This window comes from Carassius auratus, chromosome 31, assembly GCF_003368295.1.
Source record: "Carassius auratus strain Wakin chromosome 31, ASM336829v1, whole genome shotgun sequence".
NCBI lineage: Eukaryota > Metazoa > Chordata > Actinopteri > Cypriniformes > Cyprinidae > Carassius > Carassius auratus.
In genome coordinates this window covers 10,560,539-10,613,846 of record NC_039273.1, presented here as the reverse complement: position 1 = coordinate 10,613,846, position 53,308 = coordinate 10,560,539, and the positions used below count along the sequence as shown (strand labels likewise).

Genomic DNA, 53,308 nt, shown 5'->3' with positions numbered 1-53,308 from the left:
TACAGGCATCCAAACACTCACTTACACTGATACGCACTACATTACCCAACAGCCCCGTACCTTGGACTGATCACCGGCCAGGTGTTCCATATCAGAGACTGCCATATAAGCCAGACCTTGGCGTCACCTCATGGCGAAGTCTTGTTTCTGCCACGGCTAACATTTCTGAGCGTTCTACCCTGTCTTGCTATCCTGTTGCCAACCCTTGTTGTTTATCGATCCTAGAACCTTTGCTGCCTGCCTTTGAACCCAGATTGTTATACGGACTGTGATACTTGCTGGTTACCCCGACCCACTGCTTGGTATTGACTACGATTCTGATATCTCTATTATACTGTGTTTGCTGATCCTGACCCTTCGCCTGTACGACTACGAGTGTTCTAATAAAAGCTTGCAAATGGATCCCATGTCGAGTCAGTCATCGTTACAACCTGATAACTGAAAAGAAATATAATTTAGATACAGAGGGAAAATACATTGGTAATCATCATTACAGCTGTGAGAGGCATGCATAATTTATCACAATATGATATTTTATAATTAACTGACCAATTATTGAGATGAGGTGAGGGGCTTATCTCATATCTTTCTTGTTCCTCCTCAAAATACAAAAACATCTCCAACCTGAGGTTTTGTTATGCATTTGTGCTATCACTTGGACACTCTTTATACTGCTCATGAATTTAGATCATTTTAAATAAGTGTTTTAGAAGTTTTAATAGATTCTGGAAGTAAATTTCTGCTGTGCCAAGAAAGAGAGTAAGCAGAACTGTGTGAAGTTTCGAAACAGTTGACTTATTTAGAAATGGGTCCTAAGGATTGTTTAAAAATAAATAAATAAATAAATAAATAAATTATGCACAGGCCTTTCAGTATGCACAGGCTTTTCTCCACCTTTTTTTTATTTTTTATAAAGTCCTCAAAACAAAATGTTAACATTAATGTCTGTACAGTTTAGCAACAATAGCCTATGATAGGTGGGTAAGAGCTGGGAAATCATAAGTATATTGCAAAATTAAATATATTTAATATAAACAATAATATTTTACTATTTCAATAATAGCTGTATTTCAGGAGTTCATGATAACTGTAAGTATCTTCGCTTGGCGTCCCATTCTCTCGCGACCAGTTTGGATATTTGGTTTGATTACTCAAAAAAAAAGTTTTAATAATCACATGAACTGAAATCAGAGTTTATCTAATGAGTGAAGGACAATGGCGTTTTGCGCGTAAAGGGGAGGCGCACCGGCACCGTGCCTTCATTTCTCCGCGCGGCGCGCGCCACTCTCCTGCCCAGACTGTGCTGGGAACCCACAGCGACAGGTTTTTATGAGAAAGAAGATTCAATTACGAATATTACGAGCTTCATACGACATTATGTAGGACATTTGTGCCGCACGGCAGCGAGCAGTATGTTTGGAGACATCGAGACTTCTGGAAAACAGCCAAAGATCTAACAGAGGCTCGAGGGTTATTCGGTTAGACACTAACAAGCCTCATTCTCTCCTATTATACTGGAGTCTTAATTATGTTTCTCTTCAAAACCTGGTCAACTGTAAGACTGGTCGCTGTCTTACTGAGTTTGGGGATTCAGCAGAGCACATGGAGAGCAGTAAGTTATCTACGTGAAATTCTATTATTTAAACATTATTATTTTCATGTTTTTTTCTTCACAAGTGTTATGATTTTCTTAAGAAAAGTATTTGCAGTCTGATCATTTGCAGTGTAGCCAGTGGCCACTGTTGTGGGCAGTAGGATGGGGAAAAAATATATAAATATTTCACATGTAAAGAGTGGAATGATAAAGGTTAACAGTGTTATTATGTCCCTGACATAAAAAAAAAAAAAAAAATGTTAGGCTAGTTGTAAACCATGCCCATGGATTGATTTGTTACACTGCATATATAACTATGAAATAATTACAAATACTGGTTAAAATTGAGTATAGCTTATGAAAGCAAAACAATATGTCGACTTCATGATGCATTTCATGGCAAATAGCATTTGCTTTCAGAATCAGGTGAAATTTCCTTGAGATATATTTGCTGTTTGAATGACACATCTTACAAGTTAAAAGTGTTTTATAATGGCCATGACATCAAAGTGCATTTTGAATACTTTTCCAGATTCAGGTGAGATTTTCTTGAGGGAGATTTACATATTTATTTTAAAAGGCATTGCACTGCACCACTGACTTTGACAAAATATATAGTGTATGCTGTGCCTGTTTGGGTGACAAATCGTAGTTAAAAGTGTTCATAATTGCACTGCCTCCAGGTGAGATGTTTTTAGAGAGAGAATAAATATAAAGATAATATATATATCTTAAAAGGCATCATACTGAGCTAATGATGTACAGGAAGTATAATCAGTGCCGTTTGATTGCCACAGTGTCCTCTAGGGATCGGTCCAGTGCTATATTTAATGTGCTGATGTGTCACAGAAGTTGATTTGATTAGCGGTACTGACCTGAGATCCCGGCCTTCTTTTAATGATGTTTTGATGACCATTTCCAGTACAGCTACACTGTCATGTTATAACCTGAGCGACAAAATTAGGTTCCGGTCATGAAAATAAGCGTGCAATTCATGTAACTAATTAGCCTCCAATGCAAACTCTATCCAGGTTTACCAAGCCTTTGTGTTAAGCAAATGCAAAGGTGGATCATCATTCCAATTTCTGAGGAGCACAGGCTCCACAAAAAGAGCACAAATCAATGTTGTAATTAAATGTAGTTGTTGTTTGGAACTCACTCTAATGATATGGCGTTCCTTTCCTGAATGGAGGTTCATTTCCTATAATAATGAATCCATGTGACATGTGTTTGTGAGCTTCTTCCTAAGGGCCACTGGATGCTATCTGCTATCTGACTAATAACAGGATTCTTATCTTATTTTTCTTCTTTATTTGTCCTAACTTTTCTGAGCAGGTCACTAGAGCATTTCAGGTTAGAGTGATTAAAGACAACAGGTGTCTATTTACTTGTCTGTTTGAGATATTTAGATATGTAGCCAATGGATTATTTAGCACACTGCTGACCCATTCTTGCGCCAATGATACATTTTATAGTACAAATTTGTGTGGAGAGAAATGGAAGTGGCCTTGGACACCCTTTATTAGCAGATGTGCCATAATTGGTTTTGCTGAGATAGGAGACTTGACCTTTTGGGGACCTTTAGTGCCACATGGGAGCATTCAAATCCTGTGGATTGTTTAATTGAATCCAAGTGCTTTATTGCCCAGGTGTGTCACCAGTGCTGGTAGGATACACCTACTTTTGTTTTCTCTCTTTCTGCACTTCTCTTCTCTCTGACCCTTCCTGGGGACTATGAATGTAACTCTAAGGTCTGTCACTCAAATTAAATTTGTTGGAGTGATGCATCGATGTCTTTTCTCATCTCTATTCCGCTCACAGTTTCTATATGTCCAATTTGAGCCTTGGCCTTGGCTTGAGAAAACTCCAGGAAGATTTGTAGTCTCTGGTTGGGTTTAATATGCTGATTGCATGCAATGTAAATATAAGAAAATAGGTTATTAGCATTCAGCGGTGTAACATTTTTAAATAACCGCAGCAGTTTGTCTTTTCAGATTTTTCCACGCGAATCTCCATCAATCTTTTGAATATGCATACTCTTTATAGATACTCACAAATAGAAAAAAAAAAGCAAACTTGGACACAATGTGCATCTGTTTTAAAATAAAATGAGCTCTTAGGAGAGAATTGACTAAACAGTTCAGTTCAAATCAGCATTTTATTCCCTAACTACTAAAAGTCCAGTTTTACCAAGTAAAATTTTTATACAAATCATATTTTGATCGAATGCAAATGGAAAATGTCATTTTAAATTGTATACATTCAAATGATAATTGTCAGGTTGTATCTGAGCAATAGATCTGAACAAATCGAATTCTGTAACCATTTTGTTTCGCCAAAAATTGTGTCATATTCAGTTCATTTCGGAGTAATTGTTTTGTTTACCTCTATCAGCTCTATAAAAATTCCATACTGCATTCCAAAAACTGCATAGCCATATGAAAGGTTCCTTTACGACATAACGGTAAAATCTCAATCACAACACTAAAAACCAGCCACCAGGTTTGATGCTAATAACATCAAACTCCATTGACTCTCATATATCTTGTGACCAATTGGGACACTTTGAATGTACGTTCGCTCTGCCTTCTAATTACTCATATTTAGCAGAAGTCAAATGGATTACTTTAACTTAAATTTTGTAATCATATAAAAAAATGGCTATAATATAATCGGCGGAAATATTACCACAGCAGTGTTTTGGTGGTGCACAGATTCATGCACAGCCATGGATATTTTCCCTGTGAGTCCATTCAAAGTGTCAATCAATAACATTCTTTAAAATATGGCAGGTTAACAGCACCCAGCTATTATTTTTTAAGTTATTAATGTTTTTAAGCTTCATCAGATGGGTGTTTTAGGCTAGGTATTTGAAATCAGTTGTCCACCCTGAAGATTCAGCTTGAGATATTCAAGACATGTTTGTGAGAGAGATATGCAAGACATGTTTGTTCTTTTCTTTTGTTGTACAAATGCACTGCATCTAACCCTGAGAAAACTTCCCTAACTCATCCCCAGTCCCTGCTCTCTTATCTCACCTGCCAGCAGACGACAGAGGTCACCGAAACCAACAGTGCAACCATCTGTTCTGGTTTTGAATTTGGAGAGAACACAAGCACTAACAAGCACTCGTAAGCAAATAGACAAGCAAACACGCAAACACGCAAACTCTTCTAAACACAAACAGCCGTAAACACATTCACATAGGCGTTCTCACTAACTGCATCAGCTTATATAGCAAGAACATTCAATTCTGCCTGTTAGCTCAGTGAAGTGGACATAAACGCGTCCTTCACCACTGGATGAATAATAATCAACATAGCTGGAATGTTTATCCTTGATTTCCATGCTGACGTCATACTATTGATTCGATTTACACGATACGACACACAGTCCCCTGATGCGTTCCTCTACAATAAATACAACAATTCACCTTTTTTTCTGGTATTGTCATGATTCACCATTTTTGTTTTCCTTAGGAAGTACGCAGGTCTGTTTCAGGAAGTTCTGAATCTGTACTCGTTCCACCGTAACCTCAGGCTCAATCGGATCATTAGCAGTCACCCACCTCTGACTCTCTCTCATACCCTCTCAGGAATAAGTGGGCAGCCATTACAGGTCTTTTTATGCAGCAAAGAGGTGAAACAGAAGCAACTTTCCCTTTTTATGTTGTCGATGAGACAGCATCCCACACATTTTATTATATGTTTATTCTCTCTTTACTGCTATTTCTATCTCTAATACATTTAAAGGGACAATAAGTAACTTTTTAGGTATTTTATTATCTAAAATCAATATTTTTATTCATAAATATGCCCTCAATGGTGTACAAATACCTATGCCAATGTTTAAACTAATCCTTGTAAATGAAGAATTTATTATCTTTATATACATGGGATGGGTAGGTCGACGGAGGCTTCTTGCAAAACTATAATAGCAGAGAGGGACAAAAAGTACTAAGCCAACGCGTTTCCACAGCGCGTTTTCGGTCAGAGCCAGAAACGCAGGTGCAGAGCAGTGAGAGGCGCTTGAAACTGCACCGGCAAGTTTAAAAGTCTGGATTGCAGTCTTATTATGGACCATACATATGCCGCGCCACAGGAGAAGAAAACATAGTCGCCAAAACAGTCAAAAATAGAACGTAAAAGGAAAAGTGACCGTAGATTACAGAAAACAAGAGTTAATGTCGGGGAAGCTTTTTCTAGGTGGAAAGAGCTAATGCTTGATAAAGATTTCAAAAGAGACACTGAAGTGGCCAGTTTTCTTCTCGACAGGTAAGTCAGTGTTACAATCTATATTATAATATTTTTTTTTTTATATCTAACAATGCATATAATTCAGAAAATATAACGAATAAAGAAGACATAACTACTAATTACAATATTTCATGTTTTCCACAGTCAGTAATTCATACTGTAACATTCGTTTGTTAGTTGTCATGTTGCAGTTTGTTTGAAATAACACACCTGTTTACCTGAAGGAAAACTCGATGAAGTGCTATTAGAAGACATCCTGTCAAAGCTTTTTGGTACATATCGCCTACCGTAGATGCAACGCGCATTTGAAAAAGCGAGGCGCTGGAGAGCAAAATTAGTTTGAATGCAAAATACAATTTCACCACTAGATGGGAGTAATTCCTACTTACTGTCCCTTTAATTATAGTAAATGATGGCAAGAGAGACTCAAATTGGTTCAGTGGCTGCTTCTATCAGCAATCTTCTCGCTCCCTCAGATCCTCTGAAAAACTCTTCTTGCATATACCTGGGTCTTGCTTTTTCTGTAGCCGGTCCTAGTCTTTGGAAAGGCTTACAGCTTATCTGTGGCTTCCCTTCCTGTTTTTGAATCCCGCCTGAAGACTAATCTGTATTCCTTGGCATTTGGATGAAATGTATGTTTGTGTTTGTTAATGTGTTTTCGTATTGATTGTGTTTTGAGTCATTTCTTTTCATTCTCTTAATCTCTATATTTACTTTAATTTGTATATGTACAGCGCTTTGACATACTCTAGCAGTTTTTAAATGTGCTATATAAATAAACTGACCTTGACCTTCTGAGATTTTACAGACTAATTTTGTGGTGTGGCTGGGATTTCTCGACGAGATGTTTCTAAGTCTCAGTATGATAAATAGATAAACTGTGTATTTTGAATCTGTTAACCCTCAAAACAACTATTCTGCACCCTTTTATCTTTCCAAACCACATGTGATCTTTTTTTCTGTGGAATGCAAATCTAGTTAAATGAATGTTCAAGCTGTTAGCAAATAATATTTGAAATGTCAGAATTTTCCTGATTTTAAATTTGACTTAATGGCAAGTGACTGACATTGTGAAATTGCTCTTTAATCAGCTTTTTCTAATGGGCTCAGCATTTTTATGCAGGTTCATAATATGTGCTGCAGTTTGTACTTTCATTTGCCTCATACATTTTTTTTAAACACCATCAGGTGGAAATGATCCATCCAGAATGTGATGTGGTGGCTGAGCATATGAAGGCTCGAGAGCAATGCATTCACACTCAAAGACAAGAGGCCCGCAACAGCAACAATATCACTGGTGAGCTCTCCCATCTGATCTATTATAATCCTTACTACTTTACATCTCTTTGCGACTTTAATGTCTACCCATTTACTGATTGGCAATAGGCTTTTTTTTTTTTTTTTTTTTTTTTATATAAATGACGCACTGATTAACATGATTTGCATACTGGGAGTATTTCTGATTGACTAGCAGGCTGAAAAACTAGGTTTACAGTTTTATGCGTTATACTTTCCTATATAAGCCAGGTCAGGCAAGGTATTTAAATGATGCAATCATGTGTAGAGGTTTAAGAGATCAAAGGCAGTTATTCCAACATTAGCTGAGGCCTTTTCACTACTTTGTTTACATTTGAGTTGTTCCAAATGGACTTCCTTGAAGACTTCCCCAGAGTATTATATTGTTTTCCATGAATTCAATGTTGACCTCTGCACCACCCTTAGTAAGCTAATGAAATTATTTCTATAGACAGGTTTGGACACCCAAGTGCTCTCAAATCTTAAACACACATCACAGCAGCAGTAAGGCTTAAGCACATGCATATTCATTGCTGTTTAATATTCAGATTGGTTTATTAAACATAAATGACAGTCTTTTCAGCGAAGCTGCCTTCAAACTCTGGAAGGATTTGACAGTAACTTATTGCACTTAAACCCTTATAATTCTGCATATTAGCTGCATGTTGTATTTGTATGTTTTTAGTGATTGTGTAGACTTTGAGCAGAGTTTCATTATCATTAGTCACTGTTGGCATTTAAACTGTATTTAGCAGAGTTTAAACTTATACAATGGGTTATAAATTACACTGAAAATCGATGCTCCTGCATAGGGAAATGTCGTCCCTGTAATTTTTATGACCACAAATTGGCCATAAATTGGATCTGTCTTTGTAATGTAGCAAATTAATAGAAAAATCTATTATAATGAAATTCTGTGCGTATTTGGTCGCTTAAGCTCAACAAACCACGACGAAAAACTCAATATGACACTACTGAGGTGGCTTTGTACATGCACGCTTTGCCTGTGATCGCACAGAAAGCTGCGGTAATAAGGAAAACGATGCGATATACACATAGTCCCCCACCAAAATTCAGGACCTGATTAAATATAAATCTACATAGATTTGTGAAATGAACTATGACTTTTCCAAAAACTTTTCCAGACCTGGAAATTGCGGTTTTAAAATTGCATGGCTTTTCCAGGTTTTTCATAATCGTAGGAACTCTAATAAAAGCAACAGATGTGCGCTCAGTAACTTAAACTAGTCCACCAATGTGATTGCATGAATGCTCAGTTAGCTCTCCCTCTTCTATTCACATGCTGGATCCGTTATCCCGCTTTGTTCCGGGACCTTGCAATTTACAAATGAAGCACTGCTCATACCTGCAAGTAAAAGGGTACAACTGAGAAAGCAGCCTCTGTGGGCATGACAAATGTTGATGAAACAAATATATATTTTAATTCTAGTTAGTTGAGAAAACACCATTCAAAAATTTAGAATACAAAACATAATGAGTGTCCTATAAGCTATTAAGAATGATTGATTATAACTGACAAGAGCTGAGCACCGAATCAGCAAATTGGAATGATTTCTGTAGAATTATGTGATACAGAAGACTATTAATGGCTTTGCCATCACAGGAAAAACATTTTACATTTTAAAATATATTCAAATGGAAAAAAGTAATAATAATTCAGTATGATTATTTTTATTGTATTTCACATAAATGCAGCCTTATACCAAACATTGCTTTTGTCACATCTTAATTTCACTTAAAAGTGTAAAAAAGTATATTTTCCGTTGATGGTCATTCAACATATCGTCTCGGTTACGTACGGTAACCCTCGTTCCCTGAAGGAGGGAACGGAGATGCCACGTCGGTTACCGACGAATATGGGATATCGCTTTGATAAACCAATCTACTTCGAGTGTAAACTAAACGAGCCAATGCACATTGGCATGCAATTATTGCGTCCAGCTGCTGCTGATCACTGCGTGAATATAAGAAGGCAGCAGGTGCAATGCATTCCAGTTTTCCGGGGACCTGGCAGCTCAGCGGCGGTACAGCAACCATGGCGACTGGACGTGGTTACCATACGTAACCGAGACGTTCCCTTTCAGTCGGTCACTTTCAACGCCACATCGGTGACCGACGAATATGGGATCCCTATCAAAGCACCATGGGTGCTGCCCCTTCCAGTGCCTTGTGCAAGGGCTCACCTGCGCCCTATTAGGTGTAGAACAAGTAGCTCCACTCACCGTTGTCAAAGCACTACCTCACTGGGTGAGATTGGATAACACTGGGAGAACGTACCCGGTCTGCTTGGAACCGGGACGCTGCGGAAGCCCCATCCTTCCGGAAGAAGGTCTCGGAGGCAAATACACATATAGCATCCGTTTAGGAGTATACAGAGAAATTTGAGGTGATTAAAAACCCTCTTGGGAAGGCAGAAGTCTGCCGGGAAAACACAGGCTCTAAGGCTATACCGTGGACTATTCACATACGAGTACCGCTCAGGTCTCAATATGGAACCCACCCTTCCATGGTTCTCATGGATACATCATGAAGGCCTGGCGTCGGACGTTCTGCCGCGTCCAGCTGCTTAGGGTGATGGAGGATCTCAACAGGGTCTACAGTACGGACACTCTGGAGCAGTTTAAGCAAGCCGACACTAACCGGGGCTTCTCAGTGCCACTACCCGTTTGATGTGAGAACACAGGAGGATACCGGCTCTACATGAAGGCTATAGAATGTGTTAGGGGTCGCCCAGCCCGCAGCTCTACAAATATCTGTCGGCGAGGCGCCACGAGTCAGCGCCCAAGAGGATGCAACACTTCTAGTTGAGTGAGCTCGCAACCTGAATGGGCAGGGCACATCCTGAGCCTGATAAGCCAGGGTTATGTCATCCACAATCCAGTGGGCCATCCTCTGCTTAGAGACGGCACTCCCCCTCTGCTGGCCTCCGTAACAAACAAAGAGCTGGTTTGAGGTCCTGAAGCTTTGTGTCAGGGCTACGTAGCACCTTAATGCTTGGACGGGACAAAGCAAAGCCAGGGCTGGGTCTGCCTCCTCCAGGGCAGCGCTTGCAGGTTCACCACTTGGTCTTTGAAGGGTGTAGTGGGAACTTTGGGCACGTAGCCAGGCCGTTGGCCTCAGGATTAACTGAGAGTCAGCCAGCCCGAACTCTAGGCACGAATTGTCAATCGAAAAATGCATGCAGGTCCCCTACCCTCTTGATGGAGGCCAGTGCAAGCAGGAGCATAGTTTTCAAAGAAATAAACTTTAGCTCAACTGAATGTAAAGGCTTGAATGGGCCCTGCTGTAGAGATTTAAGCACTAGAGACAGATCCCAAGAGGGTATACAGGGGGCCGGGATGGATTTAACCTCCTGGCCCCTCTAAGGAACCTGATGATGAGGTCATGCTTACCCAAAGACTTCATATTCACGGGGTCATGAAACGCAGCAATAGCAGCAACCTGGACTTTGAGGGTGGAGGGAGACAGCCTTCACTCCAGCCCTTGCTGCAGAAAGGACAGCACGACCGCAATCGGACATCTTCGGGCGTCTTCTTGGCAAGAAGAACACAACTCGACAAACGGGTTCCACTTCAAGGCATAAGCGTGTCTCGTAGACAGTGCTCTTGTGAAAGTGATGGTGTTTGCTACCCCTTGGGGTAGGTCACCTAGAACCTCCGCGTCCCATCCAGGGAGCAGACATGGAGTTTCCAAAAGTCTGTACGTGGGTGCCAAATGGTGCCCCATCTCTGAGTCAATAGATCCTTTATCAGAGGAATTGGCCAAGGAGGGGCTGTCGCAAGGAGCACTAGTTTGGGGAACCAGGTCCTCGTGGGCCAATACGGCGCTACTAGAAAGACTTGCTCCTCATCCTCCCGGACTTTGTACAGTGTCTGTGCGGGAAGGCTCACTGCTAACAACTCTAGGCAATTGATGTGCCACTGCAGCTGTGGGCCCGTCCAAACCCCTGAGACTGCATGCCCGTTGTACGTGGCCCCCCAGCCGGTGGTGGAGGCATCCATGTAAACCACAGCATGCCTGGAGATCTGCTCTAGGGGCACCCCTGCCCAGAGAATTGCAAGATCTGACCACGAAGTGAGGGTTTGGCAACAGGCTGGTGTAACTTGGACCCAGTGAGTGCCATGCTTCCACGGCCACGTCGGGACTCTGCCATAAAGCCAGTGATGGAGTGGTCTCATGTAATAGGCAGAGCGGTGTAAGTGCCGCCACGGCTGCCATATGCCCCATGAGCCTCTGAAAGAGTTTCAGTGGGACCGCTGTCCTGCTCTTGAACGTATTCAAGCAGGCTAGCACCAACCACGCACGTTCCCCTGTGAGGCGTGCTGTCTGTTCGAACAAATCCAACTCCATATCGAGAAAAGAGATCCTCTTCCACAGCGAGAGTTTGCTCTTTTCCCAGCTGACCTGAAGGCCCAACAGGCTAAGGTGCCGGAATCACCACATCCCTTTGCTCACACAACTGATCTCGAGACTGTGCTAGTATCAGCCAATCATCTAAGTAGTTGAGAATGCAAACACCCTGCTCTCTGAGAGGAACGAGAGCTGCCTCTGTGACTTTCGTGAAGACACGGGGAGACCGAGACAGCACACAGGTCCGGACCTTGTACTGATATGCCAGTCCTTCGAACGCAAACCGCAGAAAAGGTCTGTGGCGCAGAAGGATGGACACATGAAAGTACACGTCCTTCAGGTCGATCGCTGCAAACCAATCTTGGGGACGGACGCACCCAAAAATGTGTTTCTGTGTCAACATTCTGAATGGTAGCCGATGGAGGGCCCGATTCAAAACTCGCAGATCCAAGATTGATCATAACCCGCCGCCTTTCTTGGGTACAATGAAGTATGGGCTGTAAAACCCCATCCTCATATCGTCTGGAGGGACCGGCTCTATCGCGTCCTTCACTAGTAAGACTGCGATCTCTTCCCGCAAGACTGGGGTATCGGACGCTTTCACTGTAGTGAAGTGGACACTGCAGAGCTTGGGGGGATGCCGGTCGATCTGAATCGCATAGCCAAGGCTAATGGTTTGCAGAAGCCAGCGAGACGGGCTGAGTAGCGCTGACCAGGTGCTTAAAAACCATACAAGCGGGACCAGCGGAACCACAGCCCAACTTGGGCAGCTTGTGAGCAGGCCGGAGTGTGCAAGTGTGAGTAGGGCCTTTGTTGACGCTCTCGAACCGCCCACTGCTGCCATCTGGCGAAGGAGGAGGATGAGTGAGGTCCGGTGCTTGGCCATCCGCAACTCTCCGTGGCCTCCTGGGACCCAGAGAGGGAGAAAACTGCTCTCCTGTCGAGATTTCCTGATGCTCCGCCTGGCCCTCCTCCAGGGGAGGGAGAGGTGCCTTCACCATCCCCCAGAAAGCAGCAACCTCTCTCTGGGTCACCCGTCCTGGGGCCTCTTGCTCTTCTGCTCACCGCCAAGTTTGACAGGGGCCGGGACGGGTGGGGCAGCCTGCCTGCGCCCAGCTCCACGGCACCACTTGGAGGCTGCTGCAGATCCGGCACGTGAGCGGGCGCGGATGCAGGGGGCTGCCCTCAGTGAAAAGCAGGCTGGGGCACTGCGGCCGGCGGATGGGTGGAGGCAGCAGCTGCCCACCGGGGCAGGATGTGTCGGATCACCTCAGTCTGCTTCTGGGCAGCCGAGACTTTCTGGGCCAAGTTCTTGACTGCGTCGCCGATAATGCCGGTCTGAAGGTAACCAGACACAGTTGAGCAGAGTTATACTAATGCTGGGCTCCGAAGCGAAAAGCTGGAATGCATTGCACCTGCTGCCTTCTTATGCTCTTGCAGTGATCAGCGGCAGCTGGATGCAATAATTGCATGCCAATGTGCATTGGCTCATTTAGTTTACACTCGAAGTAGATTGGTCTATCGAAGCGACATCCCATATTCGTCGGTCACCGACGTGGCGTCGAGAGTGACCGACTGAAAGGGAACTGTGTATTCTGATTAGATAAATTAATTAATTTTCATACAAATATTTAAATAACTTTTTTATTACTATTTCTTTAGTTTCCAACTTGTTTTAGAGGGCTATAAAAAGTGTAGAATGGACATTGTGGATATTTTACCTGTCTCCTGCCAGACTGTGCACTTTCTTGATGTGCCATCAGCCAATTAGCATTGTCGAGACATAATTTCCTTTAACTTTACAGAGCCATTTATCACATTCCTGCCTCAGGTGAGTGCCTTAAAGCAAGCTGGCTGAAAAACTGAGCTGGGATTGAGATAAATGATAATGCTAACGTAGAGCATTCTCCAGGCATTAGTCCTCCTTGGACTAGAATGGCTTTATGGTGTCTCGTTTCCACCTTGACTGACTTTTTAGAGCATTGGCAAATGTGGTTTAGACATACTGAGGTTTTTACAAGTCCGTACCGGGAATCAGTGCAGGTGTAAGTGCTGCCCTTGAGTTCTTAATGGAAACCCACGTTGCTCTGCTTGTTGATCCACATAGACTTTAATTAACACTGATCTTTCGGAGGGGAGGAGGGCAGGCGCCATGCCCCTCTTTTGATGTATTACAGACCAGCATAGGCTTGACACTAAGTTAGAGAGGAAAGAATGATACCAGGACTTATGACCACTTCTTAATGGTCAGCCAATCAGGTGGGTGTTCAGTATAGCATGTTTCCCTGCATGAATTTACTGTCTATGGAGAATAATAGGATATAATAAATATAATGAGAAAATTATACTATGAAAATTGTTTTGAGAAAATCTAAATAGAAAGACCAGCTCAGGTAACTGTAATATCATTGATAATCAGATTTCACATTTATCATCCATTGTGTGGACCTTTCTGCCCCTCAACAGATTAAGCAATAAAAAAAAATTATCAATTACCACAATTCTGTTATTTATAACATATCAAGATCTACTGGAAGTGATAGAGGAGCCCTTAGATTATATTCATCCTGATAGCTTTTACATCTTGCCCTTGTATGCCCCTTTACACAATGCATCTCGCTGGGAGAGGCATCATTGTCTAAGGTGAAAATAAAATGGGTATTTATGTTATCAATATCATATAGAAGGCCATGTTCATGAACATTCTGTCAAGCTGTTGAAAGCAATTGGGAATATGTTTTGATTGTTTGTTTTTTTATATACTAATTTCAGAATGGTCATAACAATAAAACTGTAACTGCAATATCTATCTTCAACTGGCAGTGAACAAGCAGGACTGGAAATGTTGGAATATTTTTAACTGCTTTGTTGTTTTAGGGTATTATCATTAGGGTTTAAGTGGTGAATTAGATGTTTGGGGATAGATCATGGCAAGCTGGTACATATTTGTAGTAACCTAATACATAATTTATAATAAAAACAAAAAAACAAAAACAAAACAAAAACAAATGCAGTTATAAAAGATAATGGAGCAAGAGAATAAAAGACAGAAAAAAACTGAAATATTTCTGATAATTAGTTATGATTATGAGAGTTCAGGGAAAATAACATATTTCATATCAGGATCAATACATAATATCATATTAGTATAATGCATTAAGGTTATGTGATTGAATACACATAAGAGGCACAGCCATTTAGTTGTATTTCAGTGAAATGAACTACTGAGAGCTTCTAGTTCTAAGCCTAAAGCAGTTTGAAAGAATTTGGTTGAATTATGTGTGCGATTAACTTGCAGTTTCTGCCACAGGGTTAAGACTGATTCAGTTACATTGATGGCATTTATGTATCCAATCCATAGCTGTTAGAGCTTCAGATATACAGTATAGGTGCCTAGAACATTCTGCAACATATATATTGAAGATGCGCTTAAAAAAAAAAAAAAAAACAGAATAATTTTACAATTGTACTCAAAAAGTCTAAGTAAAATGTTTATATTTCTTGAATCATATCTGATAAATCTCTGCTTGTCCTGTCAAAGACTACACAGGCAGTCAGATGGCTTGACCATAAAAAACGTATGCATAGCTTTTTTTTTTTTTTTTCTCACTAGTGCTTTGATAATGCTTACATTAATGAGGTAGCATCAGGAATTCAAAGTTTGTCTCGTTCCTGTAGGGACCAGCCCAAGCTTCCATAAATGTCTGTGTGCCGGAGAGTTTCACACTTGTTCTCATATACTTTTCCAGCTCTTTCTATATGACGAGTCTTACTTACTCAACTTTATTGTTGATAAATAATAAAAGAATTTAAGATAGATTCAATCAAAAGCTTAATGTTTAAAAAAAAATGCAGCATCACACCATTGGATAAAATGATCTACCAACGGACCATGACTCCAATCTGACTCAGTGAAGAGAGACACGATCACAGAATCATCTGCAAATGTAATAATGTGTCTCCCCTCAAAAACACTCTGACAATTATCAGTAAATAAAGAAAACAAGAGAGGGGACACAACACAACCCTGTGGGGTTCCAGTCGAAGACAACAATGCATTGGACAACACCCCATTAACACATACTACTCTTATCTCTCTCTCAAATATTTCTCCATTACTGGAAAGGCTGGGGTTAATGTCAAGTGTTGTTGTGGTCTACTTAGATGTGATTAATGAATAAATCATTTTATTAACATTATTATTATTGTTATATGCATAAAGTGAGAATATGGTAACGAGAGAAAAGTAGTTGTAAGAGAGTAAGAGACAGAGTTGGTTTATATCAGAAAATGCTTTGAAAAGCTGAAGCAGGCTTTAGTTCTGTCAAGAATTTTTATTAACATTATTGTGGACCTGCTGGATTTCAGCCACAGTTTTTAGTGAGGATGAATCTGTTCATCAATTAAATACCTATTTAGGTGTCATTGTTAGGGCTATGTCAGTATTATTTATTTAATACATTAGAATTTATTAATATTTAAAATTAGTAGTGTTTTGTTTGTTTTCATAGTTTTGTTTTGTTTCAAACTTTTCATTAAGCAAATAAATTCTGAAAAATGTAAATATTTATATTTAGCTAATTTATTTTTAAGTCAGTTTTTGTTTCATTGATTTAAGTAATTAAATGTATTATATTTCAGTTAGTTGCCAAGGCAACATTTCAAATATAAGTTGCTGTTTTTTTAATCTAATAATTATATTTATATTATTTCTGCTTTGTATGAAATAATGGAAACAATTTTTAATAGGTACAGTTTTAGTTAATAACAACAGTGTGTCCTCATGCGTATAATATACTGAGGATATAGATATGCAAGCAGCAGAAATAATATCTGTTGCTTAGACGTCGCAGTCATATGTAGTCATGACCAGATATGATCCCTGTGGCTCTCATTACGCTCAAAGTCTTCGTTATCCATCCAGCTTCAGTTTCCACAGTTCTCTTATATTCCTCAAACAGATGCTCACCCGTGAAGACTGTAGCTTATCTAAACCTTTTTATCAATTCTGTGCGTGAGTGTCTATGCCCTCCTTCACTCTCTCTTGCCATGTTAATGTCCATCATCTGCTTTTCTGTGCATCTGTTCCTGTCAGTCTGGCAGAAGACCATCTATCTATCCATCCAGCCATCCATTTTCTATCTAGCTATCTAAAGCTACTGTATCTATCTAATTAGATTTCACATAATAACTCAAATATCTTCCAGAACAGTTTTAAGGTAATATTTGATGTGTCTGTTTAATAGTTATTTATTTGTTTTCGTGTATCTCAGGGTGTCGTACCGAGTGGGATGATTTTTTGTGCTGGTACAGGGCAGAGGTCGGACAGGTTATCAACATCTCCTGTCCCGAAGTGTTACAGTTCTTTGTGATTAATCATGGTAAGCTACTGCTATCCTATGCACCTTTTTATCTTTATGTTTATCTTTATTATTATTATATTTTTGTCCCTGTTATCAAATATCAATGAGAAATGTTTTTTTTTTTTTAAATCTCATTTTGAAGACTGAATTTACTGACTGAATAAAATTGTGTTTTGGTGGTTTCTGACCACATAGACAATATTATGAGAACCCTGAGAAGCAGTCAACATAATGTCATTTTAAACCACTGCCAAAAACACACAGTTTCATCTTTTACAGCACGTTCAGTGCCAGATCTCACCCTTTGGCTGGTCTCTTGCGTGCACTCAGGCACAGCGATTGGAAACACAAACTGTTTAACAGTCTTCTCTGACACACCAACCCAGGGCAATAAAAGTGTCAAGACAAACACACACAGAGAAACATCATGAGTGTTCCGTAAATTCATAGCTGGAGCTCTGAATATCTGGATATCATGTTAACTAAATTTAACAGTTGCTAAGGGAAACTGAGTGAATTTGTTTATTTCTCAATGTCTTTCTATCATGAGTGCAAGAAAATTGTACTCATGATTGCTTATAAATGTTGTCTGCGGGAAATTGGTAGCAAATTTAACCTACTGTATATTAAATATCAGAGTTCCTAATCGGTCACAAGATGAGAAATGTCAAGCAATTTTACCATCCTGACCGCAAAGCTGCTGAATGATGTGACAATCACCACTATTCCCAGTATGCTGGATGGGTTATTTTAGTTATGAGGAGCAGGATTTTGGGCCAGTGAGATTTCAGGGTGGGCAGAGCTACCCTGAGGACAATAAAATTATCATTATTAACTTTATTGTGTTTATGAAATGGCTATGACATTTATATAAAGTGCATTTTTATATTAGTCTAATAGGAAATTATAGGTTAAACATTTAGTTTTTCTTAAAGCAAATAACACTCACCATAGAAGAAAATTAATAGAAACATTTAGTTTAAATAGCATTTTGAGAGTGTTGATGTTTGGAGCACAATATGATTCTGGGTTTTATAAATTTTTCTGGTGTTTATTTTATTTTTATTTGTTAGTACATAACAAAATATGATGCCTATTCTGTTGAAGTAGTTATTACTTTTAATAAGCAAACGAATTGAAATTGACTAACAGTAATATATATATATATATATATATATATATATATATATATATATATATATATATATATATACTTATCTAGCTTTAAGTAACATTTTGGCTGGAGAAAATATTATAAGTATGGTAAACTGACAAATGTTTATTTATAAAAATGTATACTTTTATAACATCTTTATTTATTTACTTTCAATTAATGTATTTCTCTATGTGCAATCCAAAATTTGGCTGTAATAAATTTGGGGGTTTATTTTTCAGTCCACCATAGGAAGTAGGAGATAGACATAAGTTACGCACATTGGCATTGAAAAACATTTTAAAATGATGAACCCGGCATATCTGCTCCAGGCCTTTTTAGAAATCAATAGAAAGGTTGTGGAGGCTAAGAAAAATCAACACACTCATGATGACACAACTGCTATCTGCATCATGCTGTTCTTCCATCCCCCACACACCTCTATGAATACGCAAGTACGCAATGGACCTGCAGATATCTACATCGCTCTCTTCCAAATCTTGCTGAAAATGTGCCAAGAAAATAATACAAATATTAAAAATCAAAGCAGGTTAAAGCAGGCATTATAGCAGTGGCTGTTAGCGCTGGTTGCTCCATCTCTTCAATCCCTTTAGACCAATGCCTGACATCTCCAACAAAGAAAGCAGCAGCGGTCAGGTCCTCACTACTCTGTCTTCCCCCACTGTGGCTTCAGGGAAATAGACTTATAGTACATGATGAACTGTGCTTTATGGTAATGCTAGAAACAGCGGGTGGAATGAATTCCTACTGGCAAGCTAGCACTGAACCACCTACTTAGAAGGCTTGCAGAATGGCCAAGATAAGTGTAGGTGAGGAGACAGGAGGTTATAGGTTAGCTGTGATATCAAGCCTTACAGAGTTAACTAAGGAATAGTCCAAATGAAGTATACCACTCAAATGCATTCAGAAGTCTGAGCTTATTTTTAGGCTAGTTTTTCCATCATTCCTCATCATACCTTTTGCTTTTTTTTTGTAAAACATTTTTAAGAGTGACTAGATTTAAAATTTGATGTTAATCATATTAAGATCATATTTTAATTTAGGATTTTTAGAATTGTAGTGTAATGAAGCTGGCGGGAAGCAGATGTTGATGAAGGCATAGAGCACCCAAGTGCAGTTATTTACAATGATACAGATCCAACAAACATGCATATGAGCCAAATTCTAGATAGCAATATTAACATTAACATGGGACAGCTTAACATAGTTCAATATGTGACAAGGAAACACTGTCAAGACTATTAGGTAACCACATGACAAACAAAAATCTCAAAACATGAAACAGGAAACAATACATGACTGAAACCAAAGACATGATTCTCTTCATGAACTGAAATCATGAGACATGAACAAAAATCTAGATAGATGTGACACAAAGTGTACTTCAATCTCTTCCCTTGGAGTCTTCCTCATGTAGTTTCCCAAAAATGTTAATAGAAATAAATGCAAATTATATAAAAAAGTACCACATTGAATTGTACAGTATTTAGAGATTAAATACAACACACTTCATTAAATACCTTGCAGGTTAAACATTTAAAAAGGCAAAAAATAAAATATATATATATATATATATATATATATATATATATATATATATATATATATATATATATATATATATATATATATATATATATAGTGAATGCTCACATACTCTATTAGTAATCAATCACCTCACTGGACTAACCCTTTGGGTTTACATTTTATCTCACTTTATCTCAGTAACTACTTTGTAATTAGACACTCTACTCACAGAACAAACTAATCATGGATGACTGTGCATTTCTACAACCCTCTTCAAGGACTTAGCAGAATCAGATTCATCAGGTTGACCAAGTTAGCTGTGTCCCTTAGTGGCTGGTGGCCTCAATACATCAACTCCTGATTTAATAGAATGTGATGCTGCTTATTTTAAGAACTATTTATTATATATATAAAGCTGATTGGTTTGATTCATCTGAGCTCGCTATCCAAATGCTTTATCAATATTTCATGAAATGTAAAAAAGGCATAAGCAGACTAATACAAATATAATCCTTTTACAGTCAAATGTTACTGAGAGTTACTGTGCATCACTGTAGCAGAGAGTAAAATGTGAAGTTATGGAGCTGAAACAGTAGCTTCATATATCATTTCACAATGTGGCATAAAATCTAGAACTAATGAAACGTTACATTTTTTTTGACTAATTACAAAGAAAAGTTCTAGACATATCTGTTACAAGCAATGTAATGAGCAGCTGTTGCTATCTGGTGTTTTACAAGTCTCTTTGCAAAATGATGTGTCAAAATGTAACCTGTAAAACGTTGAATGCTGATCATTATGTTCAACATTATTTTAATACAGGTTTCATAATTAGGAATTGCACCAAGAGTGGCTGGACCAAAGTCTACCCATCCTATCAGAACGCTTGTGAGGTTGTGGAGGATGTGGAATCAGAAACTGAGGTGAAAACTTTACCACACACAATTCTGTACATATCCTCAGAGAATCTTGGTTTTTGGGAATTTCTCATTTACTGCACTAGAGGTTGTGGCACAAATAACAAGCAACGGAATGAAGAAATTGTATTATTTAATATAAATTTGTTTATTTATTTTGCTGCACACTATCATTGGTTAAAATAAAAATAAAAATCTGATATAAGATCCATGAAATTTCAGACCTTATGGTATCTAGCCTTATACTCTCATAAATGATTCATGAACTTTGCAGGTTTAGAATTATACTAGGAACCAAAGATCCGGCAAGCCTGTGGATAATCTTTTTTTTTTTTTTTTCAAATTGAAAATAATTGCTGTTTCTCTGTTATATCTCTTGATAAAATAACTAATTCTATAACTTTTCCTTTTTTTTTTTCTTTAATTTCTTCCTATGCTCCAGACCACATATTACTCCACTTTCAGGCAGGTGTACACTGCGGGTTACGCTACCTCTCTGATTTCCCTCATCTCTGCCATCTTTGTGTTCACAGCCTTCAGGTACATCAAGAATCCTCACAAAGCTCATGCAACCAAACACATTTTATAAATGAATCACTGAGAGGTATGTGACCATTTGGCAATCTGTTTGACTCTGCCCAAAACAGGAAGTTCCACTGCACAAGAAACTACATTCACATTAATCTCTTTGCCTCCTTCATCCTGCGAGCCAGTGCGATCTTCATCAAAGATGCAGTTCTCTTTGGCGATGACAATCTGGACCACTGCTTCATGTCAACAGTGAGACTCACCAGCTGTCACAAGCTCATGCTAAATTTGTTTTTATAGACGTCATTCCAACGGATAATCTAATGCATGCTATTCAACATGTCAAGGCTCATGTTCCCAATCAGTCTTGTGGTCAGTGAACATATTAGCTCACAATGTATGATGCTGCAGCATCTATCTGGAACAGAAAATAAGTGTCTAAGCTTTACGCCAGTTTCTGTCAGCACAGTGACACTAGCTTCATATTTTCTGCATCCTCTCTTCTGCCCCTGTCAGTATCATCTGACTCACCGGTGCCTTAAAGGCACACTTTTCAAGATCTGCCTCTGCTAGAACTCACAAACACCTTTGAAGTACGAAAAAATACTTCTTACATAGCTAACACTCTTCTTTAAACTTCTCTGTGATGCTATTTGTGCTGTTTCTTATCAGCGCTATTAATTCAGCTACCCTAAAATTAAATGTCTGAGCACTGCAACAATATCATACTTTCATTTGCAATGCGTAGGTCTTAAAATTTGCTCCATGCTGTGGCAATTGCCACTCAGACAGTATGTTTTATATCTTCTGTTAAAAGATATGTATTCTAGGAACATATTACCTCTTGACAGAGCAATTATAGCACTAATACTGAATTCTGAATGTTTTCCTCTTCAGACCTCTTGCAAGGCGGTGGTGGCTTTCTTTCAGTTCAGTATCCTGGCTAACTACTTTTGGCTGCTGGTTGAGGGGATGTATCTACAGACTCTTCTAGCTCTAACTTTTGTCTCACAAAAGAAGTATTACTGGTGGTACATACTTATTGGCTGGGGTAAGTGTGGGCACTATAGAAGATACTTAGGAACATATTGGTATATGATATATAATGTGATGATATATTACTAATTTACTCAAAAAATTCTAATAATTGTGATCTTTTTACGTATAAAAGTAGTAATATTGTGATTATATTGTGAGTTTAGGTAATCGTGGCCTGTATTATGTTTTATGTTCCATTGGTGACACCTGTAGGCATGAAATGGAAAATAAACTTTTTTTCCCCTAAACATGGATTTTTATAGGAAATCGCAGTATTAGATATGAATATATGAAACCTTTTCTTGATTCTGTGTCAGCATAGTAACAGACATGTTTAACAGTTTGATGAAATTTGATTCATTTAGTTTGGCTGTCTGTGTCCTGTAGGTCTACCGACACTAATACTGACCATCTGGGTTCTAGCAAGGAATTTTTTTGATAACAGAGGGTAAGTCTAGATTGATCTTAACCCTTTAAACTAGTGTTTGATACTGATATTTGATGTATAGTGATAAATACTGAAAAATAAATTTCAGTGCCGTTTGCGAAAGTGCTGGTCTTCTTCGAAATAATCTTGAGCTCATGTGAATGTTGCAGGTGCTGGGATGACACAGATGTTGCTTACTTTTGGTGGATTATCAAAGGACCAATCACAGGGTCTCTCCTGGTAAAATACGGCTGATTTAATATAAGACCACATCTGGAAAATAATGGAAAACCTGGCTGCAGTAGAATACAGTATAATTTTTTTTTTTTTTTATGTGCCAGAATTGTGCAAAATCAAAATAACATTTTCTAACATCTGAAAGTAAAGCTAAAAAGTTATGTAGGACAGTCTCTAATGCTCTTAAATACTTACTTTTTCTTTTGCCCTAGTCATTTTGATTGTTTCTTTCTGAATATTTGAAAACACAGTATGTTGAGGTGTAGTGTTTAGTAAAGCTTTTGCCTTCATTTATTATACAGAAACACCTTCTTTTATTTTTTTGATCTGTAGATCAATTTCCTCATCTTCATAAATGTGATCCGGATTCTTGTGCAGAAGCTGAAGTCTCCAGGAATTGGTGGAAGTGAGACCAACCACTTCATGTAAGGAATAAAAAGCACACTCAAAACTCATCTTTGACTCATACTGTAGACAATTAGCAAATACTTGAAGATCTGCGCACATGCTACTGAAGTAATGGATCATTGCCATGTCGAAATTGATTTACTCCCACACGCAGCATGCTGTGTTAATTTACAGCCATCACAGTTGCTCAATGAAAAAGCTTGCTCCCTCCAAAATGTACTTTCATTGTTTTCAACTTTATGCATACTTGTAGGAGACTGGCCAAGTCTACCCTCTTCCTGATTCCTCTGTTTGGCATGCACTACATGGTTTTTGCCTTCCTGCCAGAGAACACAGGAGAAAACGCTCGCCACTTTCTTGAACTCGGCCTGGGTCCCTTTCAGGTGTGTACAGCACAGCATCTGTGTGTACAGCGTCTGATGAGCAATATTTTGATATCTCAGATTATAAATGATAATTTGTGTCATATTTAAAATATGTACAGTAACTATACTACACATTGAGTAAATGTATTATACAGTATATGTCTGTAAAGTATTATTGTCAACTAGTTGATGTTTGACTGAATTGAGATGTACTGTAATGTACCCAGTGACTGACTGTTATACTGTGTTTCTGTACATCTCAGGGTTTTGTTGTGGCTCTTTTGTACTGTTTTCTCAATGGAGAGGTAAGCCACTAGTGTTTCCTAATAATAAATAAATAATCTAATGGTCAAAAGTTTGGAATAATTAAGATTTGTATAATGTTTCTGAAAGAATTCTGCTATACTTCAGTTACAGTTACAGTTTATTAAAACAGTGTGCTATTGAAGACTCGAGTATAATCAGCTTTGCCATCAGAGGAAAACATGACATTGTAAAATGTATTAAAATAGAAAACATTATTTTATCGATTGTAAAAGTATTTTTTAATATTACTGTTGTACATTATTTTTCATCAAACAAATGCAGGCTTGGTAAGCATAAGCGAGACTTTCAAGAACATTACCAAATCTAATCTAAACATTTGACTGGTATTGTATGTGTAAAACAGCAAATGCATCCCGCTTTCAACAATGCACATACATTTGTTTCTGTTTTCAGGTACAAGCAGAAGTGAAGAAGAGACTGTGGAAGTGGCAGACACAAAATTATTTGAGATACAGTAAGAGAAGACGAACCCTCTTTACTGAGAGCAGCACAGTCACACAAATCTCGGTTTTAGAGAAGTCCAGCCCTAAGGAGCTGCCCTTAACTGAGTCCCACAACAGTGTGTCATCTGTCTGAAAATCAAGCTTTACATTTCATCTCATTCCTCTCTTTGTCTTTCAAGAAACCTCTTAACAAAGGTCCTCCATTGAGGTTCACTTTACCCTGATTAAACACATGGGCCTGTAGTTTTTCAGTAATCCTGACTAATTTGATGGGCTTGTTTAGGTGTTTCTTTGTAGATTGTAGTTAAAGGACACATAGGCCAGGTTTGAAGAACCATGCTCTAAAAGATTAAATTCATTGAAAATTTTCAATTACATGCCAATTCATAAAAAATGTGTTGAAGTTATAATATGGTTCAAACATATTGTTTTTTCGACACATTACTGAAACAAGCTTTCAAATTGATGCTGATACGAAAATGCTCTCTATTTTTTATCACAATGCAGAAGCACAAACCATGTTCTTTAGTTTCCTCTATTCTATATTCTATCCATAATTTGTATTTTTCACTCCATTGTTTGTCAGTTGAGACATATTGTCTGCTTGGCTTGAAAGTTGAGATTGCATAGATGTATAAATGTTAAACAAAGCTAATTGCCTTATAAGAAACAGAGACCTCATTTTGGATTCTCCACAAACAACAGCTAACAATTAAAAGTATTTTCATATTCATAAATGCATATTCATAATCTTTTTTTTTTTTTTATAAATCATATATTTCAAGGCAACATGTTGCACAGTGCACTGGCCCTGTTATATTGTTATATTTATACAGGGTGTACAAAGTATTGTTCTTGAATAACAGGTATTTTCAAGTTGTTTTATTCATTATAAACTGTTTAAATGTTTCGATTAAATAAATCATTATGATTTATTGATTATGTAAAAGTTTTATTGGAAAATACAGGAAAACAATCAGTCTTAGTACAAAGAGTACTTATAAAGTAAAAAAATATATATATATGAAGATGATTAATCATATTGATTATGAGTATTATAATGAATAAGACGGTTTTGAAAATGGCCTGTTTAAGAATCCTTTTGCAGTGCACACATCTGGAGCACTATACTGTAAAGTTTCTTGTTTGGTAGAAATGTTATCTTGTCTTATTGTTGCTAAGTGTGTTTGTGAATATATGCTTACTGTATATATTTTACTTGATGGAGTATGTTTGCCGACATTTGTGCTCTGTTATTTGGTGTTTTAATTATACATCTAAATTCATAAATTATAAATTGAATTGGGGGAATTGAGGACTGTGAACTTTCTAACATATGGTTACAGCTGAAATGTATTTATTCTCTAATTGTTTTTAAAGTTGAGCTGTATATTGTCTTTTTTAGCTTGTGAAAATGTTACCCATTCAGATAACAGTTGTCTTGATTGTACGCATTGTTGCTACGTTCACCAACCTGCCTTAATGTATTCAGATGTGTATTAGCTTTGCTGAATGTTAAATGTATGGAGTAAATATTTTTATTATGTGCTTTATGACGTATTATTATCATGGTATATATGTAAATGTGCAGCAATTATCTTAATGGTTAATTATCTTATCTTTTTTTTTTTTTTTTTTTTGTAAGCCGGTGCACTTACTCTTACTGTTTGTTTCCACAAACTTGACATTATTTATAAACTTGCATAATCATCTTGAAGACACACTAATATGTTTTTTAACATCTACCCTTATACTGCCTTTAATATATTGTGTCCTACTACAAAGGGATTATTATTACAAAAGTTCAACTCCATCTTCACTTGTTAAAAACCTTTAATGATGTTTCAAAATGAATAGTCTATAATGTGCAAAAAGATTCACCATACATACATCCAACAATAAATAATTTCACATCACAATCAGAGACATACAATGTGCAGAAAACGTAAATCTCTCCACAAAAGCAAGTTTAGCTGCTGATAACACTATCTAGAACATTCAAATGAATTTAGCCAATACAAGTCTGTCAAACCACTGTATTATTAGTATTCTAAATACTATGTTCTTGTTTTCTGTCATATGTTAGTTTAAAATCAGAAACAAATTTTCCACATATAGTTTACGTGAGGTGTCATGAAGTAAATCATACTCCATTAAAAAACAAATGTTCAATAAAGCAACATTTCATATATTACATGTAAACCCAGTTTATTCTACAGTGAGCGTGATTTGACCAAGTACAACATGTTCCTGGACCAATATCCTTGTTGATCCTGGAAAAACACTCCAATCAACCAATCAGAATTTAGATAAAACTTTTCAGGAAATATCATCTGTTTTAGGCTTACAATCAGGGTTAGGTGCTTCTACACCCTTGTTAATCAGCTATCATTTCCCACTGATTTTAAGAATAAATTATGGGTAGGGTTGGGCTTAGAGATAGTGACTGGACTAAGTCTATATTTTTTGGACAATAATGTTGATCCAGGATCATCAGAAGATCTTATTCTACATTATAACTTGTGATACATGTTCACTTTGTATCTATATTCTAAGTCATTTGTAGTTTAAATGCGCAGTGGTGATTGCAGGCTCGTGCTGAAAGCTCAGTTATTTCTGTTGAATGTTGTATGAGGTATAAAATGTGCAGGCTTTCTAGTTAAGTTTCTGTGTAAAATCTGTGCCTGCACTGCAATCCCATGAATGAGAGGTATTAGAGAGGTGTTTGTTACGACCAAAGTGTATCATTTAAAAAGTTCTTAACCTATTATACAAAAAGCACAGTAATAATTCCCAGGATATAGCCTAATAAAAATAGCTAGTCATTATGTGTTTTCAAGAAAGTGCACATGCTTGTTGGTCCTACGGGTAAGACTTACTTATTTTTGTGATTGTGGTGTTCTCTTTTGAAACAATAATATTGCTGTACATCATTTGTAATATAACAAGCCACCCACTTTCTTTGTGTGCTTTAGCACTGAACGGATCACAGGAAATGCATGCATTGTTTAAGAGGAATATAGACAGCAATGCTAATAACTACACATGTAATCAAAATGATCACTAATGACGTAAAATGATCCATTTTTAAATAAAACCCTTAGGATATGTGAAACAGCTGCAAGTACAAACTCGTTTTTGTGTTATTTTGCGAGTACACTAAAAAGTATTACTACTTGTTTCTCTGCACACAATCAGTCTACAATGTATTGCTAAAGCTTGTTTACTTTATATTACTTTATCAGCTTGTTATAAGTGTCCTACAAGGAACTTTTTGAAACAGTTGTAGACACTAAACATTCCACTTAAAGTTAAATTAAAATGCTCAATAATTATTAAAAATAATCTATAATACAGTGTAATTTTAAATAAATATTGATCATATAAAACATTAACTTTTTTTGACCTTGTGCATCTTTTTTGCAGTTGTCGTTTGAAAAAACAAGGCATTTGTTGAAAAAGTAATGCTTCACAAAACAAAATGGATACAATTATTCTCCGTTTTTGGAAGTGGTTTTTCAAAGCAAATTACATATGACATTTTTTTCCCCCTTAGCATTACTGAAATTGAAGGCCTGTAGAAAGATACACCAAAGAAAAAGGAAACAAAACTAGCTTGAATTCTCTGAAGGCCTCTTGGTTTGCTGAAGCATAATAAAAGCACTTTCACAGAGTGGTGCAGTTATGTCTTGCAGTTTGTCTTTGTAAAACCAAACAGATGACTCTTTTGTGCAAAAAAGGCACTTTGAAGAAGCAGAAAACATCTTCAAATGAAGTGACATCAGTTGCAAAGACTTGCAAACTTGTACGGCAATTGACATCTTAAGGGGTCAAATATAAATAAAGTGCACTATTTGTAAATGCTTTTATGACATGAAAATACAAAACGAGCAAAATATCAAATATGAGTCAGAAAAACGAAAAGAAATTGCTCGGCTTTTAACTGAGAAATTTAACTCATCACTCTTACAACTGTAAATTCACGGTGTGACAGCTAATAGTCATAGACATGTTTTGGGGAGGAATCAACATCCATATCACATGTCTATTACACCTCTATTACCCAGTATTACTGTATATTAACATGCCAAATATTGCGGCATGAGCTTTGATGTATTGTTGAATTCTTATTGACATTTTTTGAATTAGCAGCTGTTTAAAAAAATAGGAGCACATGAAGTACAAGAGGAATCCACTCGTGAAAACTATTTGAAACAGTAACTCACTGTTTTAATGAGGGTTCAAATGCTAGTTTTTCTCAATGTTAGTTTAAGAAGCGTCCACATTGCGCGTCATTGTCCTTAAACTTGATGTCTCTGCAGTCCATCATTCTACAATTACAACATTTGAAAATATTTACACATTAAATTACAGTACTATTAGGAATTGGGAATCAGTTAATCATTTAGCTCCATGTGTGAAAAATGTGGTTTCTTCTCCTTCAAAAATGACTCATGTCCCACATCCCATTGTGGTGAGGCCGGCTTCTGTCTTCATCCTGTTTGACAATGCTTTGACGATAAAATGTTGAGAATCTCGAACTGTCACATATCTTGACAGCACAGAAATGAGAACATGAGACAATCATGTGATGTTGACATGTACAAAACTATCCACCTTGTTCACAACCTTTAGCTTTCTGGATGAAAACATCCTAAATACTAGATTGCTATGGATTCATTATTTCCCCTTGACCTGTAATTCCTTTCAGTTCAGATCAAATCTGATTCATCCACAAGTGCACATCAAAAGTATCTATGTTTGCTTTGCACACAATAGACCAATCGTTGTGAGCTCCTCAAAGTTCCATAGCAAACGCCTGTCATCTATGAATGGTTGACAGATATTACAGCTTCAACCGACACAACGGTCAGAAGTTATTTTGTAGCTCTGGTTCTGAGGAGCTTGGCCTTCAGTGTGCTCATCTGAGTGCTCATGTGGCCGGTGTTTCAGCCTGCAGGCCGGACATGCGGATCTGTGAGCTGCTCTTGCTGAGGATGGAGAGCTGTGTGCCCCCATTCACACCACTGCTGGCCAGGGACGGATGCCTGTGCTTTATGTCCACCGCAAAGTACCGGTTCACCGTCCAGCTTCGCCATTTTCGTTTGATTTCTGACTGCACCTTTGGGGAGAAACTTCAGTGGGTTATTAAGCTGACTGGATCCTACAAGAAGAGATCTGCAGATCTCTTTCCATGCTGGTCATGGACGAGCCTGAATTTAAAATCCAGCTGGTTAATAATTTACGTGTAAGGTTGATGTAATGAGCACTGTAATGAGAAAGGGCCTCCAGAGACATTGCTTTATGCAAATAGAATCCAATTGCAATGTTTTACTAGATGGAATTTATAATAATAAAATCAGATTTTCTTAAAACCAAAACATAAAAAAAAAGTAAAATTAAAATATGCATTTGCATTTATGTTTTTAACAGATGATTTTATCTAAAACTGTTACTGTTACTGAAAATGTTTTTCAAGTAGCTAAAAATTATACATATATTTTTCATTACATTCCTCACTTGCTATAACATTTTAAAGTGTTTTTCTTAGAAAAAACAAAAAAAATAATAATAAAAAATGCATTGTAAATATATCTTGATTTTTCCAATAGGAGTCCATTAGTTAATGTGGAAACTGGGTTTTGTTTTCTCCCATAACCAAGCTACAGGCATTATTTATCTTTTTTAATAACACTTAAAGGACTTACCTCTCCATTAAGAAAGCAGTAAAGAACAGCTACTACAAAACCCTGAGAAGAAAAATGGAAATTGTAAAAACAGTTGGTTATGCAAAATGAACCATTTTTATAATATTGCTTAAGATATGAATGATATCTAAATATAATATATTGGATAAATAAAGGTGGAATAACTAATACTTTCAATTCAAATGGACAATGACATGAAAATAATACAGTACACACCTAAAAATAACAAATAGACTGCATGCATTACAGTACACAAAATATACACTAAATAAATAAATAGATAAAGTGTAGTGTTAGTTCTGCCAGGTCACATGACTAAAGCTTGCATCACCTGACTCTCAGCTGATCCACGTCTGCCTAAGAATACAACGTCTATCAAAGCATTCCTATGTAAGGTATATTCAGTTTTATTCAGCAGCTTTATCACTTGCTCAGGAACAAATTACCCTTCTCCATCCCAAACTCCACCTTCCATCACAGTCAGGAATCGGCTTTCTGATACTCCTAATTGAATCAACTCCCTTTATCCTTAATAATGTTTTTACACTGAAATGTCATTAAGAACATTAATAATGTCTTCTGTTCGGTTTACTGTTCGGGTTATTGCTGCTTATTTCCTGACAGGCTGCATGGATGGGCAGGGAGTTTTTGCCCAGAAAAGGACCATACAGCCAATCCAAACTGCATGCTAAGTGTCAATCATCTTTAATGATAGAAGTCCTGACAGAAATGAAGTTGCCTTTTGTACAAATATTTTAAGTTTAAAATATGAGAAGACAAAAGGTGACTTCTACCTGAAAAGAACCAAGACCAAGTTCAAACACAAGTCTTTCTCTTTTGCTGACATCTTCTGGTGTGAATGCAAACACGGTATAGTGAATTCCAAACAGAGGAATGAGGAGAAGAGTGGAGCGGGCCAGACGTCTGTCAATCACACAACACCCCAGTCATGTCATAAAAAAGACTGCACATCTCGAAAGTAATGGTATAAATCTGTGTATGTGTATTTGTAAGTATATTTTTAATGTATGTGTATGTGTATGTGTATATGACTAACAGATAAATGCTGGACTCATTCCCTCCAATATCGGGAGACTGCAACTTCTGCACCAGGATTATAATGATGCCAATAAAGAGTATAAAGTTGATCTGAGAGTAAAAAAAAGACAAGATAATAATGCAATAGCTTAATATTACAGTCAAAAGTTTTTTGAGATAGAAGATGCACTTTCCGTACCATGATCGAGGCGAGAACAGGACCCTTGATCACCCACCAGATGGCAGCATGGTCATTAATATCCCAGCAACTGCAGGCAATGCCAGACATTTATCAGATTTAAATGTTATTTTTTTTCATTTAATAAAATATTAATTATATATATATCTTACCCAATGTTATCAAAATGAGCTCTTAAGACTGCCCAGACAGCCACACATATTGTCGGGGTACCTGGGAAAACATGGGCAATTTAAATAAATATATCAATAACGTTTTTTACATGATTGCAACTTGTATGTGTGTGTGTGTGCACTTTGTGTATTTTACATATTGCATGCATACATATTTTATATTTTTACACATTTGAATTAATTTTATATATATATATATATATATATATATATATATATATATATATATATATATATATATATATATATATATATATATATTTATCTCATTATTAATTTTACTATATAAGCTATAATATCCCTTGTCTTACCCCATCCAATAATGGTGTACCAGTAAAAGTATCTTTTCTCAGGAAAGAATGTCTCAACAAGAAGTGTAAAGAGATATAAGCCCTCGATGAACAGCCAGAAGTAGTTTGACAAAACAAAATAATGAAAAAATACCATCACTGCTTTACACTCCACCTGCAAAAAGTAAAAAAAAACATGGAGTGAATTTCACATTATCAGAATGTTTATTTGATTTTGATTAACTAAAGCATAATTTACATTTACATAATCTCACTGGACAGGTTTGGAATTACACAAGGGTGAGAAAATGGTACCAAAATGTTCATTTCTGAATCAACTATCCCTTTAAATGGGAGCACATTCAAAGCACATTTAGCTAGTTGGCCAAGCAAAAAGCAACTGTGAGGTGACTACAGAGACCTCATTATCTGAAGCAAATTAAAGCACATTACAGCAACACAAACGTATCATTCTGAGACTAATTCCTTCCTCAAAGAAATGACATGGGCAACCCGGGATGTTAATGGGCCCATCACCATGACTGCCCGGGTATTTTGTGTGTGATGTGAAGGAGAGAGAGACTGAGACTCACAGTGTGTATAAAGCAATGGTCGCTGTCCTCCTCTGCATATAAAATGCCGTCTTTAATGAAGACTGAGATGGCCCTCAGGATGAAGGACACAAACAAGTTCATATGAATGAAATTCCTGGTGCAATGTAGCTTCCTGAGGGTAAGGCCAACCACAATAATGAAATATTAGATAAAACATAACACAATTGCATCCTATATATCTTATTCAAAAGTTTTGATTTTTTTTTTAAAAGAAAACCTTTGATGCTTACCAAACTTCCAATCAATTGATCATAAAATATATTAGATAATAAGACTATAAAATTATCGATTTTAATATATTTTGCATTTGATTCCTGTATATTTGTAATTAATAAAATTTGAAATGTAATTCTAATATGCTGAGTTTATAAGTTTACTTTACAATTGCGTATCCAAATGCCTGATGTCTCTCTAATACAGATGCGCAGGTGTTTTTCTAAACACTTCACTCAGATAAATGTGTCCATATAGTTTCCTCTGGAGCTTAAGAGTCGAATGAATGCTCATGGCCTCTTTCTTGAGCCAGGTTGACCTCTCACCTGAACCTGCAGAGAATGACCATGGCAGTGGTGAGAGACACCAGTGAGGTGCTGTAGCCCACAGTATACAAAGCCTTCATTGACACATAATACATGTCCTGCAAACAAAAAGAAGAAGTGCTAATTATTGTCAAGCTAATTCAAACACTACAGTAAACGATAAAGCCCACCTGTCTATGATGAATATGCACTTAACACAGATACATTTCTTTAGATATTTTGGAGGCTGAAAGACTTTAGGAATCATCTAAAGACATACAGAAGGAACAGAAAGCAGAAAAGGTGAAGGGCACTTACTGGACTTGTTCCATTCTCATTAAAAGGGCAAACATCAACGTAGTGAGGGAACATCTCTGACCAGCCATCCTCAGTGCAGTTACGACTCACCTTACCAAACTCTACAAAGGGCGCAAAAATCCAACATATTGAATGAAAAAACTCTAAGAGATAAATAAGAGCCAAACGATAATAAAATCAAATAAACATTATTAACAAGCTGCGTTATTTTTAAATAAATCTAAAACTATAAAATTGTTTCCATTATTATTATTTTTTTTTATGTGGTTGCTAAGGTTCTGAGTGCAGTGGATTGTTATGGGGTTGCTAGGGTGTTCTAGTCTTTATGGCTCTATAATTATTATTTATAGAGAAGGATTGATTCCCAGGCAAAGAAAAAAAAAAGTTTCTCATTACTAAATATCATATCTACTCAGTAAGCCACACAATTTGAGCTATTGTTCATGTACTCACCATCATTTTCCTCACTCATGACCTCAAATAGCTCAGGACAGGGCATCCACACCACTTGACCAATTTTCGCTGGCTGCCAGCAGGTGAGGTTGTCCCACATCCATCGGCAGACTAGACGAATAAACAATAAATAATAAATAATATCATATCATAGAAAAATATCAAAGCTTTACATCTCTACCTAGCCAACTACAACAAGAAACCCTATATTGAAATGTAATATATGACATATGTTGCTCTTTTATCAAGAATGATATTGCCATGTTACCTATAATGCAATATATAGTTTTCACATTTGTACATAAGTACATAATTATATATAGCAATCAGATAAGGCAACAATATTATGTATCAAAGTGTTTATATATATATATATATATATATATATATATATATATATATATATATATATATATATATATATATATATACATGTCTGCTTTTATATTAACTTGCATAAAATCCAAATGTTTTGATGGGCATATTTGGAAATTGTGTACATGTACATAGGCCTACAGTATATTGCAGTATATTACATTTGTGTAATATACTTAATAACTATTGTAATTGAAAAAAAAAAAAGAAAAAACTTAAAATATAGAACTTGGGCTTAGGCTTAGGATCTCAACATTAAAGTTTTGTGGTAACGCTGCCTCTGAACTAGTTTTTATTGGGGTATTTAAAGAAACAGCCTAGTTTAAGATATATTTAGGTGTTCTACTTGACAGCCATTCCTATGATTTAGTGAAAATCGGTGCAAATCGACAAAAATAGGCTTCCATCTGCTTCAATAAGGCAATAGAGTGTAGGAATTCAATCAAAACAATGCCATGTAATTTTTGAATATAAAATATTGTATTTGCGTTTAAGGAATATGCTCAAACTCAGTTATTACATTTTAATAAATATTTATTTTTAATTAAATAATAATAAATCTTCAATAAATCCCTCTGGTGATGACGTATTCAGCGGCAAAGGAGACTTTCAAAGTAAACTAACCATGTGATGCTAAAGCATCTTATCATCTCCATCAAGGGTTAAGGATCCAGCGAGAGATAGTAAAGAGAGCAAGTGTGTGTGTGTGTGTGTGGGTGTGTGTGTGTGTGTGTGTGTGTGTGTGTTGATCTCAGATCTTGATTTACATGAGCAGACCAGCATCTGCCAGCTGTGTTTTTCCTCTGCTCTCAGCCCCCTCAAATTTTAGAATGTTTTTACAGTGCTTGCAAAATATTACCCAGATTTTCTTGCAAAGACTTCATTAAAACAACTAACAATATATTTTATCTAGTGGCTTCACAGTTAGTATTAGAGATTTTCTTTCTGAAGTCCGTTTGCATTCTTACATTCTTATTAGCAGGCTCATACAGAACACTCTTTCCTGCAACCCAATAAATCACCCAAGTGTACACTTTAAATTACATGCATAAATTCAAATAACGTAATGTTGACATTTTCTTCTTGGTGGTCTGTTCGTAAATGTCAAACATTTATATTAACAAAAGGCCAAAGGAGTGTTTTAAATACTGTTTTCAAGCCAGACACTCAAACATCTTGTCTCTTAAATTATAACAACCTGCAACAAAGGCACAACAATGCTTTCAACATTTAAAATTAATAGTTCGACTGGATTGTTTCATTTTGGTTTATATCTAACATTTTTTGTACTTTCAAAATAAATGAATAAATAATGTTCTAGAATTCTAGAATGTTTAGGATGGAATTATCTATTCCAAATCCTTAAGCATCCTTTCATTTAAAACAGGAATAGTAAACCGTATTCAAGCATAGAACCCTTTGTAGGACCCCATGTATACAGAATGATAAATTATATCAATAACAACCTGTAATTCAAATAATTGCAATAATAATAATAATAATAATAATTAACTTCATGAATAATTTCAGAAGTTTTAAAGGGGTCATATGATGTTGCCAAAAATTAACATTATTTTGTGTATTTGATAATTTAATGTGTTTATGTTGTCTAAGGTAAAAAAAAAAAAAAAAAAAAAAAAAAAAAAAACTTATTTTCCACATGATGTACATTATTGTTGCTCCCTTATGCCCCGCCTTCTGAAACACATCTAACCACACCTAACACACCTAACCCTAACGTCATTTTTTAAAAAGCTCATCGGTCTGAAAAGCGAGGTGTGCTCTGATTGGCCAGCTATCCAGTGCCTTGTGATTGGCCGAATGCCTCAAACGTGTGACGGAAATGTTACGCCCCTTGTCATACTGTGATGCGTGTCCCGGACAGATCACCGGTGCTACAAGACAAAATCAATAAAACCCATTACAAATGAGGCATTTGTTGCATCCAGTGGGGACATAATTATGGATTCTAATGACTTGTACTGTGTTTTTACGCATTACGTTGCATCACGCCACTTAAACAAAACCATGTCTGCATTTGTAATTGGACAAACGACAAGCACCACACTAATGTTACACTGCTCAAAACTCGCCTTTGAATCATCAGTGGCAAATCCTTTACATATGTACATGTTCATACAGACTGTGAGTCAGAACAGCCAGCATTGCAGTCTTCTCTAGCAGGATCAGGAAACAGTCCTCCATGAAATGCACTGCACACATCTCAATATTTGGGTTCTGTAACAGTGTTGTAAATACAGCTTAACCACTGATTTCCAGTTGTGTCCTGTTTGGGAAAGCCAAACAAAGTATTTTTGCTTTTACAACTAAATTTGGGCAGTGTTATGCAAATCTTCCCACACAGTGACGTAGAGATGTGGGGGCGTGTTTAAATGAGCCATTTTACAAAGGTGTGGTAGACGTACATTTTATAAAGAATATCTCTTTGGGTTTGACACTTTAGTTTTTGCAACTTTACAGATCTTCTTTATGCACCAAGAGCTTGTAACACTCCAAAGAGAAAGTATAACTTGAAATCATATCATATGACCCCTTTACATTAATGTTCTTCAATATGAATTTACAGTGCATGACATTTCTAGTAATTAGTGATTACTTTTTCTTATTTTTTCTCACAAACAGCAATTTCTAACGGATAAAATATTTTAGTCCTTGACATATTCATTATAAAAATGTGAAAATATTTCAGTAATTTCCATGACGTTTGCAGGTCTTCAAGGTTTTCAAGACTATGAGAACCCTGGATCATAAATAAAAATAGCCTTTGAGAGAACAAAACATTTGCTTACATCTTGATTTTTAGCTTATTTAAAAATGTTTGGTTTTATTATAAATCTTTTTTAAGCCATCTTGCAACCCACTTTAGAACTGTGCTCAGGCCCCCTCGGCCCACTGCTTTAGTGGATGCAAAGATCATGCAGGGACCCCCATTACATACTGTGTAAAACTAGATGTGGCATTTTTAAGCCAAATTTATAATAGCATGTAATAGTACCATATTAATGATGCCATGCTAACATTCCTATTTATGTTTAACATACTTTTTTTTTTAGCTTTTAAATTAGCTTGGGATGAATAATCTGAATAATGAATAATGGATCTCTGGCAGGCGTATGCTTAAACAAAACATGTAGGACTTGTATCACTCAAGGGCTGCCACTGAGGAGCCGTTAAAGACCAACATCTGCCAAAGACTTTTTATAGTCTGTCATGTTAGGTATTTATTGTATATTTCAATCTCAATCTCATTTTTTTTTTCTGTAGCAGTGCCAAACACAGAATCAAAGCAGAAGCTTGTGGTTGAACAAACTCCAGAAGCTGAATAAAACCCATATAAAACAGCTGCAAAAATAAAATAAAATAAAATAAAATAATAAAAGGACCAAAAATAATACTACTACAAATTCCAAAGCCTTGTCTGTTTAGTTGGCCATAAGCTCTGCTATAGCACAGACCCAAGACAGTGTTTTTAATGTTAAATGAGTTATGAATTGACTTATGAACTTATGAATTATGACTACTTATGATAAAAATAAATAAATAAATAAAGATGAAGCAGTACAAATAGCTGCTGTAGCCCAAACCACAGAAAGTTTCCAGTAATCCTGTGCGTTGTGTGCTTTCTGCACTCATTTGCTTTAATGTTATATCCAATGTACATGTCCTTCCCCAGCTAACAGGTGACATTCTCAGAACTAACTTGACTTACATGTTGGCAAGGCTGTCTCAAAGTAACATTAATAGAACATTTGTTCAAAGTTATCTGGTTTTTAATAATGCTCTCAAAGTTATTTATGCATTGTTGATTCTTTGAAAATGTTTTAGTTTTATGTTTATCTTACATATTTTTAAACGTTACTTCTTGTTTCAGAACATGCAGAGAACATTCAAAAGTAGCATTCTATAATATTTGAAAATCGTTCTTTAAGCATATTTAGCTGGGCCACCCCCTAAGTTTCGGCGTATAGCCTAAAACTACGGGTAGCTCTAGTTTCATGCTAACGCTTCAATCCATTCCCTAAGGACAGCTCTTGCCAAATCAAAATGTCAGCATTTCATTACTGTATGTGATTGTGACTGTCCAAAGGATTAAGATCAATGCCACATGCAGACAGCAATAGACAACATACCCCCCCCCCCCCCCCCCCCACATACACACACAAACACAAGGTCTTATATTCTCCAGCTTAGTCTGAAAGCTTTGGGCTTAATTTCATCGCATATTTATTTCTGATCACTTTTAAAATTCCTAATCTAACTTTAAACTAATTTTAAAACTTATTTTAAATGTTTCTTATTATAAACATCTGCAAGCATGCTATATTTAGATGACTCAAACAGCAGTCTCTGGTAAATCTACAGCTGCACTTTACAGTTAAACAGTTTACAGTTCTTACCCAGTTCAGGTTCACTGCTATGGTCATCCATGGCTATCCTTTCCATGCACTTCTCTTTCTCTAACTGAATGACACAGTCTGGACGCATGCAGTAGATCTGAAAGATACAGTATGAGGAAGAGTGAAATGTTAGACACAACAGCTGTTTATGTAGAAAATGTTTGTTCACACAGCAATGAAGCACCAAAAATACTGTTTTGGTTGTGAGTCCAGAACATTTCTGAGTGTGGGTTTGCTTATAGAATGCTGCTGTCACTTTCTTAAAGAAATAGCTCACACAAAATAAAGATGTGCTTAAAATGTACTCACCCTCAGGCCATCCAAGTTTTCAAGATCATTTAACATCTTGTGAAGTAAAAAGCTATGTGTTTGTAAAAAACAAATCTACTCATAAAGGCATTTTAATCACCGTTGTTTGAACTTTCATTCTGACAGCACCCATTCACTGCAGAGGAAGTTATGTAACGCAAAATTTTTCTACATCTGTTCTGATGAAGAACAAACTTAGGGTTAGGGTTAGGCATATATTGATGATTCTTCACTGTGATTTGTCATGTTGTTTTAAATACAATGGAGTTTGAATACAATGTTGATGCCTGATGAAGATCATACGATCGAAACGTTGCTATTAAAGAATTTATTTTATTGTTTTGCAAGTTGATAGTGTGGGGGATTTTCTTGTTTTCTCATATTTTGACTATATCAGTCTTTTTTCCTACGCACCTATCTATGACCTACAGGTGTGCGACGCTAATTGATCATGCAAGGAGATAAACAAAATGTTCATATAAACTCCTGCCCACTCCTAGCAGGTCTTGAATATTGCTTTTCTTAATGTTAAACAGTTTTCAAATAAAGAAAATATTACATACACCCACACTCAGCACACAAGACATTAAATATCTTCAGCCCAGGGTGGAATGACATTCTGAGCCAATTTAAACGCTTGCTCCTTCTTATCTCTCCCACTCAGTGTGCGCTTTAAACAATCGCTCCTTCCTGCTTCACGTATTACCAGGCCATTCATCTTATATCTTTGTAGAAAAACAAAATTGACTAATGTTCCACAGCATATATATTTCTTCACACAGAAAGTTGAGTTACCCTATCCAGGTGAACAGTTACATGAATTTTGTTGATATACTGTTATTGTCTGTATTGAGTACATCTTGACACTCAGATGTATCCTAGCTTTATTAATGGATGTGAGCAAAGACTTGTTTGTTGCCGTCAACTAGGTTACAGTTGTGTGTTTACAATCATAGTTAAGGCCTTTAATAAACCATGTTTAGAAATGTTTATGTATTAGAAATATGTTTGACAACCCTTTAAAAGCTTTGAGAAAACATAAAAGGTCAAAGTAAAATGTGAGAGAAAACGGATTTGCTTGTTAGATTAAATATAAAATATTAACACTTTTTTGGATGTATGAAAATGTTTCTTCAATGGAACAGATATGTAGAAATTCATTAAGGCATCCACAAAGATCCACTATTGCTTCTGGCCAGTTACAAGTACATAATCTATAATAATGTTTCTTCCAGTGAATCCGTCATCTTGTCGGAACCAGGAGAGAAATATGCAAAGACCAAGCTCTGTTTGAAAGCACAAACAGTTCTAAACAAATATGTTTTGATGTGAGAAGACAACATGTGATGGACTTTTTCACTAGAGTAAGTGCTCTTATTATGGACTTGGATTTTGGCTAGAAGCGACAGTTTAAAGTTAAAACACCTTAAAACACCCGGTGATTTCAACCAACTGAACATAGCCCTTGAACATCGAATTGAGGTTTGCCTCCTCTTGCACTTGAATGAAAAAATACATTGGATACAATCGGATGAGTATAATATTGGATGCATTTACTATTTCTAATTTACTAGCAGCTGCCGGTGTCCTTAATGCTAATCCAAGAAAATAAAAGAGAGAAAATCACTCACTGCTCTTGAAAGAATTACTTTGTAGTTTTAATAAGAACAAATCTATAGCCCTATTCGGACAGTAATTGTTTTTCAGGGGGGTGTAAGTGATTCTCCCCATTTACATGGGGTAGTTGGTGATTTTAATGCTGTCCAAATATAGGATGTCTGTGTTTTTCTCTCACCACCACCCACGTAAAAATCCCCTTTCCGAAATACTTTCTGTTTTTTGACAAACACCAAGGTTGTGTGGTCATTTATTTGCCGTCCGAAACCACATCTCTGAGTTTACGAGACTAAATCAATTCAAAATTCAGTGTCTTGAATTTTTTGAGCACTTGAGCACCATAAGGTAATGTTGTACTTCCGTGTAATTTGCATACACATTTATTTATGAAATTCTGTATTCAAGTATTTCGAAGAACAATACTTCATAACTATTGCACCACAGCAACTGGAAGCAGAAAGAGAAGGAAAGCACATAAACATTCTAAATGGGTCTTTATTATGGCAGCAGCAGGTATGAAATACAATTTTAACATTTGTATTATAAACAGATATATATCACGTATAATTATATAACTAACTATAGCTTGCATCTATTTTCCTATTTTTAAACAGGCGATTTAAATAAATAATAAATAATATATTATAAAATATGCTTAGAATAATACAAATACAATTGACATAATAAGTATTTTTAAATACATTTTACAAAATAAGAATACATTTGTAAATAAAATTAATTTTATTTACAGCAGACAATCATGTGACTGTTTACAGAGCTCGCTCCTCCACTGTGAATAAACCACCATCAGAATCCATGCGTTTTATCACTGAGGTCCATATGAGAAACAATTACTTATATTTAATGTATTCAGTGAAGACCATTTAATGCTATTTTACATTTGATTATTTGGTTTCTGTTCCTTAAATACCTACAAACCTAAACAACAAACACACATTGTTTAATTTCTATATTTGTTCTATTTATTTATTTGTACTATTTAGATGATTTCAAACAGGGCCCATAGGCACAACCTGCACCGGAGCCCCACGAACCCCAGCTAAGGCCCTTGATGTAATGATAAAGAAACAAACTCCAAACTCTTGGATGGCCTGAGGGTGAATAAATTCTCATTTCTCATTTTTGGTGAAATATGCTTTTAAACCTGAACAGATTCCCATGTTAAAAGAAAAATCCTTCATCAACAGAACTGCCTACAATGCACGATGGATATGAAATCGCATCATGAAAAATAATTAATAAACTAATCACTTTTGGAACCCTCCTTAATACTGCTGATTTGAGACCCCTGATACTCTGGTTAGTGTAATAAGTGGTCTCAGAGCACTGTGCTCCTTGAGTATAGCCTTGAAAACATGAGTAAAATGTTCTAAACATGAGCACCTGCATTAATATTCATAAGGGCTGTGTAAGCTCTCACCCCTCACCCTGACTGCATCACAAAGCTGATTTCCATCATAAAGAGACTATACGCAAATCACTCCTACATCATGACAGCAACACAAATATTCATACAAACAAGCAAATCCTTAAAACTAGTTCATTCTCAGTATGTTTCTTTCTTTCTTTTTTCTACACCCTTGCTTATTTTGCTGTCAATTTTTTTTTTGTCCTCTATATCTTTCTACACCATTAAGCCAGTCTTGCTGGCTTAAGTGTGGGTGTGGGAATGTCACATTGCATTTACACTCAGGTAAATGGAATGTGTGTGTGTGTGTGTGTGTGTGTGTGTGTGTGTGTGTGTGTGTGTGTGTGTGTGTGTGTGTGTGTGTGGTCTAATCAAGATTTATACTTCATCTGAATAAATAAGATTTATTTTTAAATTTGTTGCTTGTGTTTGGTGTTTTGTTTAGATTATATATATATTGTCATTTCAATGAGTTTATATAATTGAATTTTTGGGTCTTTAATCATTTGTTGATTATTATCAGTTTGCTTTTAGTTTTTGCATGTTTTTGAATCTGCTATTATCTTTCATTCAGCACTAATAAAATGCAAATATTTTTTTTCAACAGAAGTAACACTGTTCATCCTGTAATGGTCTTAATTCAAATTCCAACTGAGACAGAGCAGAAGTACAATCTTTTGAAAACATTTACTGCAGTGCCATGCACTGCCAGCTTTTTGAGTTAACATAAAGTAAAATAAAACAGCATGGCCTTTGTTGCTCGGAGTACTCATTGTACCATAACTGTTTTGGGTCTTGGGCAGTTTACATTTGGCCTGTCTTGTGCCAATGAGCATTAGATGCCAGGAACCATCTAAGTGCCAGTGTGTATGTGACGTAAATTGCCCTTGGACGTTTGTTTCTCCTCAGCTGGCGGTACAGACAGTAGACCAAAGAGAGAATGGTTCTTCATGTAAACAAAGAAGGCACTTCTCCCCTCAGTTATGAGAGGACACCATGTGTATAAAACCAGCAGTCATCCAGAAAATAATAAATGCCTCTAAATTTGACCTATTGTATGTGGATCATTTACAGATTCCAATAACAAGAGCAAGAGCATGACAAAGGACGTGCAGGGGTCTCTTTTTCTCCCCAATACCCCACCCCGTCATAACATTTCTCTCACGCTCACTCTCTCTCTTCCTCCTTCTCCAACACAATCTCTCTTTCCTTCGAACTTTTAATTCTCCTCTTCAGAATATTTATTTTCTGAAGCCTTAAGCTGCGGTAGGGAACTTTTGACGCTCTAGCGGTTAATAAACAGAACTGCTTGCGTCTTGCGGAAGAACATCGTAGCCGGAACTACTTCTCTCTGTTTATGTCTGGATGAAGAATCACAAAGGTACTGGGTTACTCCGCCGCGGTACCCCCGAGGCAATCTAAAATAGTCCGAATATAAACACTTATTATAGGTGCACCCTAGTGATTCAGGACAAGCCAAAAACACGGTTTGGAAAATGGATTCATGCTGTACTCGCTTATTATATACATTTTTCTACATTTTGAACACAAACAAAGTTACGGACCGCAGCTCTGATTGGTTATTTTTTACCGGGAGCGCATGACTTATGGCAAATGGCAATAGGACCACTGGGAGGAGCCAGAGGAGCTTGATTTTTTTCACAGATTATCTGTCTCAAATTCTACTGTCAGGACATATTGACAGGTTTAAAAAAATATGTACAGCACCTTTATATGTATACTAGGATGGTCTGTCTCCATTTTACAATTAGGAATGTATTGTGCTTTTCAATTCCATCATGTTTAAATCAGCGGTACTTTCATGCAATTCCAGCCCATTAATCCAATGGATTTGCCTTGTTTATATAAGATAAAATGTGCACATAGCTTACCAAAGGGGGTAGGATGAGTGCTACAAACAGGTGCTGACATTTTCTCACTGTGGAAGCCATTTTGTCTGGAGCACTGATGCGATTATTAGCAGAGGGGAACAACAAAGTGCTGGATGGTAAACAGGTACACTGGGAAAATGCTGCCGTTCTTCAAATCACCATCAGATCTGAAAAATAAATAAATAAATAAATAAATAAATAAATAAATAAATAAATAAATAATAATAATAATAATAATAATAATAATAAAATATATATACAGTTGCATCTCAGTAAATTAGAATGTCGTGGAAAAGTTCATTTATTTCAGTAATTCAACTCAAATTGTGAAACTTGTGTATTAAATAAATTCAGTGCATGCAGACTGAAGTAGTTCTTTGGTTCTTGTAATTGTGATGATTTTGGCTCACATTTACCAAAACCCCACCCATTCACTGTCTCAACAAATTAGAATATGATGACATGCCAATCAGCTAATCAACTCAAAACACCTGCAAAGGATTCCTACACAATCATGGGAAAGACTGGTGATCTGACAGTTGTCCAGAAGACAGTCATTGACACCCTTGACAAGGAGGGTAAGCCACAAACACTCATTGCCAAAGAAGCTGGCTGTTCACAGAGTGCTGTATCCAAGCATGTTAACAGCAAGTTGAGTGGAAGGAAAAAGTGTGGAAGAAAAAGATGCACAACCAACTGAAGCACAGCCTTATGAGGATTGTTAAGCAAAATCGATTCAAGAATTTGAGTAAACTTCACAAGGAATGAACTGAGGCTGGGGTCAAGGCATCAAGAGCCACCACACACAAACGTGTCAAGGAATTTGGATACAGCTGTAATATTCCTCTTGTTAAGCCACACCTGAACCACAGACAATGTCAGAGGTGACTTACCTGGGCTAACGAGAAGAAGAACTGGACTGTTGCCCAGTGGTCTAAAGTCCTTTTTTCAGATGAGAGCAAGTTTTGTATTTCATTTGGAAACCAAGGTCCTAGAGTCTTGAGGAAGGGTGTAGAAGCTCATAGCCCAAGTTGCTTGAAGTCCTGTGTTAAGTTTCCACAGTCTGTGATGATTGGGGGGGCAATGTTATCTGCTGGTGTTGGTCCATTGTGTTTTTTGAAAAGCAAAGTCACTGCACCCGTTTACCAAGTAATTTTGGAGCACTTCATGCTTCATTCTGCTGTTATGCTTTTTGAAGATGCTGATTTCATTTTCCAGCAGGATTTGGCACCTGCCCACAATGCCAAAAGTTGGTTAAATGACCATGGTGTTGGTGTGCTTGACTGACCAGCAAACTCACAAGACCTGAACCCCATAGAGAATCAATAGGCTATTGTCAAGAGGAAAATGAGAAACAAGAGACCAAAAAATGCAGATGAGCTAAAGGCCACTGTCAAAGATACCACCTCACGGTTCCACAAACTGATCACTTCCATGCCTCGCCGAATTGAGGCAGTAATTAAAGCAAAAGGAGCAAGAGGAGTACCAAGTACTGAGTACATATAAAGTAAATGAACATACTTTCCAGAAGGCCATCAATTCACTATTTTTTTTCTTTTGTTATTTTATGTATAGTGAGCCAAAATCATAACAATGAAAATATCCAAAGACTTAAACTACTTCAGTCTGTGTGCACTGAATTTATTTAATACACAAGTTTCACAGTTTGAGTGGAATTACTGAAATAAATGAACTTTTCCACGACATTCTAATTTATTGAGATGCACCTGTATATATATTTTTAAACCACTCATTACCACCACATAATGGTATTACACACATTCATTATTTGGGATGGTGGAAATTGAATTGTGGTGGAAATATTCATGATATAGAGATCGAAAAGGCTGGTTTCAACACACTCTATTGTAAATGCACAGTATTACATCATACATGGCCACCAACTACACTGACCACAAACAGTACATGTGTGTAGCGAAAACCATATAGGTCCTTTTATTATTAAGTTGTTTATCCAAAATAGCCGTACGATAGAGCACAGCCTTATGACGCAGCTCACTGTATTGCTAGAATAATTCCTGATTCAATTCTCTTCATCACAAGCACCAATCTCATGAAGGCAGGGGAAGGAAGGAGCTGTAGGGGAGACTTTGGTACACTTAAATGGGAGAATGAAAAAGATAAAGAGAGCATAAGTGTGATGGATGGATGGATACGTAGCTGGATGGAGGGCTGGAGGAAGAAAGAGTGAAACAGCTGCTCTGTAGCTCTCGCTGTAATTAGTGGGTATAATGAAGCTGACTGCCGGAGAACTCCCCCAGCAATTCCTCAAAATCACTGAGACATGCTAGACAAGGATGTTCGTTAAAAAAAAAAAAAAATACACAAAGAAGCGAAACAGACCAACCAACCTGTAACAAAACAGAGAGAGATGCTTACCAGTGCCAAAGCCATGTAAGGGTAAACTTTGTTCTTCTTACTCCCTGGATAAACAAATTCTAACTAAATGTCAAAACATCCAAAGAAATATAGGTGGGGAAAAATCGTTTTTTTTTTTTACAATGAATGTCGTCTCTAGGAAAGTGTAAATTTGAAAATGTATGTCTGTGCTGTGCATGTGTGTTTCCTCTGCCTTTGAAGTGTGAGTGTCAACATTTCAGAGTGTGTGCTCAAGCTATCAGAGACCACAGAGAGGCTGTATGCCTAAACACTTTTCCTTTGCACATTCTCCGGGGCACATTAGTCACAACAAATCCTTTCCACAAAAGGACATGTCTTCACAATTAGGTAAAACTGATTCTAATGACAGAACAAAATATAGGAGGTGGGCCATCCTGTATGAGGAACTGATAGGCAGGATTTTTTTTTACCAACGTGTTTGAGTAGTTGATATTTTGTCTAAACTGGCAAAATATTATGTGGAGTGTGTTAGCATTTAGAGGTCAAACCCTGCTACTGACAGCTTGGCTAGCTGAAGGGCATACTTCAGGGACAGGTGGCACTTCATAGCCTACAGTATGTGACAGATTTAGTGCCATTCCTTAAGCATTTTCCTGGCTTTGAGGTCTATGACATCCAATGTAATTTCACTACATTCTAGACTGAAATGGGATTTATTTTCACATACCATCGCAGAAGTAATGCGATTTAGTTTTGCATATGTGTAAATAATCATGATATTTTTATCTTTCTATCATTTTGTCTGCATTCTGTTGTGAATTCTTTTTCTTCTTTTTTTTTTTTTTTTGCTTATATCCTACCATTTAGAAGAAATGGGGTTGGTAAATATGCTATAGTAAATATTTTTTTTTAGTAAATGCCCACCCGGTCAGGATACATATATAAGATCAATAATACAATAAAATGGTAATATTAAAAGTTTTACAAAATGTAATTTATTCCTGTTATAGCAAAGCTGAACCTATTGATCTACTGAATCTACTGATGCCAAACTTGTAAATAATAGTGTAGGATTTTTATGTTCATTGGAAGTGTAGGTTTGTACTGGTTTTCATTTCAAATAGACAAGTCAAAGTCATCATATCTAATGTTGGGAAGAAAGACTTCTTATAATTGCTATTGAATTTGGCTTTTGCTAAACTTTTTATCCAAAAGATTACATTACTGAAACTCAAATTACAGAATTAAAAAAAAAAAAACTATTCTAAATAGGATGCCGGTGTAAACAAAAACAAGTCATGCCTGCTCTCCCCAACCTCTCGAGACCAGAGATCCATCCAAGGTTATTATCACACTCCAAATGACTTTGCAGAGGTAATAAGGCATGTCAGTCTGACCAGCTGACAACCATGGTTTTCACTGCCCCCAATAATATCTATTAACACACCCACAGCACAGAGACACCACAATGTTGCAATGTTCCAATATTGCTATATAGCTGTATTACATCTGCCCTGCTCCACTAGCTATTTGAGGTTAAAGTAATTTGTCCCGACACAATATATCCAGGTTTAGTGTGCAGAAAGAAAGAAAGAAAGAAAGAAAGAAAGAAAGAAAGAAAGAAAGAAAAGACCATAAATTACCAATATGCAGGGAACGAAAGGGATATGCATTGGATTTATTCATTTTCCTCCTTGAGGATGGATAAAATCTGTTGCACATGCATGAGATGGATCTCTGGCCATTCTACAAAAATGTGTGTTAATGCCAAACTAGGCTGACCAATAGTGAACTAAGTCACTAAAGTCTGCACAACTATATTTAGATTGTCATTTGCTGTTTGAAGAGGAAGGAGGGGGATTACCATTAACATATAGACACATTTCTCTCTTTAAAACACTGAGAGAATACATAGCATAAATCAGGAATTTGGCGTCCCTTTCTTTCTTCATTCTTTTCTCTCAGTACAAATCACAAGGTATTGCATGGGTTGACATCAATTACTGTGCCATGAGCCCCAAGGTATCAGAGTGATTAGTTATTATTAAAGAAGCACTGTAGTGTATGTGATACAAGCACAAATCATTTAAACAGGGTGTCAGTGGCTGAAAACAGGCTTGCGAAAACTGAATGTAGAATTTATGCCAAATGTCAAAAATGCTGAACACACAGGAAATAACGAGGTCATCAGAGTTGGCACTTAAACCTACATGGAGTAACCTAATTGTGTGTGTTTATGCCCATATCTGTTAGTGTGTCACAGTATGCAAGATGCACACATTACGATACAAACTAATGACACACTAATACTAACTAATTGTGTCTCACTACTGGATTTTGTAGGGTTAATTCTGTGAGTTCACCTACTCAAAGAAAATATGTTTACTTGTATATGTTTATTAACAATCAAAATATGTGACAATTTACTTAAAAATATTGTAATGTATGTACATTTATATTCAATAATAAACTTCATAATATACAAATGTAATTGTGACTATATCTCATACTGTGTGTGCATAATATTGTACTTTGTGTGCTTTACTACATTTTAAAACACACACACACACAGTGAGTAAACACATTTTTATAATATACCATCACACGCATTAGTTTATTTATTTGTCATTGCTTCGTTGTGCATGTTAATTATAAAATCATAAAAATGTGCTGCACAATCTTATAAACCAAGGACTTCAAAGTACAGCTGAAAATGTGTCTATGTACATTCTGATATTGAAAATAACAAAATGAGGTCAGCTATGATGAAACAAAATTATATGGGAATATACTTGAAAATATAATGCAATATATTAAATAATTTCCATCTATGGGAAACTGCTATTTATATGTAGCATATTTATCAACATACTGCAATATATGGAACACAAATTACTATATATTGATACATACAAAACATATACTGTAGCAGTGATAAAAAAAGTAAAAAAATATATATATCTGCACTACACTTTTACATGTAATGGCTTTACTACACAATTCATTAATTTCTCTTTTATGAGATGCATGGGTTTACATAAAGTTGTATACTTATCTGACTTTATTGTTTGTATATAGTTATACATTTTATATATGAAACCGCATGGAGTGTTTCATAAAGTGTTAGGTCTATTTATCGATGCGTACTATATGCAGACAATAAAGACCAATACTTTATGTAGTTTGAAAGTGATGCCATAATCAATTAAAATTTGTCTTAAATCAAGTGCAGAAAAGCCTGCAGTGCTAATATCCTGCCTCTTTATAAAAGGTGTTAAACTGGGATCTCAACTCAATATCAAACACATATAAACCTGTTCATCTGCAGTCCTTATATCATTAGAGGTGAGTGGTTGTAACTGAACACCATTTAATGTAGTGTAATTTTTAATGGTGCACTTGCAGAGGTCCATTAAAAACTGAACAGAGAGAAAAATTGTAAAACAGTTCATTTGCACATACACATGCAACAAAATAACGTGCTTTCAAAAGACACCAGAGAGCAACAAGAATAGAAATGAATACCGACATAACAGTTGCAGAGGCTCTGCAGTGGATATGTTATACTATCTAACACAAACAGGGAAAGGAAAGAGGAAGGAAGGAGAGAGACTGATCTCCTATTCACTGCAATCAAATCTTGTCAAAGGGTTGTTTATGCTGAGTTCATTTAAAATAGAGATCAACAAGTAATAATTACATAAATTATGCCTTTACTCAACAGTTTCAGAAATCACAACACAAGGGCTAGTAAACAAAAAAGCTGATTTAAAGATAAAAGGTGACTTCACACAGACTTCACACATTTGCAAATGTGTAAATATTTATTTTTATATAATGTAATGCATAATGTAAATTAAATATATTAATTATATTCATTTAGGAATAAACTATTCAGCAATGAGGTAAGAAAGGGGTAAAAATAAGACTGCTCATAATGTTAAGAATATATATATATATATATATATATATATATATATATATATATATATATATATATATATATATATATATATATATAATTCAACACACTGAATGCAATTTATATATACATATGTTAAGAATGTCTGCAATATCTGCAATAAATGAAATGGATATAAAGTAATAGATATCTACATTCCCTTATAAGTTGCTGCTGCCATTTTGTGGCATAATAGTTTGGGTGGTGGCTATAGCAATAAGGTTTCAACATAATTCATGTAGGGTGAATAAAGCCTTGTAAGTCATTGACCATTAATACATCAAAAACGTGAATAGGAAATCATCATAATACGGTGGATAAATTCTGGGATATGCTGAACTGTACAATAAAATCATTTATTGCCTAATAATACTTTAAGTTGTGTTCTATCATACAAGCTCTTTCTAACGTGTTTTAATAACAACATGTGCAGGAGCTCCATGACAGTGATCAGTTCTTTAAAAGGGGCGATGTTGCACGCTGATCGTGTGTGTGTGTGTGTGTGTGTGTGTGTGTGTGTGTGTGTGTGTGTGTGTGTGTGTGTGTGTGTGTGTGTTTTAATGCATTAGATTTTATTGTAAGGAATGCACATTGCACTAAACTGGTAAATGTAACAATGATTCATTCGTGCAAGCCGCACAACTCCCAGCTGTCTAACACACAATATATCGCAGACCGTCGTCAAATCACTCTCCACCCAACCCCATTAAATAGCATTTCGATCACCAAATTCGCATTAAACTGCATAAAAACTGACGTATAAAACGGAAGTATTCGCTCCACAATTCATCCATACTAGAGCTATTGATCCGTACTGCACATTCAATTTCAATACACATGCAGCAAAATGAATGAAATGCGTTTCGATACAGAATTCACTAATATGCCATAGCAAGAATGAATAGTATACAATGAATGATGAATCTTACTGTCCCAGTATGCAGATGGTCTCCCTAAAGGACGTGTCAACACGATGCAGAATGCAGTGTCTCGCGATGTTAGTCTCGGGCGTTGTAACTGCTGTGGCGCGCTGGTGCACAAACATTCCCTAAGACGCCCCGAAAAACTTCTGTGGACAAGTAGTATCTCTCTCTCTCTCTCTCTCTCTCTCTCTCCCTCTCAAAGATGAACGAGGGAACAAACGTCTAATTAAGGCAATGAATGCAAAATACACGCACATAAATATATAGAAAAGCCAGGGTTTGAGTTAAGGGATGTGACGTGTAAGTAATTCGCTATTCTCTGTATTGTTGTAACACTAATATCCACGCAGACTCACAATGATCCCTGATATGCGCTGCGCATTTAGATGATCACCTTCAACCACCCCCATCTCTCTCTTTCTCTCTCTCTCTCCACGGGTTTTTATTTTTATTTGTATTTTATTTTATTTTTTTAGAAAGCTCTACTAACAAATGTAGAAAATCAGAGGTCAAAGGACCAAATTTATTGGTAGATCTTTAAGATTCTTTTTTACTGCATAGGCCAAAAGTCAAAAGTCAAACACAAGTCGAGACGAGAACAGAATTAGTGTTCGCTTGACGAGGTAACCATAGCAACCTTTGCTGATCGCTGTTGATTTATTTAGGATCTTTCAGGCGGTGGTTTGAATACAACAGTTTGTGCCATTATTTATCTCTCTCTCTCTCTCTCTCTCTCACACACACACACACACACACACACACACACAAACACACACACGCATATGTACATAATTTAGTATGTAGTATTTTAATATATAGTAATTACTCTGAAAAAAAAAAATCTGGTGTGAAAACAACTTTCAGAAAGCATGTTTCTAAATTAATTAACAGCATTTAATACACATTGATTTAAACGTTTAACTGACTAAAATATAACTGTTTTGAAATAAGTAGGTAACTCTAGTAGGCAGAATCTGTGTTTTATTTACTACTAGAAGTCAGTGTATTTTGTTTAAAAAGATCTTTATTTATGCAAAGACAACTTGCCTGCTGTTGCACAAAACGAAACTCAACAAACTCTGCCCCTAAACTGATAGAAATAACTTAACGTTATAAGTTTACATCGACCCTCTAATAGCCCAGGCATTCTTGTCTGTAGAGACACTTCGTGTTAAGAGTAAAAAAGCATGACTGTCAATGCATTATCCTCCGTTCTGTACACGCTGATCAGTGAGTAAAAGGATTTCACTATTCAGCTCATGCTTGACCCACATCCGGGGACAGCTGCGGTGCAGTACAGCTACTCCAGAAAACGCATCAGGACCTTGGACAGCGGCCCATGGAACGTTTCATCGATTATGTTACGTCGCTCAGTGTTAGAAAAAAGGCCATAGTTAGTCAAATTCCAAATATTACCCATAGCTCCAACCCTCTCCCTAACCTTACCCCTATCCCACCTCAATAGCAGCAAAAGTGTTTTACAATACAATATGAACACAGTAAGTACATTGTACTTATTGTTTATGTAAGTACATAGTAGTTAAGGCCACCTAATATAAAGTGGGACCAAATTTTTTATTATTTTTTATGGTGTATAAAATACAGTCTGATGCAAGTCACTGTCAAATACTTAAATATTAAATAATCTAATCTAAATATTAAACATCTTCCAACTAAATTTTCCAATTTAATTCAAAATGATAAAAAAAAAATCGATGAACGGATTGTAGACTAACATTGGAACTATAAAAAATTACGATTTTCAATTTCAGTGACTTGTGTCATGTGTTAAATGAATGGCTATTGTGTTTTGTATGACTATTGATGTTTTGACAGAATTTCCTTTTCTTTTTCCTTTTCTTTTTCCTTTTTTTAATTCCTTTTTTTTTATTTTTTTTTTTGCGATTTGCCATAACTTTTATCATACCTTCTAAAACTTCTGTACTAAAGCAACTGCAAGAGATTGACTAATCACAGCTGGCTGCTGTATTGGAGGGCAAGACAGAAGGGTACACATTTTCTCATGAAATATATAGTTGGAGACAAAGAAGATGAAGAAGGAGTTCAAAGATCTCGGTTGTTTGTCTTTTGAGACATTTTCTTTCTATGCCAATTATGTGACTTATTGCACATCAACATTTTTGTCTGATCTTTCCTTTCCTACATAATTTTCTCACCAGTGGATTCTCTGCAGTGAATGGGTGCCGTCAGAATGAGCAAGGCTTGGATGCAAGGGTTTTATTACAAGCACTCAGCTTTTTGCTTCTCAATATGTTAACTGATGGACTGGAGTCATGATAATTACTTGTCGATTATTGTGATTTTATCATTTGTTTGAACTCTCATTCGGATGGCACCCATACACTACAGACACTGCATTGATTATAATGCTAAATTCTCCAAATCTTTTCTGATAGAAAATATTAATCTACATCTTGAAT

General features: G+C 36.5%; 2 protein-coding genes across 2 annotated transcripts; one reads left to right on the top strand and one right to left on the bottom strand.

The window, feature by feature from the left end:
• Positions 1-1,285: 1,285 nt before the first annotated feature.
• Positions 1,286-24,971, top strand: ghrhrb (growth hormone releasing hormone receptor b). The gene is made up of 13 exons (XM_026213540.1): positions 1,286-1,612; positions 7,039-7,147; positions 16,791-16,898; positions 20,404-20,504; positions 20,941-21,038; positions 21,146-21,278; positions 21,924-22,077; positions 22,452-22,512; positions 22,662-22,731; positions 23,062-23,153; positions 23,390-23,519; positions 23,765-23,806; positions 24,222-24,971. The coding sequence occupies exons 1-13, from the start codon at positions 1,529-1,531 to the stop codon at positions 24,402-24,404; spliced, it is 1,365 nt and encodes a 454-aa protein (XP_026069325.1). The 5' UTR covers positions 1,286-1,528; the 3' UTR covers positions 24,405-24,971.
• Positions 24,972-28,433: 3,462 nt separating this feature from the next.
• adcyap1r1b (adenylate cyclase activating polypeptide 1b (pituitary) receptor type I) lies at positions 28,434-51,262 on the bottom strand. Its single transcript, XM_026213541.1, has 14 exons — positions 50,874-51,262; positions 43,623-43,789; positions 38,376-38,472; positions 33,583-33,693; positions 33,130-33,230; positions 32,833-32,930; positions 32,273-32,405; positions 31,701-31,854; positions 31,369-31,429; positions 31,217-31,286; positions 31,037-31,128; positions 30,774-30,903; positions 29,980-30,021; positions 28,434-29,393 (listed from the first exon to the last, which is right to left on the bottom strand). Exons 2-14 carry the CDS (start codon positions 43,680-43,682, stop codon positions 29,205-29,207), a joined length of 1,338 nt encoding a protein of 445 aa, XP_026069326.1. The 5' UTR covers positions 43,683-43,789; positions 50,874-51,262; the 3' UTR covers positions 28,434-29,204.
• Between the last annotated feature and the right edge of the window lie 2,046 nt (positions 51,263-53,308).

Bases quoted from the DNA above. Each gene is read 5' to 3' on its own strand.
- ghrhrb (XM_026213540.1), top strand. From the start codon at position 1,529: ATGTTTCTCTTCAAAACCTGGTCAACTGTAAGACTGGTCGCTGTCTTA. The intron at 22,732-23,061 runs GTAAAATACGGC...TTTGATCTGTAG, and splicing joins CAATCACAGGGTCTCTCCTG to ATCAATTTCCTCATCTTCAT. The intron at 23,807-24,221 runs GTAAGCCACTAG...TTCTGTTTTCAG, and splicing joins ACTGTTTTCTCAATGGAGAG to GTACAAGCAGAAGTGAAGAA.
- adcyap1r1b (XM_026213541.1), bottom strand. From the start codon at position 43,682: ATGGCTTCCACAGTGAGAAAATGTCAGCACCTGTTTGTAGCACTCATC. The intron at 30,022-30,773 runs GTAGAAGTCACC...TTTTCTTCTCAG, and splicing joins TTGGTCTTGGTTCTTTTCAG to GGTTTTGTAGTAGCTGTTCT. The intron at 29,394-29,979 runs GTAAGTCCTTTA...TTCTCCCCAAAG, and splicing joins ACTGCTTTCTTAATGGAGAG to GTGCAGTCAGAAATCAAACG.